This window comes from Leiobunum rupestre, chromosome 11 (genome assembly GCF_980474605.1).
Source record: "Leiobunum rupestre chromosome 11, qqLeiRupe1.1.hap1, whole genome shotgun sequence".
NCBI lineage: Eukaryota > Metazoa > Arthropoda > Arachnida > Opiliones > Sclerosomatidae > Leiobunum > Leiobunum rupestre.
The window spans coordinates 10,210,721-10,264,328 of NC_143394.1; the positions used below are offsets into that span (position 1 = coordinate 10,210,721).

The window sequence follows — 53,608 nt, forward strand, 5'->3', positions numbered from 1 at the left end:
GATCTAAAGTTGGTTTTTGTTCTATTGATATTGGAAATTTGTTTAATGTAATACCATTTGTAATATTAATAATTAAAATAAAAAATTATCTACTGATTGGGATAACACCGGGATAACAATTTTTTGGCGGACGCTTTTGATGGTGAAATATCATTGAGTACCGTGTCGAGTAGTGAATACACAGGGCCAATTCTTTTTATTTTATTTTTTTTTTATTATATTATATTATATTTTATTTTATTTATATTTTAATTTTAATTTAAATATTAAAACGCACGCTTAATTCTTTTACTAACTCGTGACTTAATATAAATGGTTTCCAACAACACCATCAAAATTGGAGGAATCAATTTTGGACCAAGTTTTAAGATTGCTTCACTACGCTCATCTTTGCGTAAACATTCTTTTATCAACTTGGCCCGATTATAAAGCATCGTGAAGGGTTATCAAAAAATGTAATGTTTATTTAGACAATTTTAAAGTATTATATGGCTTTAGATATTTTGGGCTCTAGTTATAAACTCTTGTTCAATTTGTGACAGCGGTGTTCCATAAAGAATGCGTTTAAATTTCCTTTAAAATAAATTGGAAATTTCACATCTATATTTTAACTAAAGTGCAGATTTAATTATTACAAAAAGAGTGCTATCAAATTCTAGTAAAACGTAAATTTAATTTTAATATACTTTCTTCATACATTCAATAGCACATTTGTCTTCCTAAGAAGCTCTGGCATGGTTTAACTCGTCCTGATTTAAACTTAATTGTTTTGCAGTCATCTTGTGTTGCGCAGCTGCAAACGCAATCAGAGAAATTAGCTCTATTAGGTCTCCTTTTAGTCCATTTAAAGCAAAATCCATTTTGTTTCTCCGCACATTTCAAGTCGTTGCAAATTGCTTCGTTGTCCGTACATTCTGAAAATATTCAATTTCTTTTTATTCTTTTTACGCGATTTTTTTATAACTCGCAAGATTCCGAGTAGCGTTTGATTGTTCAAATCCTTCTATCAGGTCATTGATCTCGAGCCCGATCATTCTTCGTTTGCGTCGAAACAGAAGATACTAAACTAGTTCACTCTTAATTGGTCTATTTCCTACTTTTATGTTAAATTGGATGAAATAGGATTTAGAATTTTTTTTTAAATACCATTATGATAACCACAAAATTGGGGTCAACTGTGCTACGGACAAGCTAAGTTCATTGCAAGAATTTCTTTGATCACTTTTCAAACTGCAAAACAATGAAGTGCTTACAATGATACAGAGCCCCTACTTTGCGACTTTTATCGATGGAGTTTTACTGAGAGCGAAAATTGAAAATCGTTGAACTTGTATCCTTTTTTACAAAGCGCTTAAATTGAGGAGCAATGTTTTTTTTTACAAACCTCTAAACCTGGGGGGTGCTGTTTCGTTTTTTACAGAGAGCTAAAATTGAGGAGCGCTGTTTCGAATTTCATACGATCACTAAAAATAAAAGCAAAACGAAGGGTTTATGAATTTCTAATAACTCCCTTTAGAAATTAGTACATTCGTGGAGCCACTTAATGAGCGTAAAATGAGATGAGCACCAATTTCTTTCTTTTTATTTGCAACTACTCAAAAGAGACAAAGGAATGTTCTGATTGTCATTTGCTCCCTTTAAATTGGTCTGTTTCAGCCGATATATTCCATTAATAAAAAATTCCCGAAATTACGAAGTAGCGGTAATTACATAAGATTGTAGCAGATGGCGCCAGCCTAATTCATTTTATCCGTTTTTATTAAAATAAATTTCTGTAAAAATCCAAAAAAAAATCCGTGATCACTCGTTTAATTCCCTTCTTACTGTCTGGCATTTTGAATGCTCCAATTCCAAGGACAGCGCAGAGCGTCAACGCCAAGAAAACAGCCAAAAGTTTCGAGCCCATGATGTCGTACAGTTCACCGGGATTTTACCTTAATAATCAAAAACGTTTAATTAGAAAATATATTAATACAAGAATAAGTCAATTGGTCATTTTACTCTGAAAAGCTAAGCTCTTTGTATTTTAAAGCGGCGTCATTAGATTCAAGTAAATGAAGTTTAAATAAACAATTAAGACTCTTCCTATAATATGTTCAAACCCTCTAACATATTAATTATCTTTAGTTTCTTTAAAACATTTATGAGTACCTGTTTGTTTATAACTTTCAAATCGATTTTTTTAATAAAAAGGTTTTAAGAGCGCTAATATTTTGAATTTCATATTTCTGAACGTGCAAATAAGGTAAAAAGAAAATAATTACCAGTAATTATCATGACTAGACAAATTTGAGGTGTTGGAGTATGATTGTAACTTACGCAACCTCACCCTTACAATTTTACTTTCTTTTTGTACGTCATCTTCATAAATACTTTGGTGAGCTGCCTCAAACTAATGAAGTTTAATTTAATTTAATTGGAGATTTTCTGTCAAGAATGGCAGAGGGCGCCATAAAGATACGGCAGCTACCACTCACGCAGTTATATTTAATACTAGAAAAATGTTTTGCTCGAAATTGGGAAAATTGAAGCTTGAATTTGGTGATTTTAGTGCTTCCAACGGCCATTTTGAAATTTCACCTTAATCATAATCTCAAATAAAACACCGGATGCGGTTAGCTAAACAGCTTTCTAACGAATACGTTTATTATATGTGTATATATATGATCTTGTGAACAGCAAAAAATAAACCATTTATTTTATTGTGTCCCTAAAAATAAATGATAAAATAAATACGAATCAAAAGCTATTGGTTCAAATTTGGCATATTCAAATTGAAATTTGCCGAAATTGAAAATTGGGTGTGTTAGAAATCTAGCAGGAAGCCGATGTTTTCAACTTTTTGAAAATTGGGCAGGCTTAATTGTACGACTTAATAAGCTTAACCACATAATAAATGAAATATTTTGCCATGGGTTAGAAATATTTCGCTTTTTATAATCAATTTCAATTCCATTAAGAGTTAATAATATTGATTAAGTTGAATACGTGACATGTGCAAACTATGAAAAACCGTTATATATCAAATATTTACAAAAGCATAATTTTTATTTAAACATAGTTCAATTAAATATTATTTATCTAAAAAATGTCAAATAATTCCTTTAAACCGGGAACTAGCAAAATTTCTTTGACGTTTGAATTTTGCCAATAATCAATAAAACCACGGCGGTTGAAGGCTTCAGGCAATGGATTGGAAAATATGATATTCTCGAAAGAAACTAAAAATTTATCGTAGCTTCCTTAAAATGTATCAGCTTTTCAGATCTAGCCCCTGGAAGTATCCTGCAACAAGCAGAAAACCTAACACCAGGGAAATGCTAACATTAGGGTTTTATTTGGTGTGAGAGGTAAAAAAGGAATTTGTAAACCAATCGAGGTAAACAGCGTAAAAAAGTAAACTTAAACAGTATTTAAAGTCACTATACTAATTAATAATGAGATCGGATATAGACTTAAATATATTCAGAAAATAATTCTATAATTTGAACACATTATTGCGCCTTTCTTAACTTCACTTATTTGTGCCCTGATTCAACATTTGATAGGCTAAGCAGAGCGCTCTAGAAGTTTGAATCAGCTGATGGTTCACGTGGCATAAAGGGCTTGTCACCACCCTCCTACTCAATTTAATCCAGCCACAGGTAATTGGCTTCACAAGTATTGGTTAAACATGTATATCAAATTATTCTAAAAAGTTAAAAATTCTATTCTTACTCTACATTATTTCCTTAGCAGTCTAAATAAAAATACGTTTCACTGATTTTAAAGAAATTGATTTCACGAGGTCTCAATACTTCGGTCGTTCAAACGCCAAGAGCGTCCTGCCAAACCTTTTTAAAAGCTCCGTTTCTCAGGGTTTGTCTTGGTACTTATGACAATGGGGATTGAAAAGGGAGAAAAAGATGTTCTCAACAACATTCTACATTTGTTAGTGGAGTTCATACAACATTAACTTTAAGCAAATGACTACAAATAATATTGATCTCGATCTCGCTATGTGGTAATCTACTCCGCAAAATTTCAAATAGATCTCCTTAATCAAAGAACAACACTGCGCGTGTAAAAAAAAAGTGTCGCGGAAAAACCAGATAACCTGTTATAGCAACATCAAGTGCAATTCTTTGATTATGAAATATGGTATTGTATTAAATTACTTTAATACTCTTATTTCTTAATTAACATTATTAAAATTTCCCAGGAATTTGAGTATTTGAAAAATAAATCTAAAACGGAACCGTTAAAGGATTGTCTGGTTATCTTATCAAAAACGTTAAATAAAATAATTACGCAAATTCTTACGAGAATGAATTTTCCAAGAAGCAAACTCCGGCAATTTCCAAACAAGTAATGTTCTCTACTATATCCTACGCGCCTTTTTATCGCGAAGCCGCGAATCGCGTAGTTGACATGCAAAGTTTCATTTACCTCGCAGAGATACTTCACGTTCGAGTTAAGTGATCGTTACTGACGTTCACTTTTCGTAGAATGTAATTGAGACTGGGCGTTCACGTCGATGTTCGCGCAAACAGCTTAATTCAGCAAACGCCTGGACTACTCTTACTACGTACGTACCTCTTTCCCTATAACCTGACAAATTTGACAAAGGTGCGGTTCATACAGGCTACCGATGTTATAACTTCCAGGTAACGTATATTTGATAACGATGGCTGACGAGCCTACCTAAATAAATTAACGCCTAGTTAATGACTTAATTATAATTCTGGAAAAAACGATTTATGTAATCTTATTAAAAAACATGCGCTCTCGTAAATCAAAATTCAAAACCTGTCTTACATAAATTAGATATTCGTAGACGCTTTCGAGTAAGAATACTCAGTTTAAAATAACCGAAATTTAGCCACAGATAATCAATCATTGAAATTTTTCTGAAAAATTCCTTGTTATAAAATTAAAAACATAATTCAATATAAAAATATTATTATTTTCGTCGTTTTCCTTTTATAAAAATTTTGGAAATAAAGATTTTTGTAGAAAATACATTAAAAGGCAGGCATACTTTGCAAAAATCTACCCGTAAAAAGACTATTAAGAGGTGAGCGTGAATGAGCAATGACTCTAGAGAACGGAAAAATTGGAAAGATTTAAACTTAAATTTTACTTTTGGATTTGAAGAAGAAATCTAAGGAATGTAATTGAGGGGCGCGATTCACACCCCATGCGAGAACTCCGCCACCGCCAGGTGGGATAATTAGAGGGGTGAAAAAAGGGGTTATCATGGTATAATATTTGTGACGTAGCATAGAAATAGAACTGTTTGGCGCCCTCTTTCCATAGGAAAAATATATTTCCAAAATTACAGTGATACTGTTGATTTCGTTATAATTAACCAAATCTTCGAATAAAATTACGCAAAATTGTTTACGTTATGGATTTCATTACTAAATATCACAATTATTATAAAAACAGTAATATAAAAAAACTTACAAAGGCGGAGCGGCGTACTGTTGAAACACGTAAGATCTTAAGCCTCGCCTTACTTTTATCAACTGTGGTATTGTTTGCTTATATATTGATTTATTTTTTAGGTATTGGTTTTAATAACCAATTTTTAAAAGTAAATTTACAAAAAATACTTGCTAATGGGTCTTTCCACGTGAAATCGTCAAGCGTTGTTGCTCGATAGTGACGGATTTCGGCCAAAATTGTTTCCCTGGTTTATTTACCCTAAATATGAAGCCTCCTGGAGTTTAGCGGGCTAATTTAAAAAATTTGAAAAGTTATGAATTTTTGAAATTTCATGCATTTTGGCTTGAGTTTCGTTACTTAATAAACATTTTTTTCAGTAACATGATTTGTAAAGCTCTTCAAAATATGAAAATTAATACTCTTAGCTAAAACGATCTACAGATTCCGAATTTGGCTCCCAATTTACTCCATGGGCTCTAGTTTTTTATATAAGAGCTGTTTGGGAGGTAGGGTAGCGCACAGCATCGTTTTTACAAAGGGGTCCATCTCAGAATTTAATTAAAATTTAAAATAAGCACCTTCGTGCACATAGAATGGTCACTCTTAAATTTGGTGTTGGCGACCAAATTATTTTTATCAAAACTAATATTATGAAATTGGCCATTTTTCGCGGTTTTTTTTGCAAAGTTTCCTTTACCTCGGAGAGATGCTTCACGTTCGAGTTTAGTGATCTTTACTGACGTTCACTTTACGTAGAATGTAATTGAGACTGGGCGTTCGCGTCACTGTTCGCGCAAACAGCTTAATTCAGGGAAACGTCTGGACTACTTTTACTACAAAAGTACCTCTATTCCCTCTAACCTGACAACCTTGACAAAGGTGTGGTTCATACAGGCTACCGACGTAATAACTTCCAGGTAACATATATTTGATACCGCTGGCTGACGCGCCTACCTAAATAAATTAACGCCTAGTTAATGACTTAATTATAATTCTGGAAAAAATGAATTATGTAATCTTACTAAAAAACATGCGCTGTCGTAAATCAAAATACAAAACCAGTCTTACATAAATTAGATATTCGTAGACGCTTTCGAGTAAGAATACTCAGTTTAAATTCACCGAAATTTAGCAACAGATAATCAATCATTGATATTATTGTTAAAAATTCCTTGTTATAAAATTAAAAATATAATTCAATAATAATAATATTATTATTATTTTCATCGTTTTCCTTTAATAAAAATTTTGGAAATAAAGATTTCTGTAGAAAATACATTAAAAGGCGTACTTACCCTTACAAAGACTTTTAAGAGGTGAGCGCGAATGAGCAATGACTCTAGAGAACGGAAAAATTGAAAAGATTAAACTAAAATGTTACTTTTGGGTTGGGAATTAATAAGAACTATCTTGTTAGCATGGAAGAAGAAAGCTAAAGAATAGAATTGAGGGGCGCGATTCATACCCCATGCGAGAACTCAACCACCCCCCGGTGGGAGAATTAGAGGGGTGAAAAAAGGGGTAATCAAGGTAAGATATTTGTGACGTAGCATAGAAATAAAACTGTTTGGCACCCTCTTTCCATAAGAAAAAATATATTTCCAAAATTACAGTGATACTGCTGATTGCGTTATAATTAACCAAATTTTCGAAAAAATTTACACGAAATTGTTTACGTTATGGATTTCATTTCTAATGATCACAATTATTTTAAAAACAACAATATAAAACAACTACTGTTGAAACTCGTAAGATCTTAAGCCTAGCGTTACTTTTCTTAACTGTGGGATTTTTGCTAATATATAGATTTATTTTTTAGGTATTGATTGAAATAAACAATTTTTAAAAGTAAATTTACAAAAAATCAGTTTTTCTGAAGAAATTGGACTTTTAGATAAGAAAAAATTTATTAAAAATAGACACGAACTCTTACTTAATAAAGAGTTTAAACAAGAAATAAGTAAATCATTTTCACCCATAGCAACGTTTAAGGAACTCGATCAAAATGACCGAAACGTTGTTACAACAGTATTATGTCCGTGCCTCTTTAAAGAAATTCAATCTTACTACTTGGAAGCAGAAACTAAAAACCTATTATAGCTCCACTGAGGATAGAAAAGGCAGTAAATAAGTTGAGCCCAGAAGAGGATCCAAAGAAACGGTTGAAATCCATCCATCAATTAGTAGGTTACGCTTTAAATAATTTATTTGGATTTTACGTGTGCCCAACTTTCTGGGCAAACAGCCTTGTAAATAAAAGCCAATCCAAGAAAGAATTCCACAAATGGACAATGAAATCAGACAGGGGTGGATCCCTTTTCCTGACAAATCAAGCATTTTCCTTTTTTGAGAAAACATGCGATATCATTTGGTCATTTGCAAAACCTGACATCAATAGGCCTTTCAATAAAATAAGCTACGCTTGCTGAACTTGTTTTTATGTAGCTCATTCGTCACGAAATACGTAGAAGTTCAGTTACGTTTATGCTCAAAAACAGGGTACCTCGTCGAATTTACTTTTATGTCCAGGGTTTTTTCTTAGTAAAACGTCATCGATACGTCACCCGTGACGCAGCAGCAACATTGAAACCAGAAGGCCAATGTTACTTTATAGAAAGGCCTATTTTAAAACTAATGAATTAAGGAAATCTTTGATTATCGGGGATCTTAAAACAATATTTCTTTAAATGAAATTTGGGACCAAACTAAAGTGTTTTAACATAATTATTAATTGTCATTTAAAGGGGCTAACCAGGCAGATTAAAAATGATTTCCAAATTGCCAAAAAAGACGCCCTAACATCATCGTGTGTTGCTATGTCTACTCTATTTATTGCTGAAATCCAAATCAAACACTTTTGGAGGTTTTTCAAGGGTTGTGGCACAGGATAGAAATTTTTTATGTAAGAAATTTTGGCGGGAAGTCAGTAAACTGCGCCAAAAATATGTAAAGTCATGGGAGAGAGCGGGAAATGTTCGAAATTTGGTGTTGGACACCTAAAACTAGAGGTAATATTCCCTTTAATCGCAATTTTTACTGTGGAAACTAACAGTTAATTCTTACTTGCCTCATTTGCTTATTTCCATAAAGATAGAAATAAATAGAGCTACTGCTGAGAGTTGGGGATCTCTAGTTATTTAAAGGTGTTTCGTAGTAAAATCGGTATATAGATGATAAACGGTTTTTGTAGCTGACTTATAGAAAACAGGATGAGATGGACACCATGCAGATTGACCATATTGGTAAAATACCCGAAATATTCGATCTTCCTTACAAGATGAGCGCTCCTATGGTCTTGAATTGCAAGTAACAGATGATGATCACACGGAGGTCACTACTTGTCTTCATAATTTTTTGGTCTTGCCCAATAGAGTTTAATATGTAGTTTAAATTTTGTAGTCTGCTATATCTGAATTTATAAAACTGGATTTCATTGAAGATGACTGATGAAGTTTGATCATTAAGCAGCAAGTGCGATTGATAATCAAAGACAATATAGTACTGGTAATAACTGGTTTATTTAAGACAACATATTTAACTAAGAATACAATATGCACACAACATGAATAGCGCGTAGAGTGGCGATTCACTGACATTGTGAGTGAAAGCGAGGTATATATACATTTGAATTAGACAATTTCTTTCGATATGCTAGAAAAGGATTATAAATGGCGGGTGGCGGGAAGTTTGAATTAAACAATTTCTTTCGATATGCTAGAAAAGGATTATATTTGGCGGGTGGCGGGACATTTGAATTAGACAATTTCTTTCGATACGCTAGAATAGGATTATAATCGGAGGGATGTTTCAATTAGATAATTTCTTTCGATATGTTATAATAGGAATTAACTTCGACGTTGTAAATTAATTATATTGGATTATTGGTAAGACATCGAAGGTAGCTTAAACTTTGAAACTTTGCGTCGATGTGAATCTAATATTTCGGCAGGGCCGTCTTGTTATTCTCCAAAGGCGTAGGTATTTTTAAGGAGGCAGCTTTGCTTACCAAATCCAAACACAATACGAGAATGGACAAATAAAACTGATGGTCAACCTCTATCACTGCTGAATGCTTTGATTACATTAAAAAGGAGGTTACCAAATCCGAGCATCCAATATTAAAAAAGGTATCTTTGGATGAAATGTCCATGAAGAAACATTGGCTTGAAGAAATTTCGGTGATGAATCAGTTAGTTGCAACAGATATTTTCCAACTTTAACTTAACATGAGTATGATGACGAACATAGAAAAAAATAATCAAAATTTATGTTAACATACAACTAAGAAAAATAAATAGAGACATCAATAATCAACTAATGATAGAAGCTGTTCAAAAGAAACTTACCAAGATCATCCTATTTCAAGGGCAATAAGAGCAGCTACAATGCCAAATCCTTAGGACAACTTGTCAAAATTTTAATTATTTATTCAATCTAAGAAATATCTCCAGATTTAATAAATATACTGAAAAAGAAACATCATATTTACATAGACTTTATTTTAATTATTCTTGACACGATATCCTCCCGAACAATAATATGGCAACAATTGCTTTGTTTACATCTTTCGGACCCAGCTGATTGCCTTAAATGCATATTGTAGTTTATTTGGCCGCGCATTGATGGCGCCACGTAAGCTTGCACCTATCACGCATCGACCGCGGAGGGGGGGGGGGGGGCGTCACATTTGTTTGGGCACTTCAATGGATTAACGATAATTATTTTTAATAAACTGAGATAGACCAGAAAACCATCATGTATCAAAATAAATAATTTAAAAGGTAATAATAGGGTTTTATTTTGGTTCACGTTGAAGGACGAATTTGAAACTAACAAGAATTAACGCCTTTGGATTTGCTGGCGAACCTTGAAAATAAATTTACTTAAATAAACTAAATGTTACGAATTTTAATTACATTTTCTCAAATTTAATACAATTAACAAGTAAAAATAAAAATAATTTATTAACATTACTTTTATGTACAAGTGCCACCAGTAGCTTAATTAAGTAATTTTATTTACCAAATTGTATTCAAATGTACTCAAATTGGACAAATTTACGAAAATTACATTTAATTACTCAAATAAAATGAAATTTTTCCACTTTTGCTTAAAATTACCCAATTTTACAAGAGTTTAACCAAATTTTCTTGGATGAATAAATAAAACAAACTATTCGAATTTGTAGTTTTTAAAATAAAGAAAATAAAAATAAAAACTTGAAATTTTTGGTCTGTGATTTTTCCATGTTATTTAATTAAACCTTATTTTGGTTGCCTTGCCAAAACGAAAGCCCTTAAAGGTCTACCAAACGGTTCAAACCGCCGAGTTTCGTCAGCATCGGTTTAAATCACCTCGGGTAGCTTCCTTTTTAGAAGTATTCTACGAGTAAAACTATGGAGTAACAGGTACGGAGCCGTATTGTAAAAACATTCCATCCCGTCTTTACGCATAACTTGAAAACCATTAGTTGGTGTAAACTGTAACCTTTTACCGAAGATCATCCGATGCTTAAATTGGGTTTTCTAATGGAACAAAATGAGAATTTTTATTTCTTAATTTAATTTACTGGGGAGCGGTGGCGTTAGAAAAATACCAATCCACTAAATTTCCATCTTTTTCATTTAATATTTTTGTTTGAATTTTTCCTCATTTTTATGTTCGAAACTTTTTTCCCTTTTTACTTAAGCAACGCAGTTTCTCTTTCTCCAGTTTACGGTACGCCATCTTTTTCTAATATAGAAACAAATGGTCAAAAGGTGAAAAATAATCCGCAGCTAAATTTCGCCATCTACATTCCTGAAACCGAATTTTTTCCCGGGAAAATCATAGTTATATTTCAATAATAATTTAAAATCTTAATTCATAATGTTAATTAAATACTAACTTAATTCATAATGTTAATTAAATATAAATTTAACTCACAATGTTAATTAAATATTAATTTAATTTATAATGTTAATTTAAATCTTAATGCTAATAAAATATTAATTTAATTTATAATGTTAATTTAAATCATAATGTTAATTAAATATTAATTTAAATTATAATGTTAATTAAATATTAATTTAAATTATAATGTTAATTAAATATTAATTGAAATCATAGTGTTAATTAAATGTTAATTTAAATCCTAATGAAAATTAAAGAAATAATTTAATTCATAATGTTAGTTAAATGTTTATTTAATTCATAAAATTAATTGAGTACATAATATTAATTTAATTCATTATATTAATTGAGTAAATAATGTTAATTTAATTCATAATATTATTCGAGTACATAATTTTAATTTAATTCATAATATTATTCGAGTACATGATGTTAATTTAATTCATAATATTATTCGAGTACATAATGTTAATTTAATTCATAATATTATTCGAGTACATAATGTTAATTTAATTCATAATATTATTCGAGTACATAATGTTAATTTAATTCATAATATTATTCGAGTACATAATGTTAATTTAATTCATAATATTATTCGAGAACATAATGTTAATTTAATTCATAATATTATTCGAGTACATAATGTTAATTTAATTTATAATATTATTCGAGTACATAATGTTAATTTAATTCATAATATTATTCGAGTACATAATGTTAATTTAATTCATAATATTATTCGAGAACATAATGTTAATTTAATTCATAATATTATTTGATTACATAATGTTAATTTAATTCAGAATATTATTTGATTACGTAATGTGAATTTAATTAATAATATTATTTGATTACATAATGTTAATTTAATTCATAATATTATTTGAGTACATTAATTTAATTAATAATATTATTTGAGTACATTAATTTAATTAATAATATTATTTGAGAACATAATGTTAATTAAATATTATTTGAGTACATTAATTTAATTAATAATATTATTTGAGAACATAATGTTAATTAAATATTATTTGAATACATAATGTTAATTTAATATTATTTGAGTAGATAATGTTAATTTAATATTATTTGAGTACATAATGTTAATTTAATATTATTTGACTACAGAATGTTAATTTAATATTATTTGAGTACATAATAAGAATTTAATTCACAATATTTTTCGAGTTAATTTAATTCATAATAGTATTTGAGGACATAATGTTAATTTAATTCATAATATTATTTGACTACGTAATGTTAATTTAATATTATTTGACTACATAATGTTAATTTAATATTATTTGACTACATAATGTTAATTTAATATTATTTGAGTACATAATGTTAATTTAATTCATAATATTATTTGACTACATAATGTTAATTTAATATTATTTGAGTACATAATGTTAATTTAATTCATAATATTATTTGACTACGTAATGTTAATTTAATATTATTTGAGTACATAATGTTAATTTAATATTATTTGAGTACATAATGTTAATTTAATTCATTATATTATTTGATTACACAATGTTAATTTAATTCATAATATTATTTGATTACATAATGTTAATTTAATTCAGAATATTATTTGATTACGTAATGTGAATTTAATTAATAATATTATTTGATTACATAATGTTAATTTAATTCATAATATTATTTGAGTACATTAATTTAATTAATAATATTATTTGAGTACATTAATTTAATTAATAATATTATTTGAGAACATAATGTTAATTAAATATTATTTGAGTACATTAATTTAATTAATAATATTATTTGAGAACATAATGTTAATTAAATATTATTTGAGTACATAATGTTAATTTAATATTATTTGAGTAGATAATGTTAATTTAATATTATTTGAGTACATAATGTTAATTTAATATTATTTGAGTACATAATAAGAATTTAATTCACAATATTTTTCGAGTTAATTTAATTGATAATAGTATTTGACTACATAATGTTAATTTAATATTATTTGAGTACATAATGTGAATTTAATTCATTATATTATTTGATTACACAATGTTAATTTAATTCAGAATATTATTTGATTACATAATGTTAATTTAATTCAGAATATTATTTGATTACATAATGTGAATTTAATTAATAATATTATTTGATTACATAATGTTAATTTAATGTAATTTAATACAAATATTTATATAATTCTTAATTTCCACGTAATTTAATAATATCATTCTTAATTTTCAGGTAATTTAATAATATAATTTTAAAATTTCATGTAATTTTGTAATACAATTTTTAATTTTCATGTAATTTAATATTAATATAATTCTTAATTTTCATGTAATTTAATATTAATATAATTCTTAATTTTCATGTAATTTAATATTAATATAATTATTAATTTGCATGTAATTTAATATTAATTTAATTCTAAAATTCCGCTTTTAAGTTTATTCTCTAGCCCCACTAGAAAGAATGCTCCATATTTCTAGACCAGACAGCGACAAGTGAAGGGAAAAGCCCTATACATATACTCTCACTAACCCTGGGAGTCAGTTTGTAGACATCCTTTGGCAATCGTGCCAAATAAAATGAAATTTATTATTTGTCACTTAATCGGAGTATATTTCTGGCGCTATCTATGATGCGCTGAACTAAAAATGAGGCGATCGAAGGAAGCTCCTCTCAGATATATAGATAGATCTAAGAGGCTAGAAATTTAATTTCCCGAAACAACTAGATCTTGTAGAGAGCCCCTGAAAACCATATTGGCTTCGAGGAAATTTGTTTCCGCTTTATGAATTATTCGCGTCAGAAACATTTTTAAAGTTTAACTACTCCAGGTCCAAGTAAGCTAGCGACTTTTTTTAGTAACTACTATAACTATAATTAAAATCAAAGGATCTACTTTATTTTTCGTGCTTTGCAAACACATCATTAAAATCTCGAGGTTCTAAATATATGTAAAACACGAAGGAGCAGATATTTTATTACATATAAAAAATAATATTTAATTTTATTAATAATTTTAAAACAATAATTCAGTGAACTCAAAAATTCGAAACCGAAAAATCCAAAAAGTTACTTACTTCAGGGTTGTAGAGAGATGGTTCAATCACTTAGATTTTTTATTTGGTGAAATATGTTTCTGCCACGGATGGCGCTAGGGACGCTAAGTTGCCCCTACAGATATTTTGTGGGATTTACCTCATTACACTGGAGTACCTACGGAAAGGGAACACTCCCAAGTTTTCGTGTCGATCGATCTCGGTTCTTTATGATCTCTATAAATTAGTTAATTGTCGCTTTGTTATAAATTCATTAACAATTTAATTTTTGAAATTGCGAACAATCTAAGCAAACCTAAGCTAATTAAGAGCCAAAAGGCAAAACTACGGTCAGTGTTATTCCTTTATTAATTTTAGAACAAAATTTGTATTTCAGTTCAACTAAATATCTGAGAAACTTAAAATTAATGTTCACTAATTATAAATATTAAAAAATTATTTTCCTTAAAATTGACACGTGTAAAAATGAAACAGAAATTAAAGCGAACCCAGTTAGCTTGTAATATTAAAATTTCCCGCTTTCTCCTATAAATTAGGCTGCACCTCAGAACTTCTATGCATTGAGGGAACGCCCATAAGTATCTGAAGGGGCTACATAGTGTCGGGCGCGCCATCTATTAGCCACTTACTCTTTAGCCAAACTCTCCTATGGTAGAATTGCTAAGTGATCGAACCATCTCTCTACAACCCTGCTTACTTCAACCTTTCTCCCAGTTATTAGTTTTCTTTTGAACTTGGTTTACGTTTTAGTTTTATTTTGCAATTCTAGAAAATTCCATAACAAAGAACACGCGAATAATCTAGCCAATAGGCGCTAGAATAAACAGCTTCTGCCTTTTGCTAAGAAGTTTTAATACACACGGTATGAATAATGGACGTGCAAGTTCATCTTTATATGGTTCTTGCCGCTGTGGCCTAAAGAGAGCTGCCAGAAATAACACTTGTTCTCAAATTGCACAGCGTTCTCCTCTGATGGCCTTGAAACCGAGACCAGCGGTTATTCGACCTGTTTGCAAACTATTTGAAAATACCAAATACTTTTTCCCTATCTTTTCGAATATTCGACTATTTGATCAAGAAAAATGAATATTCGCGAACTTTCGATTTGGTATTCGATCGAATTATTTGGTCAAACCAAATATTTTGCACACCCCTAGTTAAATGTATCCCGTCAATAATGTGAACCAGATCGAGTCATTCCTAAATTCGATGTCCGAGGCGTTCTTATTCACGGCCTCGGTAGTCCAATGGTAGTGGCGTTGGGACGGTAACCCGAAGGTCGAAGGTTCGATTCCTGCCCGAGGTGATGTGATATTTCTCAGTCACTCTGGTATGGATCAATACGTAGAGGTATTTCTTGGTTTAAATCAAACTTCTAATCATACTATTTATTTGCTTCAGCATCAAGTAAACTGACTAGAATATTAGCTGACATTTTTATTTATAATATCCCCCCTTTTTGACCTAGTGAGAATGCTCTCATTCTTCTCAAGAGAACTCGCGAAGAGAGATGACGTCACCTCCTGTGAGTAGGAGCGTCAAAAATTTGAGAAGTGCGAATTCTCACTATCAAGGGAAGAATTCTTAGAATTTTGACGCACTCCAGCTGGACTTATTTCACTCTCAAATTACATCTACGCGCATGAAATAAGTTCGTAAAATAGCCACATTTATTTGGTTAAAACGCTGCGGCGTTGAGTAAGAGTTTTCCGTTATTTCACTACTTCGGAAAAAAATCGGCCTTTGCTATCACTATTATCGTATATAAGCGTAGTTATTCTGGGTGTCCACTTCAAAACGAGCCAGATCTAATAATTGAAATGCTATTCTTCCTAGGAATTAGATATTTTCAGATCGCACAATTTAAACAACGCACTAAGTACATTAGTTTACCGCTAAAATATTTTATTAATCGCGTGACCCACTTGATGTGGAAATTACACGTTTCCCGAAAATAGACAAACGTTAACGTCTAGCTGCTGTTGCAATATCACACTAACGAAAATACTTTATTAATTTATTGTTTTTGGTTAAGCAGAGAAATCGGTATCGGAGCTTCAATAAAATACCCTCTCTCTGAGGAGACCGCTGAATGAAATAAATCCGGTTGGTCGTCTGGCTTGTCAACAAAAACACACACACAAATACAATCCATACTCAAGCCAAATCAAGTCCACTAGGTTTGATCATTCACTTTATACTCGCATTACGTGCTTAAATAAATTAACTTCACTATGTTAACTGAACAAAGAACAACGTGGGAGGGCCTAAAGCCGTCAGAGTGATCTTACCATACGCGATACGGCAGGATAAGCATTCCAAGTAGGTGTATTCATTCCTGTTGTTCTTTATTGCCAGTTTTCAAAATTCAAAATGCGATGGCGAGGGTCTTCGCTAAAATTTTTGTTAAAGGGCCACAGAATAAATTAAAAATTTCATATTTATAAGGATAAAAATGGAATCATTAATACCCTTTGATGATGAGACAAATTTTGTCACCTTTTTAAATATATTTAAATTCCGTCCCTACAGATTAATTGACGAAGGCGGGAATAGTCTATAGAAAGTACAACAAGTTTGCAAGCCAAAATAAACCTCTCCTCGGAAGAATTGTCCCTAGTGGTATTAATTTCTCGAGTCGACCCTTAAAGATATTTCCGCAATTCAGAGTTATTTACTAAAACCGTAATCCCGGTTCAATCCCGCCGGTTATAAAATTTTAATTTTAATTATAATAATTGAGACGAAACAACAGAGTTTAATTTATTCAGAATATTATAAATTAAGTAGTTACAACAGTGAGTTAGACGTACTAAAACAATGCACAATTGAATTTAACCCTTTTTACAGTACAAGTTTATCTGTTAAATATAATACGAAGCAGATTTTAATGAGAGAAATATCTACAGAGGGTATTTGTATTTTTCTCGCTTACGAAATACTTGCGGCATCTTTAACGTTCATTATATTTCAACACTCTCCCTTTATGAAAATATTGTAGAATAGCTATATTCGACATTTGGTATATAGTGGACAACTCGTAGATTTCCTGTTGACGTTGTGACACATACCGCATGAAAAAGACCAATACCGTCCAATTTCCAATATCATATAATGACTCGCACACCCAGGAAATCATGACAGCAGCTGTCGTTTAGTCAAGTGGCTTTCTGTGCTTTGTCAATGGTAAGTTTTTCGCTTCTTGTCAATACATTTTTATTGGTGTGGATATTTGGACATCTACGATTCCTAATGCAGTTATCATTAAATGATATTGGAAATTGGACGGTATTGGTCTTTTTCATGCGGTATGTGTCACAACGTCAACAGGAAATCTACGAGTTGTCCACTATATACCAGATGTCGAATATAGCTATTCTACAATATTTTCATCAAGGGAGAGTGTGTTGAAATATAATGAACGTTAAAGATGCGGCAAGTATTTCGTAAGCGAGAAAAATACAAGGGTAAATTTTACTTTATGGGACGGCTGCAGTAGAACACGCGACTGACGTATTCAGACGCAAAAAGTGTGCAAACCATACTAAGCTTTCAGTGGAAAATAGTTCGACTGTAGTAGAACTCGTGAAGATTAAATCATGTTTCAATTATTTCCTTTGGACTAGACTACAATAAAATGGAATTATTTTCTAATATTGTGGACGTTTTTTGACAAATCATTTTCGAGTTCTTCCAACATACTTTGGGATCTGGGGAAAAAGTGGGGCTTTGGGTGGGGACAATATATGATCGTATAAAATATTCAAATTGAGTTGGCCTCCCAAATAGGAATTTTGTAAAGGAAATTTCCTAGTAGAGAGGCCATTGATGGGGAAAAGGTGAATCAATTAGCCTCCCAAAAAGGAATTTTGTAAAGGAAATTTCCTAGTAGAGAGGCCATTGATAAGGAAAAGGTGAATCAATTGGCCTCCCAAATAGGGATTTTGTAAAGGAAATTTCCTAGTAGAGAGGCCATTGATGGGGAAAAGGTGAATCAATTGGCCTCCCAAATAGGAATTTTGTAAAGGAAATTTCCTAGTAGAAAGGCCATTGATGGGGAAAAGGTGAATCAATTGGCCTCCCAAATAGGGATTTTGTAAAGGAAATTTCCTAGTAGAGAGGCCATTGATGGGGAAAAGGTGAATCAATTGGCCTCCCAAATAGGGATTTTGTAAAGGAAATTTCCTAGTAGAGAGGCCATTGATGGGGAAAAGGTGAATCAATTGGCCTCCCAAATAGGGATTTTGTAAAGGAAATTTCCTAGTAGAGAGGCCATTGATGGGGAAAAGGTGAATCAATTGGCCTCCCAAATAGGGTTTTTGTAAAGGAAATTTCCTAGTAGAGAGGCCATTGATGGGGAAAAGGTGAATCAATTGGCCTCCCAAATAGGGATTTGGTAAATTAAATTTCCTCGTAGAGTGTTAAATCACATCTCATTTCAACATATATAATTTTTGTTATTTTACTAATTCAAATAATTACCCTTTACGCGTTTGTATATTCGAAATTGAGCGCGCGAATTCACATAAAATATGGGACGCGAGCTGCAAGGAAAAAATAACGCGCGCCATGTAAACCGCGAACGATTTTTTTTTTTAAATCAAATAAAGAGTCAGTTGCATTTTTATTGTGAAGGAGAGTAGAATGTTATTTAATTTGGTGCCTGTCTCCGCCCATTGTAACCAACTATTTTCGATCGTTTATTGTAGAAATTAATCGCGGCTACTAATTGTACGAACCCTTCCCGGTTGTTTCACCCCTTTTTTAGATAAATTCAGTTTTATATTTAATTTCGCGTTCTCGCTGTAACATTGTGGTGCCGAAACCCGGGAGAGTTGGTAACGCTTTTTTTTTACTACATTGAACGAGCTCTACGATTTACGAGTAAGAACCCATAAAACTTCACAATGGATGAATTTACTCGCTTAAAGTCTAAGAGAACCGCTACGAAAAAATCCGCTACACGGACGAAGAATAACTTGGAATTGGAGCTGATGAAACCTTCGCCAGACTTCGCCGCCATCGAGGGCTACGTAAAAATCCTTCAAGCCAAGGAAAATCTACTGGTCAGTTTAAACGAATCTATTGAACCCCTTTTCACCACGGAAAAAGAATTAGAGGATGATCAGCAAATCGCTCAAGATTATATCGACGATCTTATTGTCTCTATATTTCGAGGGAAGAAAGCTTTCGAGCTCGCTACGCAAGCCGCATCGCTAGCGGCAAATCTCGCTTCATCCACGGCGATTTCAATGTCACAAGGTTTGGTCGCAAATTCTAGGCCACTTGGGAACTCTTCCACGCTTAACAATTTAAGCCAGCCTGTTCACACACAGACGGGAGTCCCTAACTCGGGACCCATCCCACCATCGCAATCGGTCACCGGCGTAGCACCGAGCGTAAGGTTACCAAAATTGGAAATCCACCGCTTTACCGGAAAAATCAGTGAATGGCAGAATTTTTGGGCACGCTTCGCAACAGCTATTCACGATAATCCTAACCTCAGCAAAACCGATAAGTACAGTTATTTGTTATCATACATAGACGGCGCCGCACTAAAGGCCATAGACGGATTACCGATGTCAGACGCTAATTACGACTCCGCCATCAGTACGCTAACTACAAGATTTGGACGTAAAGAAATCATAATTAGTGAACATATGAACAACCTACTCTGCCTTCCCGCCGTGAGAAAATCAAGCGACGTAGTAGGCCTCAGAAGATTGCACGATTCCTGTATGACGCAACTCAGAAGTTTAGAAGGCTTAAACGTAATTGACCAAAACTATGGAAGTCTCCTTTGTCCAATCATCACGCAACGCCTCCCGGAAGACATCACGCTAGCTTTCAGCCGAGAATATGCCGCGGTACAAGAATTGAAAATTACAGATTTAATGTTTTTTCTTCAAAAAGAAATCGCTAGCCGAGAACGTGCTTCCGTCTTAGGAAGGGCTACGAACTCGGACCGCAGAGACGCCGATCAAGATCGCGGAACATCGGAGAGACAGTCGCAATCGCGGGATTCTCGTCACAATAATCGCGGATCTAAACCGCCTTATGGAGCCGCCGCACTCGCCGTTAATGCCGACGCTAGGTCTTGCCTATATTGCGAGAAGAATGACCACACTACCACGCAGTGCAGACAACTTACGGTAGACGAGAAAAAAGCCCTACTTATTCGAAAAAAACGTTGCTTCATCTGTTTGAGAGATCGCCATCAAGCGCGTGATTGTACTTCAAAATATCGTACCTGTAAAATTTGTAACAACCGACATCACACCAGCATTTGCGATCAACTTGGAAACCGAAACGACAAAGGGGCTGCGGAAAACTCGAACGGAGTCGCTCAAATGGCAGCCGGAGTCCCGAGGAGCCAAACGGAGGCCGTTTACCTCCAGACCGCCTTAGCGGTGGCCCAACGTCCCGTGGGCCGACAAAAAAAAACCAGTCCGGTGTCTCCTCGACAACGGGAGTAACGTGACGTTTATCAAAGAAAAGTTATCACGAGAACTTGGTCTACAAGTGTTATACGAAGAGGTCCTAGAAACCAATAGTTTCGGAAATTCAAAACCGGAACGAATGCTAAGACGAAGGGTTCGCGTCGAACTTAGAAGTCGCCATAAACCCGAAAAGAACGTAGTCAGCGACGCCTACGAAACCCCCGAAATCTGCGGTTCGGTATTCGCTGTACCGGGCGCCGACCTCGCCAAGGAATTCGAGAAACGGAAACTTCCAATGGCCGATTGTCCCGAATTCGAAATCGCAAATCGAGATTCGAGAGCAGTTTACATACTCATCGGCGCCGATTATCTATGGGCCGTTACTTTGAGTGGAAAAACTGAACGCTTCAGTCCGACCCTTACCGCCGTGGAAACAATCTTCGGATGGACACTTCAAGGCCCCGTTACAACGACATCACGTAACGTTGGTACACTCGCCGTCTCACTAATACACACCGGTTCACGCGTTTTTCAAGACGATGAAGACCTCTCAACCCAACTACGCAGCTTCTGGAATTTGGAATCTATCGGAGTGTACGACAATGATCAAGACACCGAATCTGGTAACCGAATTTTAGATAAATTCGCGCAAACAACTGTGTTTGAAGGCGGTCGCTACACCGTCGGTTTACCGTTCAAGACGAGCAATTTTAATTTGGGGGACAACTACGCTGTCGCAGCCAAACGCACATCAAACCTGGTTTTCAAACTTCGCAAAGATCCGGCTATTTTCAACGAATACAATGACATCATCAAAGATCAAGTCACCACGGGCATCGTCGAAAAGTTTGATCCTGCTCGGAAAACTGGAAAAGTACTCTACTATTTACCGCATCGCGCCGTGATACGAGAATCCAGCACGTCTACGCGAACTCGTATCGTTTATGACGCGTCTTCACACGCAACCGGAGTGTCAAGCCTCAACTCCTGCCTGGAAACAGGTCCTAAACTTAACCCCGAACTATTTGATATATTGCTTCGTTTTCGAGAAAGGAAAATCGCTTTCACCGGTGATATTACCAAAGCGTTTTTGCAAATCGGAATCCACGAGGAAGATCGGGACGCTTTGAGATTCCTCTGGTTAGACGTTGATAAGCCCTACGGAAGTCACACACTCCAAACCTACCGGATGACACGTGTTCCATTCGGCGCCACTTCCAGCCCTTTTCTACTGGCCGCTACGATCCGCCTTCATTCCAAGAAGTATGAAGAGGTCAAACCCAGAGTGAGCAAACTGATCAACGACTCGTTTTACGTCGACGATTTAATCTCCGGCGCCGATTCAGACGAAGAAGCACTGGAGATAATCTCCGAAGTGAACGAAATCGTGCGAAACGCAGGCATGACGCTCGCCAAATGGCAAAGTAACTCGCCCCGGCTGAGACACGTATTGGCCACCAAAAATCAAGATGGGAAGCCCACAATTACCCAAACAGACTTCGCCACAACTAAAGTTCTTGGTCTCACATGGGACAGTTCGAGAGACATTCTGACTTTTGAGATCAAGGATTTACTACAATTCGTTCAGAGCCGAGAAAGTACCAAGAGATGGGTCCTAAAATCTGTCGCGAAGATTTTCGACCCCTTGGGATTTCTTTCACCTTTCACCATTCGAGCCAAGCTACTTTTCCAGCGACTTTGGGAAAAAGGCTTACCTTGGGACGAGCCACTTCCAGCGGATTTAGCCGAAATATTCGAATCATGGTGCTGTGAACTACGAGATCTGAGAAAGGTCGTCATTCCTCGGTTTTACTTTCAAGGAACCAACAAACTGGACGAGGAAAGCCTCGAAGTCCACTGCTTTTCAGACGCCAGCCAAAAAGCCTATGCCGCTGTAGCGTATATCCGGTTCCGAAGCAAAGGAGAAAACATTGCAACCAATCTCATTACCTCTAAATCGAGAGTGGCTCCGCTCAAAAAGCTAACTCTACCCAGACTCGAGCTGATGGGAGCGCTCTTAGCTGCCAGACTCGTAAAACACCTGCTGGCGAAACTGGAGCTAAAACCAAAGAAAATTTTCATGTGGAGCGATTCAAATGTTCCTATGTTTTGGAACCACTGCAAAGGTACCGAAAATCCCGCCGATCTTCCGACACGCGGATGCCATGTGTTAAACTTAGCCCAAGACCAATTCTGGTGGCACGGCCCAAGTTGGCTTAAAGAAACCGCTAACCTTAAAGACGCCTCGTCTAGTGAAGAAACCTTCGAAGAGGTGGAAGAGGAGCTACGCAACAGGGTGCTCACGCTAACCATTTCCGCAACGAATGACGAATCGCCGATTAACATTCAACTCCTTAAAAAATCTCTATCGCCATACTGGCTGGATTCGCCGCTACCTACACAACCTTCGCTTTAAAGATCAACGCATTACAGGGGAGCTTTCCGCCGAAGAAATAAGCCTCGCTGAAATCTACTGGGTTCGCACTACCCAAAGAGAACAGTTCCCGCAAGAAATCGAACGCCTCGCCAAAAACTCGAGTATCGACAAGAATTCTAAAATCCTGACTCTTCACCCACACCTCGACTCGGACGGACTTCTGCGCTTAGGAGGACGACTGAGAGGAAGCGGACTCTCACACTCAGAAAAACATCCTTGGATTCTTGCGCCAAATCATCCTTACACCGACCTTCCAGTTCGAAACGCGCACGAGAGGGTAATGCACGCTGGAGTCGTTATTACCACCGTTTCGTTACGCGATAAATTTTGGATCATCAAGTCACGTAATTTCGTAAAATCGGTTTTGAAAGGTTGCAACGTTTGCAAATATTTTCGTGCCAAACCTTCGGACGCGGTGATGGCACCCCTCCCAGAGTTCCGGACAACCCAAACCCCAGTTTTCGAAAGCTGCGGATTGGATTTTGCAGGACCTCTCTACGCGAGAGACGGAAGCAAAAGTTACGTTGCTTTATTCACGTGTGCTGTCACGAGAGCAGTTCATCTTGAGCTGGTCTCAGACCAGTCGACAGACAAATTTCTCCTTGCACTTCGGAGATTTATAAGTCGTCGCGGTATGGTCAAACGCATCTATTCCGACAACGCAAAAACTTTCAAACGCGCCAAAACCGACCTCAGTGAACTTTTGCAAAACGTAGATAGCCCAGAAGTCAGGCGTTATTTTGGAAACCTCCAAATCTCTTGGACTTACATCGCGGATCGCGCCGCCTGGTGGGGTGGCTTTTGGGAGCGACAAGTGGGCTCCGTTAAAAACGCTCTTCGCAAAACAATCGGAACCGCCAAACTCTCTTTCGAAGAAATTTCCACTATACTCGCGGAAGCAGAAGCGGCGATCAACTCGCGTCCAATCACCTTCGTCTCCGAGGATCCCAACGAGCCAGCGCCATTAAATCCAAATCACTTTCTCATCGGGGACCGAACAGCCAGTTTACCGTCCAGAACCTACCCCAAGCTCATAAATCTTCCCGTCAACCAAGTGAAACTCACTCGCCGGTTGAAGTACCGCCAAACCCTCATCGAGAGTTTCTGGAAACGTTGGAGGTCTGAGTATCTCCTACAACTCAGGTCCGCTCACCATCGAACCGCAAACCAATCTACAACCCCTCTTCAAGCCGGAGACGTCGTGCTCATCGGAGAAGAGGAAATGCCACGCCTCAGCTGGAAACTAGGCATCATAGACGAGACTTTTAAAGGTCGCGACGGACATATCAGATCTTGCATGGTGAGATTACCGGACAGAACTAAGCTACGCAGACCGATCCAGCTTCTCTACCATTTAGAACTTTAACATGGACCTTTTTAAAATTATTGAACAAAAAAAATAGTTCAATCGCGGGGAGAATGTTAAATCACATCTCATTTCAACATATATAATTTTTGTTATTTTACTAATTCAAATAATTACCCTTTACGCGTTTGTATATTCGAAATTGAGCGCGCGAATTCACATAAAATATGGGACGCGAGCTGCAAGGAAAAAATAACGCGCGCCATGTAAACCGCGAACGATTTTTTTTTGAAATCAAATAAAGAGTCAGTTGCATTTTTATTGTGAAGGAGAGTAGAATGTTATTTAATTTGGTGCCTGTCTCCGCCCATTGTAACCAACTATTTTCGATCGTTTATTGTAGAAATTAATCGCGGCTACTAATTGTACGAACCCTTCCCGGTTGTTTCACCCCTTTTTTAGATAAATTCAGTTTTATATTTAATTTCGCGTTCTCGCTGTAACATAGAGAGGCCATTGATGGGGAAAAGGTGAATCAATTGGCCTCCCAAATAGGGATTTTGTAAAGGAAATTTCCTAGTAGAGAGGCCATTGATGGGGAAAAGGTGAATCAATTGGCCTCCCAAATAGGAATTTTGTAAAGGAAATTTCCTAGTAGAGAGGCCATTGATGGGAAAATGGTGAATCAATTGGCCTCCCTATTTGGGAGGCACAAGAACGAGCACTTCCAAATCGGGAAATTTAATAAGCTTGCTAGATTAGTCGGTTTAGCCAGCGTAAGAGGAAGTGAGTTCCTTAAACTAAAGAGGCCTTGGTAATATTTAGATAAGTGATCAAGAGACAGATCAAAATTTTTAAAGCTAAAGACAGCGAAATCCATTTTCATGGGATTTGTTGATTTTAAGTAAAATAGGAGAAACTCAAGCTCGATGGTATGGCCCTTGAATTCCAAAGACCTCCTCAGTTTGGTGAAAGCGAATTTATTCCATTGCGTTAGTAGGGTTTGTAATCCGAAACCACCTTCGCAAGTCTTCAGCGTTACAATTTTTGGTCTACACCAATGTTTGTTTTCTCCGTGCCAAACTACTTCAAAGCATTTATTTCTTCGGATATAGCGTTTGGAGTGTTCGTGTGAGGCAACAAGCAGAAATATTTCCTCTGGACTGTATTACAAATTTGCGCTCTTGCTTTATATGATAAACGGGGCGCTACTCGTTTTACGTTTTCCAGTGACGTATAGATGTCGATGGATATCTTTTCAGAGGATTCACTCCATAAATTATTGTCCGTTGAAAACACTAGACCCAGCTCTTTTCCAGATTGAACTTCGCATTGCTTGCCTTACCGTATTTTACACATTCGGATTTTATTATGTTGAAGCCATTTTCGGATGTTACAAAATTGTTTGAATCATCAGCAAACGCCTGGACGGCAAGAGGACGCGACAAAAAGGTAAATTTATCTCGTATATTTCTAAATTTTTTTCTTAGATGACACAGAAAAGGCTCCAAGGATAGGTTAAAAAGGTACGATGAGAGGGGATCACCTTGTCTTATTCCTCTCAATATCTTAAATTTAGCCGTAACAACGTTGTTTAATTTGACTCTCGCTTCGGCTGTTGAATAAGTTTTAATTATGAAATTGGAGATTGTTGGTCCCAAGCCTATGTGGTGGAGAATTTTGAATAAGTACTGGTGATTTACCCTATCGAAAGCTTTAACTTGGTCCAAAGAGACTATAGCCAAAGGAATATTCCTGTTTTCGAAGTATTGAATAATATCTCGAACTATGGTTATATTGGATCTTATAGTCCGCCCAGGAATGCTAGACGTCTGATCTTCATTGATTATCTTGTCTATTATTTTTCGAATTCTATTTCCCAGAACCTTCGCGAAGATCTTATAATCGGCATTCAATAATGAGATGGGACGCTAGTTTTTCAAGAGTTTAGGATCGCCTTGTTTTAAGATTAGGATAACTATAGCCATGGTAAAGGAACTTGGGATTTGGTCTAGTTTCGGGATAGATGAAAACATTTGAAAAATAATTTGACCCATTTCTGCCCAAAAATGATGGTAAAACTCATTTGTGAGCCCGTCTTGTCCCGGTGATTTGCGCTTGGGTAAGTTTTTAACTACTATATCGAACTCATTTTTTCCTAAATCGGCATTGCATTGTTTACTATCTTCATATGATAGTTTTGGTAAGATCTCGTGGTAAATATTTTCTAGATCCACTGGTTCGCGGCAAAATAAATCTTGTTAATAATTTCGTACTTCGTTTACAATCTCTTTATTGCTGGCTGTCTCCGTACCATCTCTTTTTATAAAATTATAAATTTTGTTGATACCTTTAAAACTTTCCTCCAGAACGAGGCGCTCTGATGGGTAATTTTTTGGTAATGTAAAATCTATTTTAGCTCTAGTAATAATTCCTCCCGCTTTTTTATTTTCTAGTTGTTTAATTCTTCTACTAATATCTCTTTTTCATTTTCAGGTAAAGGTGGGTCTACGGATAGTTTCTTCTGTATTTGTAAAATCTCATCAAACATTTTTTTTACCTGCGATAGGTATAATCTTTACATAGGCCTTTGATTAAATATTTGGTCTTTAACCACCAGGGTAGTACATCTTCGGACTTATTAGGAAATGATTTAACTTGGTTCTTCCAAAAATATAAAAAAATATCTTCGAAACTTACCACGTAATAGCCAGTTATTGAAACACCAGGTATCGCTTAGCCTGGTATTCCAATTTTCGGCTTTGATCTGTAGTTTTAAGAAGACAGGTAGGTGGCCTGAGTTAGATCCGCCATACTTGATAAAAATTGCATACTGGAAAACGGGACTCGGATGTATTGCGGCGGTCCATTTTTGGGTTTAAAGTGCAGTTGAAATCTCCGAGTAAAATATTATTCGAAAAGCTGCCGCTCTGAATATCATTATAAATAATTTCGAGAAGATCGATAGCAGATGCATTTACTTGTGGAACAAAGCAATTGTAGATACCAATCTTTATTTTCGTATCCTTAAATGTTAATTCGGTTCTTTGTAGAAAACCCTCTATTAGTGTAGTCACTTTGAATAAAATATCATTTTTTAAATAAAAACTTGTTTTAAAACCGGTGGCGATACCTCCCTGATGGCTAGACCAATGGCTGAAGTGAATAATATATGGATTACACGTGTTTAGGATTATTGGAGTCTTAGCAAGTTTTGTTTCTTGCCAAAAGCAGAAGGTGGCGTTGTTGGTCTTTAATAAATTTCTTTCTTTATTCATTTCAAAAGGAGAATTTAGGCCCCTTGTATTATGGGATACAAGTGTTATAGAGATAATATATAAAAGAAAGCGATGACTACTCATAGTATATTTACTCAGGTTTTCTTAACGTTACTAGTAATTTGTTTAAACGCTTGTGTTCTTTTGCATCGTCTGTATTATCCAAATAAAATTGCCTTGTGAAATCTTTCGGTTTTTTTTATTTTACGTATTTTTTAGATAAGTCGCTTAGTTTAGAAGATTTCGGTTTTTGACTTGAACAAGTTATCTCTTCGCTGGTCTCGCCCTCACTACTACTGTTACATGATTCATCTGTTAGTTTAGAATTTGTTATAATTTTTCGGTTTTTTTTGGAGTTGATGATTCAGGGGACTTGCTCCAATCTGGGCTATTTACTTTTTCATTAATCTGTCTAAATCTATTTAGGCCACTTCCACCTGCCTTGCTTTTATTGTTGGCTGACGCCGTTTTGTTATTTGTGTTGTTTGATTCTAAAGCGGGAAAATTTTCTAGTGAAAGGGCGCGGTTTCAGCATACGGCCGTTTTTATAAAAGAGCTGGTTCGCTGTTGCGGGAATCAATATTTTTTTGTTCAGGATTTAAATTTACATCGTTATTTTCGATGCTGGGTATTTTGTCTACTTCTTCCTCATGTACATCTGAATTGGCTTTTGTTCGTAGCATCGGTCGACGGTATGCCCCCATTTCCCACAATTGTTTGTACCTTTTTCAAGAAAAATTACCACACTGTAGTCATTGTATCGCGTATTAATACTTCTAGGCAAATCAGATTTTGGCAGCATATACACTATACGTTTAAAATTGTATAATATTCTTAAATCGAGATCGTCTTCCGCATTGACATCTATATAAATTACATCAGATGTTATTTTCCCGTATTTCGCTAGCCGTTTTATTAAGAGTTCGTTGGGTATTTCGGGGGGACAATTTGATATTGTAATTGTTTCATAAAAGCGTTTTAATCTCTCGCAGCTTACTAATTCTCCTTCGGGTTCGAACCCATCAGTATATAATTGATCCGCCATATCCGTTGTTGCGACGTATGCACAAATTCTTTGTTTAGGAATTTTTCAGATATAAAAGGTATTTCCCTTAATAATATCTTTTGCATAAATTTTAGCAGCTACCTGGGGGATCGCCTGAAAGACTACGGCGTGTTCCCACGTCACCGCTGGAGGTAGAGGTTTTATCTTCTTATTTTGGTCGGGAGGATCTTTACCAGAATGGGGGATTCCCTATTCGTCATTTTCAGGGGCCGCCATACAACGGCACAACCTTAAGCCTCAGCTAAAATACAAAAAAACACTAGAGAACACGGAGCGAAAAAAGAGGCGTCGTCACCCGGTGAGTGCCAGCGCCATTTTATTTTATTTTTTATTTTATTTTATTTTATTTTTTATTTTATTTTATTTTATTTTATTTTATTTTATTTTATTTTATTTTATTTTATTTTATTTTATTTTATTTTATTTTATTTTATTTTATTTTATTTTATTTTATTTTATTTTATTTTATTTTATTTTATTTTATTTTATTTTATTTTATTTTATTTTATTTTATTTTATTTTATTTTATTTTATTTTATTTTATTTTATTTTATTTTATTTTATTTTATTTTATTTTATTTTATTTTATTTTATTTTATTTTATTTTATTTTATTTTATTTTATTTTATTTTTTTTTATTTTTTTTTATTTTATTTTATTTTATTTTATTTTATTTTATTTTATTTTATTTTTTTTTATTTTATTTTATTTTATTATATTATATTTTATTATATTATATTTTATTATATATTATTATCAAGAATGTATTTATTTATACTAAGGGAGAATGAATATGTCGAGACTATCGACGGACACGTTAAGGCCCTAACCCCGTCACGCTAAGGGGGGGAGGCGATAAATTAATGTTCACGCTATGCAGAACGTGCGCCCTCTATAATCTAGCCGATTGCTGTCATACCGAGGTGGAACGTGCGATTACAGACACGTATACCACCCCTGAGTTTTATTTATCCCTTCAATATAATTATAAAGTTTTACAAATTAACGAATTACAGCATTATCGCGAAACTTTCGACTCTGAATGCCCCCTTTTTGACGATTACGTCAGAGATTTTTATAAAATGAAAACCCAATACGCTGGTTTTCCTAGAAACGTTGACTCCTTAGAAGAAAAACAAAAATATTTAAACGGCTTTTGGGAACAGGACGGGATAAAAATAGGCCTAGAAGAGGTTAGCTCTAACCCCGCTCTCAAAGCGCTTGGCAAGCTTTCCCTTAACCAGCTTTGAGGACGCCACCCAATTCAATAACGTCAAAATAATAGTTCTTTTATAAATTCCTACGCCGACTTGGTTAAAATTTTAACTGATTAAACGAAAGAGCTGACCGATTTAAAACTCCTAGAAAATGGAATGGCTCTCGTGACGACCAAAGATCACGAAGACCACGTCCCGGCTTATCGTAAAGGTTCCCCAACTGTGGGCATTTCCGTCGCCTCGTATGGGCGTATTAAATTATATAATCTTATGGCTAAAATAGGGCCTAATTTGGCCTACGGCGATACGGACAGTTGTATTCTGATACACGATAAGAAATTAGATTTAACTTTATCAAGCAGCTTGGGCGGACTTACGGATGAATATCCTAATGACCCCATTAAAGCTTTTACCACGTTAGCCCCCAAGGGCTACTCTATCTTGTTCGAATCGAGCAAAATTTTAACCAAGATAAAAGGCGTCACTCTTACTAAAAAAATCAGACCATCTTAAACTTTGACACGATAAAGCAGTTGGCGCTCGAGAACCGCGAATTAAAATACCGAGTCGAGATTCCCTTTAACGTGAAAAGGCAAAAAACCGGGCACTTGTATCTCAGACAAGCCGAAAAAGTCGTGGGATTTACGTCGACTAAACGTATATTTTTCAAAGACGGTACTTCTATTCCCTACGGATATGCATGTCCCTCACACGCCTAAAATTTCAAACCCCCTGTACCTTTCTTTTGGCTGGCCCCAGTAAGTCGGGAAAAAGTCACTGGACATTTAATCTCCTGAAAAATAAAAAATTAATGTTCGACAATCTACCCCAAAAAATTTTATATTGCTACAATCTTTGGAACGATCAATTTGACGAATTAAAAACCCTCGTCCCCGAAATTAAATTCCATAAAGGGCTCTTTAGCGAAAAACCCGAAGATTTGTTTGACAAAAGACAAAACAACCTCTTGGTGCTAGACGACCTTTCGAGCGAATGCTTAGACAACGCACTGGTATCCGAACTGTTTCGCGTGTGTTCGCATCATCTGAATCTGAGTATTGTATTCTTATGCCAGAACGTCTTTGGTCAGGGCAGATTTTCGCGCGACATTTCGCTTAACGCCTAATTTATAGTCCTGTTCCGGAGCCCCCGTGATCCATCACAAATAAAACATTTAAGTTGACAGATTTTTCCGCATAACCCTAATTTTCTGAGCAATGTTTATAATTACGTAAAGTCGGATAAGCCCTATTCTAACGTGGTTGTTGACCTACAGCAAAAAACTCCCGAATTTCTAAAAGTTAGAATGCAATGCCTAATTGAGGAAGGACCGATGCTAGTATTTACCGCAAATTAATTTTTTTATGTGTTATGTATTTATCATTACTAGCTATTCTATATTTTTTGGTAGAGGAAAATGTACATTATTGTAATAATCAGAATATATAACAAAGTGTTTATTCGAATTTTACGTCATTCTGAAAAATGCCTTTGCCTAGGTCAATTATAGAAAGCCGCCCGTATCTCACCCTATTGAAAAAAGCTTCCCCAAATCAAAGAAGATTTTTACTAAAGAACGCCACGCGAAATCAGGTCGGCTCGATCGCGAATATTTGCCATAATTTTTGTCGCGGAGTTTTACCCGTTGGCAATTGCAACGATATAAAAAATCTATTAGAAAACTAGGTCAAAGAGATCTCAGTGATAATTATCGGCGAAGAATTCTAGTCTCGCAAACGGGCGGTTTTTGGGGGGCGATTCTCGATTCGCTCATCCCGCCAATCTTGGGCCGTATAATTAATCCGGCACGATGAAGAAATTTGTCTTGTTACCCGCTGATAACTATTTATCCGATACCGAAAAATTGCTAAATTTAATACAAGAACACATGAATAGTATTCTTAACAAATCCGTTCGAGACGGTAGTGAAGAAGAAAAACTACGAGAATATCTGGCAATGTTGGCGCGGTACCTCAGAATTAAAGACTACGACGGCGCTCCAGCCGTTTAAATAAAACCGCCCCATTTGCCTCATTCTTCGAGTACGTTAGCGGCGATACAGTTGCCACACGGTGCGATCTACCAGCCTCCCGCTGTACCTAACGTTTCATTCGGTAACCCGCCGCTCGTGTTTTTTGCCTCCCCAAACGCCAAATCAGTTCCATCAACTGTTCGCCGCGCCGCCCGTACAACAGGTGCAAAGAGCCGTCAACGTACAGCAACCTCTCCGCCAACTGGAAATGTCTGTTAACAGGCCCCTCCCAGAATCACCGATAAATCCTGGAATTTCTACAACACGGCAGAGTGTCTCAGGCATTTCGCGGTTGGACGAAAGTAAATCGCCCGATTACGCCCATAAAACTTTAATTGCAGCCCCACCGCATCTCGTGACGTCACGAAATATTCCATTCAAGCCTGACTTTGCGAGTACTCCAGACTACCAAAATGTGTAATGGAAGAACGGCGCTAGCAACGTTTTTACTTCACCCGTTCGAGCTGAGATACGTAAATCTCGAAGCGAAACGAGTCTCGACGAATATAGCACGCCAACTTTCAAAGACAGCAGCTACAAGCCCTCGGAATCAAGCCTTCTTAATACGACCGAACCTGTTTCCTTGCCTTTCGTAGGACCGCTCTTGACAAGAAAAGAATTGCCAACCCGCCAAGGTCGCAAAGAAAGACGCCGGGCGTATTCTAAAGATCGTGAAATTAATGACTGGGAAATTAATGAATGGGAAAATTAATGTTTTTGTAAAAGAATGTTTATTAAACACTATTGATTACAAAATCTGTTTTCGTGATCAAAAAATTTATACACAATGCCAATAGCGAAATTACTTCGTTCATATATATATTTCATTATTATACATTTTTAAAATTTTCTTATAGCTTAACCCCGCAGACCTACTTAACAGAAACGAAGCGACGTGCAAACCGCAAGTTTCTTGGTTCATATCTTGAATTATATTTTTATTATAAAACTATTTCTGAGCTAAATGATCCAATGAAAAACCGTAGACATCAAAATGTTGACCGAAAGAACAAAAAAATTTCCCGTGCGTTGCCCTTTCTTATGTTTAGCACTGACGAAGATTCCTATCCAGTGGCTTCCCGGCATGGATGAGTCTTGTACATTGGCCACCAAACACAAGGGCTTTTTTTCGGACAATCTCGAGGTAAAGTATCTTTGGAAAATGTGCCCAGAAAAAAAGGTTTGGTTCTCGGGTCGCATTTTAAAAAGGCGTCCAATTGAAAAGTATTCATGGCAAAACCCTTTGAATTTCTTCGGGGTAAATTGACTCCAATATTTTCTCGTTATTCTTGTCCTTGATATGGTAGAGCGGACGGGGTTTATTTATCACCTTCGATATAGTAAAAACCTCTTTGCCCCAATATCCTCTAAATCCCTTACGAAATACTTTGCTGGTTTTTGACAGGCGCACGTGATCACCAATCTTGAATTTCAGTTCCTCTCTTTCCACTTTCTTTCCAAATAGCTTTTGCCAAACAAGATTCTCATTGGCTAAGGTTACTTCGCTAGGTCTAAACCCCGTCGTGCGATGAACTCTGTCGTTATAGGACTTCACAATTTTTGGTAGTTCATTTATAAATATTTTCCTTTACTTTTGGTAAGAAATCTGTAAATTTTATTTTTAAGCGTCCTATTCACACTCTCGCATACGCTGCTTTTTTATCGCCGTAACAAACGAAATGCTTAATCCCCTGGTTCTTGAAATAGCGTTGCACGGTACGATTTAAAATTCAGAGCCTTGGTCAGTGTTAATTTTCAAATGCTTACGTTGTTTGTGGATTTTTTTGAAAGCCTCTAAGATATCGCTCGCTCTCTTGGTTTTCACGGGAATAGCGAATAAATATCGGGACAGATTATCGATATTAGTAAGAATATAATTAAATTTATTAATATTTTTTAATTCGTTTAACTCGATTTAATCAGCCTGATGTTCTTCGTTCAAGCTCGTGACATAAGTCCTATTTCTAGGAAAATTAAATTTTCTATCTTTGTGCAACGTATAGGCGTCTTGGGTGAGCGCCCAATCTTTAATTTTGTTCTTGGAAATAGAGGGTAATTGTTCGGATAAACGTTTTAGTCCTCTTAGACTTCCGGGATTTTCTGGGTCAAAATAAATAGATTCTATATCCATGTCTTAACCGTTCAAAGTGTGCTACATTATTAAATGAAAGACCAGCAAAGTTTAAATTTTTATACATTTTAATGGAAAGTTTTAATACATCAACTCTGATAAAATTTCAGATTAATTTTGCATGATATTATGATATAAAGTTTCGGCAAAATTGCACTACAGCGGCCTCATGTAATTTCGTGTTTTTTTTGGGTGGAGAATGTAGCACTTGTAGCGTAGATTACGAAACTAATTTTTTTGGGGCCGCAAATGATAATTAAATTAATTAACTTAATGTTAAAAATGTACTAATTTTAGGGAATAACCGTGTTTTTGTATTTTTGGGTGGCGGAGAATGTAGCACTTGACGCGTAGATTACGAAACTATTTTTTTGGGCCGCAAATGATAATTAAATTAATTAACTTAATGTTAAAAATGTACTAATTGTAGGAAATTACCGTGTTTTGTATTTTTGGGTGGCGGAGAATGTAGCACTTGACGCGTAGATTACGAAACTTTTGTTTTTGGGCCGCAAATGATAATTAAATTAATTTCTTAATGTTAAAAAGTTAGTAGAGTCGAAACCTAAAAAAACAGTAACAAGTCGTGGTGTAGGCGACAACCCGACGAAGATAATTACTTTCCAAAACACGTAAAAGACGTTACTAAACTCCCCGTATTGGCGCCTGACGCACTTTGAGATTCCCCGTATTGGCGCCTGACGGCGCCGCGCACTCACTTCGCTCAAGCGCTGGGGGCGCGCAGTGCCTCCCCAACCCCATACTAAAAAAAGCGATGGGCCATCTATAACGCGACCTAGAGGACAGTACCAAGCCTTACGCATCAAGTATATACTTTTAATCTCAACCAGAAACAAAGTAGCCCAAAAATAGAAAACACCGAGAAAATAAACAAAAACTGTAAAAGATTAGATAAAGTACGGGAATATCACTTTGTGGCCCAAAAATACAAAACACCGAGAAAATGAACAAAAACTGTAACTGATTTTATACAAAAAGGGAATATCACGTGGAATTCATTAGGACACCGAAACTGTGGTGCCGGCGAACACACGACGGAAATAAGTACAACAAAACACGTGCAAATGCCCAAAAATTAGAAATTAAAAAAATTAAATTAAACAATTAAATACTCTTTGCTGCCAAAATAAAAAATACCCTCGGCATCTACGTGACAAGGTCTATCAGGCGTAACCAAAATTAATATAAAATTCAATGAAAATGGGAAATTTTTAAAATTAAAAAAATTAAGTTAAACAATTAAATAATCATTTGCGGCCAAAATAAAAAATACCCTCGGCATCTACGTGACAAGGTCTATCAGGCGCAACCAAAATTAATAAAAAATTCAATGAAAATGGGAAATTTTTAAAATTAAAAAAATTAAGTTCAACAATTAAATAATCATTTGCGGCCAAAATAAAAAATACCCTCGGCATCTACGTGACAAGGTCTATCAGGCGCAACCAAAATTAATATAAAATTCAATGAAAATGGGAAATTTTTAAAATTAAAAACAATTAAGTTAAACAATTAAATAATCATTTGCGGCCAAAATAAAAATTACCCTCGACATCTACGTGACAAGGTCTATCAGGCGCAACCAAAATTAATATAAAATTCAATGAAAATGATAAATTTTTTAAATTAAAAAAATTAAGTTAAACAATTAAATAATCATTTGCGGCCAAAATAAAAATACCCTCGACATCTACGTGACAAGGTCTATCAGGCGCAAGCAAAATTAATATCAAATTTGATGAGGCCGCTGTACTACACTTCACCCAAATTTTCTACCCCCAGTTTATAGTCAGGAAAGTTCGCGTAAAACGCCTTAATCACTTTGTCATAGTTCATGAGGGGTATCGCCATCTTGACATTTTTTCGAGTATTTCGCAGAAATGTGACGCGATCGCTTTACAGCTAATGTGATGGGCCAATTGATTATGGCAGGGCAGGTTTGGGCATGCCTAGGTTAACGTAAATAATACACTTTTTAATTCGTCTAAAATAGACATTTTCATTCCTTCAAAAGCGTCTTTTCGGTCAGTTATTTCTTTATCGAGACTCGTACGGATAATCTTCAAACGATCCCAGGCTTCTTTATCCAGGGCAACCCCGTTGGCGGAGGAATACACAACGTCGTAATTTGAATTAGACCCGCGAATATAGCCGCGAATATCAATAATTCTTCCACGCTGACAGAAGAACCCTTCCAACTTGACATTATCCGACAACCAGCTATGAAAACGTATATTTCCTATAGTGTTATTGAAAAATCTTTCAATTTCTTGTTCATAGTTCCAGAGATTCTTCCACACTTTTACGCTAAAATTGACATATTTTCCATGTCCTTGACGGTTAATTAAAATTTCAGGCTCCGCGAGATTCGCCGATAAAAAAATGTCGAGTTGGTTGGAGAGAAAATGGGGGCGTGTCATTCTCAAACAAAAGCTCACGTCGAACTAATCGAATAGAAAACAGGGTGGCCCATTTTATTCGATACTATAAATCACCTTTCTGTCCCGGGTAATTAAAATTTCGTTATCAAATTCAAAGTACATTATACACACGACCTTAGTCGGTAGGGGGTCTTTCAATTGAACATCTAAACGTTGAGACCCCTGTCAAGGAATACTCGTATGATCAGCCGAGGCGTTCTGGTCCGCCGTCATATCGAAAGTGAAGACCCTGTACCCCGCCTTAAAATTCGCAAAATTTAGATAATTACCCCTATCTTCGGAAGCTATGCCCATTGACTCGAATAAAGCCTGATAAGGTAAACAGTAATTTGAATTTGCGAAATCCATTTGAAAGCCGTCAGGAGGGTATCTATCCGGTCCCACTGACAAAGATAAGTCGGTTCAAATTGCAAGCTATATTTGGTCAATGACCCGTTGAAAGCTTCTTCTTTGACAAAAACTACAACGGCCCTTTTTGGTATTCTTCCGAGTATTACGTTATCGCGATTTATGTTTTTCAGACCCTGAGCGATAGAAAAACTTTTCATAATCGTTTGCGTAATGGGATAAATCGCTGGTATTCCGCTTTCTAACATCCTAGCGTGGGCTAAACTTATCTGCGGAGCCACCTTGACTTTAGTAACGTATAAATACGCCTGTTCTAATATAAGCTTATAATCTTTTCCCTGCTCTAAAGCTATTATACAATTTAAACGAGGGCTTCTTACTAAGCCGAATCTTACGGGTAGTTGATTGGTCAAACGCTATATGTTCGCTAAGTTTAGGGGCCTGATTAAGGTTGCTGATAGGGCGGTAGGTGGTAGGATCGGATCGAGAACCCTTCTTGTGAATGACAGTTACGTTCGCCTATTTCCAAGAAGGGGGAAGCGCGCAGCGGGAAAAAGAGCGAGAAAAAAATAGGTATAGGGGGGAAGTTAAACACTAGATAGGGATTTAAGCAAAAATGGGTGAATCCCATCGGGCCCAGGGGATTTGGAAGTTTTAAGTTTACCCAAAAAGAAGACAATATCGGCGGGCTCACACGTGAAATTCCTAAGAGTTTCCATGGGGCTTACAGAACCATTGGGGATAGACACCGCGAGAGAAGGATTCAAAACTAAGGAAGAAGCATTAGACCGGACAGTGGAAGCAAAAAATCATTGAGGACCGAAGCCGCCTCGGATAACGAAGCAGTTACAGAACCATCAGGTTTTTTCAACTCACGAGGAGTGTACCCGAGGTGTAAATCACAAATTTTGATGAAACTCGGGGGGTATGTAGACCTTGGTGTTACATGAATTTTCACCAAAGGAAAAGTTACGCTCGGCTTCCGTTTTGCTATGGCAACCGAAAATGTTTTTGACAAATTAAAATGAAAAAATCTACATTGAAAAAAGCATGGGATTTTCTCGGTTTCACAGGGGGGTACCCTGTGAAAATTTTTGAAAACCAAAAAATTAAATAAAAATTTAAATTCCACTAAAATGCTAAATTTTAACCATTTTGGGTGAAATTCATCAAGTAGCCCCCCTGTGAACCCGAGAAAATCCCAGGCTTTTTTAAATGTAGATTTTTTCATTTTAAGTTGTCAAAAACATTTTCGGTTGCCATAGCAAAACGGAAGCCTAGCGTAATTTTCCCTTGAGGAAAATTCATGTAACCCTAAGGTCTACATACCCCCCAAGTTTCATCAAAATCGGTGATTTACACCTCGGGTACACTCCTCGTCAGTGATTGGGATCCTAGAAGTATGAAATTGGTTCACGTGAGTCCAGAAAAACTTGGGTTTCTCGCGTATTAGAGATGTTAAGCTAGACTCATATTTACGACGTAAATTACGAACGTGGGAGGTGTAAGCATTTCTAGCTGCACGATACTGATTGTGAAGAGAATCCAAAACACACGACGGGGCTAAACGTTTTTTAGCTTTAACGAACCGATCCCAGGCAACATTCTTAAATTATCTGCCACGAAGCGTACGTTGGTTCGGTTAGGGCTTAGAGGGAGGTTTACGTAACGGAACAAAACGGTCAACATCAAGATTTATGACACTAAGAAAAGCAGACCAGGAATCGGATAAGTCATCAGAGCCCAAAACAAGTGACCAATCGACGGAACCAAGGAAGGCGGAAAAAGACGCGTAGTCTCCTTTAAAAAAATTTGGCCGGGAACAAAAACACAATTAGACCCACACAATTGAACTTGAAAATTAACAACGCCATGGTCACTTTTGTCGAGGGCTGCAGATAACCTAACCACAGGGTCAAAGGCTAGGGACAGATCGGAGGTTAAAACTTAATCTAGAATATTGTCCTTACGGTAAGGACTGCCGTATCTTGTAGGGGAATTAACAATTTGAGTTATCACACAATCAAGAAATGTTTTTGTAAACCGACAGGCTTTCGGGGTAGATATTTCAGACGGCCACGATATACAAGGGTAATTAAAATCACCAACTAGTAATAAAGAAAGTTTATGACGGACGCAATAGCCATTAATGGTTGAAATAAAAGTGCATAAAAGTTCATGGTTATTATATTTAGGGTTATTAGACCGATATAAAACACCAATAATAGTAACTGTGGTACGAGGGCAATTGCGAGTTAGAGAAACAATTAAAATATCAAGGCCCTGTTCACTAGGGGTAAAGTGGTCTAGATTAATGTCCGAAAAAGATAAGATACTCGCGGTGAAAGAGTTCTCGACATAAACAGCAACACCACCATACGCGCTAGAACAGCGATCTTGACGGAAGATATTGTAACCGGAGATATTGTGTTCAGAGTCCAATTGTTCCGGCGTCCAGTGTGTTTCGGTTACCGTGGCGAAGGCCACCTTGTGAACTTGGAGAATGTGCGTGAGCTCTATGTGTTTGTATACAGAGGTTAACCCTTGATCATTTGTAACTAGAGCCGACGATGACGTAATAGAGGGGCCACTCGAGGATGTCCGAGAAATTGCTGGTGAACGTGGTAGAAGAGACTCTAAGCACCGGACATAAAGAGAGGTTTCAGGTCGAAACGGAGCGGCGAGCGCGTCTAGACGAGAAACGTTGGTTAGGAGTCGCGAGGTAGAGTTTGATTGATCGGGAAAGAAAATCAGAGCACTGTGGTTTAAAGTAGAGTAGGCGGAAGGTGAAAAAGTGATGGGCGATTGCGTGATTGGCGAATGCGTGACGGGTGAATGCGTTATTGGCGTATGGATGACGGACGAATGCGTGATGGGCCAATTACAGACAGGTTGAGAAGGTTGAGAACGGCGAAGTACCGCTACACGTTTTTTGGGCTGGTAGGTGCGGTTTTTCTAGATAGCGACGAAGAACGTTTCTGCGAAAGTTCACTTCGAGATAAAACTGTGCCATCACGTATAACTAAATTAGTTTCTCCTTCTGCCAAACGTCGACGAAGTTCCTCGACCGCTTTGAGGTGCTTGGATTGTTGGAGTTTCGTGCGGTCAATTGAGCATGAGAGTGGCAACTTTGGATCAGTCGCGCGAAGAGACCTCATTCCCGAAAGGAACTTGTGCTTGAGAGTGAGAGAGGGGAAAACCAACTTGACGAGACGCGGAGCAGAACGTTGTAAGTTTCCCAAACGTTCAACAAAAACGGTAGAAAGTTCGGAGCGTAAAAATCCAATATCCGATAGAAGGCCACGAACGTTAGAAACATCGTTGTTCGGCGAGAACTCCGGAAGGTTGCGTAGTATGGTGTTAAATTGGCGACGCTGAACTTCCTCCCTTTCCTTAAGCGACTCTTCTATGCGAGCATCCAAAACCGTGGGGTCCAGGGAGGGAGCCGAATAAGTCTGCTCAAGTCTGCGTAGACTCGAAGTTAGTGAAGCGACAGATTCGTCCGTACTTTTTATATCAGATTGAATTACTGAACAATGCGAATGAATTGACGAAAATTCAGTTTGCAGATCGAGTTTCAAAACTTGAAGATTGTTTTGGATGTCCAGAATATCCTGGCCTTGGGTAGCGACATCAGTATATAGCATATCAATCATGTCCTGGTGGTCCGAAAGTCTCACATGGTCTTCACCACTTCGAGAAATCAACGAATCGACCTTCCCTTCACGTATAGATAGGCGAGCCTCCATAAGTTCACAACGGGCAGTATGAGGGCAGATAACGTTAACCCGGTCAGTAGAACTAGGAGGCACCAAAGAAATATCATCAGACACGTTCAGCGCGTCCCCAGAGGATGGCACAAGGGTACAGCTGTCGCCACTCGCCGATAAATTGATCAGATTGGAATTTGAAACCTCCAGAAGTCCAGAAGAGGCACCAGTAGGCGGCCTTAATTCATGACTTTCATCGGCCGATGCGGGAAGGTTCGGTTGTGAGTTCTTTATTCTACCTCGACGAAGAATGGAGCTTGAAGAAGATTCCAGAGCGGCTTTCCGCGAACGAAGGTTCGGTAAACTTCTGGATTTTGGCTTATTTATTTCAATTACTTATTTAGTTTCTTTTGTGTTTAAAACATTTAAACTAAAAAAGTTAATAAAAATACTTGGTACGTCTTAAATCAGTTAATTAACATTTATTTTGGAGTTTTATTGGTTTATTTACCTCGGGTAAAAGGTAATTTGACTTAAAAAACCTTGGCGGGAATTTTTCTAATTGGAACCATTCTCCTATTCCTAATGCTTCTCGAGATAAATTTTGAATGACCTTGAAGTAATGTTTCAAGGTCATCATAAGTTACCTTTTCAATATTAATATAATTCTTAATTTTCCTGTAATTTAATATTAACTAAATACCTAATTTTCATGTTATTTAATATTAATATAATTCTTAATTTTCATGTAATTTAATATTAATATAATTCTTAATTTTCATGTAATTTAATATTAATATAATTCTTAATTTTCATGAAATTTAATATTAATATAATTCTTAATTTTCATGTAATTTAATTTTAATATAATTCTTAATTTGCATGTAATTTATTTATCAAATGGTCCTATCTCCACCTCCGACTTCGGTCAGGTTTGGGCTGGATTCTGAGCTTCGGCTCAGGCTAACTGAGAGGGTCCGTGCAAACTGGCTGCCTCGGCGGATTGGGTAGCCTGCTGTGGGGCGGCGGGCCTCCGTATGAGGGCGCGGTGGTCCTGTTTCCCGGCCTTTTGGGCTCACACCGCTATCTCCGGGGACAGCTGTGCCGGGTTACTTGGTCAGCTGTGTGCCCGTCGTTCCCCTTTAGGAGCTCTCTCCAAAGGGTTTGACTCCTTGCCTACGTAGGTAGGGTGTCGGCTGGAGTTGCTATAGCATCCACTCTTAATCCCATTGCTGTGGGCGAAGTGGGGATTGGTCCACCCATTGCTGCACCTTCTGCTGGGTTGAGTGGCTTGCGTCGAAGGTGCGACCATCAGTAGTAGGGTACTGCTACTGGCGAATGTCCTTTACAAAGTTATAACGTTAGGTACTAAGCGAGGTACTATAATTTATTCTACATCATTTTAAATATTTATAAATTATATTAATCTTATATTTAATTAAATATTTATAAATTATATTAATCTTATATTTAACTAGATATTTATAAATTATATTAATCTTATATTTAACTAGATATTTATAAATTATATTAATCTTATATTTAACTAGATATTTATGAATTATATTAATATTATATTTAATTAAATATTTTAGTGTTTTAAAGTAAAATTTGATCGTGGTCAGGAATTGAACTCGGGTCGCATCGTTACAATGCAGATAGTTCACCGCCGAGCCATTGACTTCCTTTGGGAAAATAAAAAAGTAAAGGAACCATTATAGTAAGGCGGGTTTTTTTACTAAACGGATGAATACAATATCTATATATATTGTTTGTTGAAATTTGTTTTTTAATTTTTGTGAACTTATTAAAGTCTAAATATTATACGTATGAAAATTTAAAGGTCAAATCTTGTTTTAGCGCAGTCAGCAGATAAGATAAAGGGTATAATCCGTTAGGTTTTTTGTAATTGATTTCGTTTTTTTCAGTCTTTTTTATCTAGTGTATTTAAACTCGGTCGTCATTACTTCGTAATTTATTTTAAACGTTTTCTCGACTGATTAAGATGTTTAATGTAATTCATCAATTTGGTTCGTTTGTGTTTATTTCTAAACGGCCCTAACTATTCCGTCTACGGTCATTTATTGATATATCAGCTGTCGTTTAGTCAAGTGGCTTTCTGTGCTTTGTGAATGGTAAGTTTTTCGCTTCTTGTTCATTCATTTTTACCTCTCCGAGGGGACAAAGTCCCCTAGGAGGGGTTATACAACGACCGTGTCTGTCTGTGGGTGGGTCTGTGGGTGGGTCTGTGTGTGGGTCTGTGGGTCAGGACTGCGAACGCGTTCGCATTTTCGGTGCAAAGTGTAATCACTGCGTACGCAGTTTCTCGAAGGGTTGGCAAAACCACCGTGTGACGGTGAGCGTTAACGGAAGCATTTGCGGTTTGGTTTGGATGGTGTTTTTTCGCTCACCGTCGTGACGGTTTGGTGTTTTACGTTTTTGTAATGTTTATGCGTAGGTTGTGAGTGTTGAATTTGTTGTGTTTGTGTTCTGATGGTTGTGCATGTTGAGTCTGTTGTGTTTATATGGGCGTTTTCTCTCCAACTTCTTCTTAATGACTTTGGGACGGACCGAGTGCTGAGTGTAATGCTACCTCTCAACGTCCAATGGCAGGGTTTCCACCAGTTGTACACGGTATTCGTCTTAGTATCAATTTGCGATCGCATCGGGCGGGATTTGAACCCGAGACCTCCTGATTGACAGGCGGACGTTCTACCACAGAACCACCGACACTTGTTACGCCTTATTGAAAATTAGACCTTCAGCTTTATCGGAAGCGTATTTAATAGAGTACGAAATTTTGGTTTAATTGAAATAGAATCGAAATTGAAATTATTGCATCGAAGAAATTCTAATTTAGCGTTTCTCTATTGATTAAAAACAAATGCGCCACCCAGGTTTCGAACCCAGACCATTCGGCTTGGCAGTCGAGCGCTCTACCACAGAACGACCGATAGCTGCTTAGATTCACTGAAATTAAGACAGGCATCGTAAGCATAATAGGTAATAAAGTCTTTTTTTATTAATGAATTTATGAAGGCCTAATCTGGTATTTTTTAAAGGTTAAATCTTGTTTTAGCGCAGTCAGCCGAGATTAGAGGGTTAAAGGGTAGACCCTGTGGGTGGTCCACTTTCTTAACGACCTATATATAGTTCTGTTAATTCAAAGGAGATAATTTAACGTTAATTGCTTTAAAAGCTGGCGGTTAGTCAAGTGGCTCTCTGTGCTTTGTTGATGGTAAGGTTTTTGCTTCTTGTAAATACATTTGGTGTGGATATTTGGATATCTACGATTTCTAACGCAGTCAATGATTTCTTGGGTGTGCGAGTCATTATATGATATTGGAAATTGGACGGCATTGGTCTTTTTCATGTGGTATGCGTCACAACGTCAACAGGAAGTGAACGAGTCGTCCACTACCAGATATCTACGGTATCTTCATCAAGGGCGAGTGTTGAAATAAAATGAGCGTTAAAGATGCGGCAAGTATTTCGTAAGCGAGTAATTCCAAAAAGCCTCTGTAGATATTTCATTAAAATTTGCTTCGTATTATATTTAACTGATAAACTTGTTCTGTAAAAGGGTTTAATTCAATTGTGCATTGTTATAGTACGTCTAACTTACTGTTGTAACTACTTAACTTATGATATTCTGAATAAATTAAAATTGGTCGTTTCGTCTCAATTATTTTAATTATAATTAAAATTTTATACCGGGCGGGATAGAAATGGGTTAATATTTTTAACAAATAACTCTAAATTGCGGAGATATATCTTTAAGGGTTATCTCGAGAAATTAATACCACTAGGGACAATTCTTCCGAGGAGAGGTATATTTTGGCTTGCCAACTTGTTTATTGGTGTGGATATTTATATTAATATAATTCTTAATTTTCAAGTAATTAAATATTAATATAATTCTTAATTTTCATGTAATTTATTATTTATATAATTCTTAATTTTCATGTATTTTAATATTAATATAATTCTTAATTTTTATGTAATTTAATATTTATTTAATTTTAAAATAACGCTTTTAATTTTTCCCCAGCCCCACTAGAAAGAGGGCTCCATATTCCTAGAACAGATAGCGGCGAAGAGAACGGAAAAGCCCTATACATATCCTCTCACTAACCCTGGGAGTCAGTTTGTAGACATCCTTTGGCATTCGTGTCAAATAAAACGAAATTTATGAAATTTGTCACTTAATCGGAGTATAATTCTGGCGCTATCTATGATGCGCGGATCTAAAAATGAGGTGTTCGGAGGAAGCTCCTCTCTGATATATAGATAGATCTAAGAGAATGGAAATTTAATTTCCCGAAACACCCAGATCTTGTAGAGAGCCACTGAAACCATATAGGCTTCGAGGAAATTTGTTTCCGCTTTATGAATTATTCTCGTCAGTAATGAGAAAGTTTTTTCTTTGCTAATATTTCGAATGAAATTGGATTATAATGAATACGCCGTACTTCCAAATCTAACTGCCAGGAATCCATACCTCTACTTGGAATGCTTATCGCGGCAGCATTGCGTCTCGATGTGGCTGGCGGTTATTTTTTGATGTGACAATGTTAACTTAACAAACAACTACGTGAGAGGGGAGCGCGCACAGAGGGGACTTTTTATCTCGTAGGCGGGGCCAAAGCCGTCAGAGTTATCTTACCGTACGCGATACGGCAAGATAAGCATTCCGAGTATAGTTATGGATTCCTGCAACTGCCAAAAGAAACTCATTCGTGAATTAACTTTTCGAAAATGTTTTAATAAAAACATCTGGCAGTCTGAGTGACTGAGAATGCTATTATTTCGGTAATCATCTTTTACGAATACTGTCAATGGTTCAAATGTTTTAAAATACTGCTTTCGTGCAGAGTTAATATACAGAGTGTCTTCATTTGTTCGGCCAAGGCATTTTTCTCAAAAACTATATCATCTAGAAATGTGAAATTTTCGGTATGTATTATCTCTGTGGAGATCGTTCTTATTTGGGATTTTCAGAAAAATCGTTAAATATTTCACGGTTTTAGAATTTGTAGTTTTTGAACACTAGGTGGTAGACGAAAAACGTCAATGAGTAAGTTGTAGAGCATACTCGAAAACCTATAATGGAGTTAAAATGGTCAAAATCGTATATTTTATCACTGAAATAATAGGTCATGAAAAATAACAAGTTGGTACTACCCAAATGTTTTTACGCCTCATGTTATTGTAATGATTGTCTGTAAAAAATGAACATGTTTTGAGCCAAATCATTGTTTAACTTTTACAAATTAAGTGTTAGAACAAGTGCAAAAATTATAATAAGGAATTACAGAAAGTTTGTTACATTAAGACCTATTATACAATGGGTTGGTTTTTCTCTATAAAATAGTTTCTTGCACGTATATTTTACATTTCGTGAGCGTTCTAAAAATTTTAAATTTTGTATTTTTAATTTCTCGTTTTGTTGCTTTGATAATTGAAAAAGTGTTGGGTCTAAAGTTGGTTTTTTGTTCTATTGTTATTGGAGATTTGTTTAATGCAATAACATTTGTAATATTGAAAATTAAAATAAAAAATAAGCTACTGGTTGGGATAGCACCGGGATAACAATTTTTGGAGGACGCTTTTGATGGTGAAATATCATTGAGTACCGTGTCGAGTACTTAATACAACCCAGGGCAAATTATTATTATTATTATTATTATTATTATTATTATTATTATTATTATTATTATTATTATTATTATTATTATTTTACTTTTTTTTTTAATTTTAATTTTTATTATATTTTCTTTCTATTTTAATTTTAATTTTATTATATTTTATTTCTATTTTAATTTTAATAAAATTTTTAAAACGCACGCTTAATTCTTTTACCAACTCGAGACTTAATATAAATGTTTTCAGACGTCTTTATTGATACAACACCATAAAAATTGGTAGAATAAATTCTGGACAAAATTTTCAGATTGCTACACAACCCTCATCTTTGCGTAAACATTCTTGTATCAACTTTGCCCGATTATAAAGCATCGTGAAGGGTTATCAAAAAATGTAATGTTTATTTAGACAATTTTTATGTATTATATGGCTTAAGATATTTCTGGCTCTAGTTATAAACTGTTGTTGAATTTGCATTGAGCTTATATTTCCTTTAAAATAAATTGGAAATTTCACATATATATTTTAAATTAAGTGCAGATTTAATGATTACAAAAAGAAAGCTATCACATTCTATTATAACGTAACTTTAATTATAATATACTTTCTTCATACATTCAAACGCAGAATTTTTTTCCATTGAAGCTAATGCATTTACTAGCTCGTCCTTTTTTATTTTTAAATGTTTTGCAGTCATCGTTTGTTGTGCAGCTGCAAACGCAAGCAGATTCATTAAATACCCCAACATAAACTTTAAAGCAAAATCCATTTTGTTTCCTCGCACATTTCAAGTCGTTGCAAATTGTTTCTTTGCCCCTACATTCTGAAAATATTCAATTTCTTTTTATTCTTTTTACGCGATTTTTTATAATTCGCGAGATTCCGGGTAGCATTTGATTGCTCAAATCCTTCTCTCACGTCATTGATCTCGAGCCCGATCACTCTTGGTTTGCGGTCGAAACGGACGATACTAAACGTTTGTACTTGATCACTCTTAATTGGTCTATTTCATACTTTTATGTTAAATTGGATTAAATAGGATTTTGAAAAATAATGTTTCTTTAAAATACCCTTATGATAACCAAAAAATTGTTGTGAACTGTGCTACGGACAAGCTAAGTTCATTGTTAAGCTTGTTTTCCACTAGCGCGTCATAATGTTATTTTCTTTACGCGCGTAAAAATGTTTGAACGTTTCAAAGCTGAGAAATGCGTCGTTGCGCGCGCCAGTGGAAAACAAGCATAAGAATTAATTTGATCGCTTTTCAAACTGCAATAAAATGAAGAGCTTACGATGATACGGAGCCCCTAATTTGCGACTTTTATCGATGGAGTTTTACTGATAGCGAAAATTGAAGAGAGTTGTATCCTTTTTTACAAAGCGCTTCAATTTAGGAGCAAGGTTTTTATACAAACCTCTAAGACTGAGGGGTGCTGTTTGGTTTTTTATAGTAAAAGCAAAACGAAGGGTATATGAATTTCTAATACCTCCCTTTAGAAATAAGTACATTCATGGAGCCACTTAATGAGCGTAAAATGAGATGAGCACCGATTTCTTTCTTTTTATTTGCAACTACTCAAAAGAGACAAAGGAATGTTCTCATTGACATTTGCTCCCTTTAAATTGGTATGTTTCAACCGATTTATTCCATTAATAAAAAAATCCCGAAATTACGAAATAGCGGTAATTACATAAGATTGTAGCAGATGGCGCCAGCCTAAAATTCTGTAAAAATCCAAAAAATCGACAAATTTCCGTAAACACTAGTTTAATTCCCTTCTTACCTGCTCGCATTTCGACTGCTCCAATTCCAAGGACAGCGCAGAGCGTCAACGCCAAGAAAACAGCCAATAGTTTCGAGCTCATTATGTCGTACAGTTCATCGGAATGTAACCTTAATAATCAAAAACGTTTTATTAGAAAATATATAAATACAAGAATTTCTTCAAGTTGTCATTTTACTCTGAAATGCTGAGCTCTTTGTATTTTGAAGCGGCGTCATTAGATTAAAGTAAATAAAATTAAAAAAAAAACAATTAAGAACCTTCTTATAATATGTTCAAACACTCTTACATGTTAATTATCTTTAGTTTCCTTAAAACATTTACGAGCCCCTGTTTGTTTATTACTTCATTTATGAGCAGCCATTTTTATTACTTTCAAATTGATTTTTTTAATGAAAGGGTTTTAAGAGCGCTAATATTTTGAATTTCATACTTCTGAACGTACAAATAATGTATAAAGAAAATAAGTAGCCAGTAATTATTATGACTCGACAAATTTGAGGTGTTGGAGTATGATTGTAACTTACGCAACCTCACCCTTACAATTTTAATTAATTTTTGTAAGTCAGCTTCATAAATACTTTGGTGAGCTGCCTCAAACTAGTTTAATTTAATTTAATTGGAGATTTTCGGTCAAGAATGGCAGATGGCGCCATAAAGATACGGCAGCTACCACTCACGCAGTTACATTTAATACTTATAAAACGTTTTCCTCGAAATTGGGAAAATTGAAGCTTGAATTTGGTGATTTTAGTGCTTCCAACGGCCATTTGGAAATTTCACCTTAATCATAATTTCAAATAAAACACCGGATGCGGTTAGCTGAACAGCTTTATAACGAATACGTTTTATATATGTGTATATATAAAATCTTGTGAAGGTCAAATATAAACCCCTCACGTCCTTGGTCACGTTGTGTCCTTACAAATAAATGAGAAAATTAATACGAATCAAAAGCTATTGGTTCAAATTCGGCTTAATTATTCCACTTAATTAGCTTAACCACGTAATGAATTAAATATTTTGCCATGTCTTAGGAATATTTCACTTTTTATAATCAATTTCAAATCCATTAAGAGTTAATAATATTGTTTAAGTTAAATACGTGACAGGTGCAAACTAAGAAATACCTTAATATATCAAAAATTCCTAGCAAAAGCATTATTTTTACTAAAACATAGTTCAATAAAATATTATTTTTCTAAAATATGTCATATAATTCCTTTAAACCGGGAACTATCAAAATTTCTTCGACTTTTGAATTTTGCCAATAATCAATACAACAACGGCAGTTGAAGGCTTCAGGCAATGGATTGGAAAAGAGGATATTTTCGAAAGAATCAAACAAATTATCGTAGCTTCCTTAAAATTGATCAGTTTTTTAGATCGGACAAGTTGCGTTCTCGTACTGTTTTGTATGAAAATGATTATTTACCGACTCTTGTAGCACGTGTTGCAAATTTAAAAGAAGGATCTATAATTCTATATACTGATTGTAGTTCCTTATTCCATTCTTCAAATTTGCTTAGGGTTTAGCTTTTTTATCCCTTTTTATAATGAACTAATCTAGTAATCGCTAATTTTATCATCCTTTGATTAGAGTCCATAGGTGCCTAATTTTAACGTTACACTTCGTAAATAAAAACAAGCTTCACTGATTTTAAAGAAAATAATTTCACGACGTCTAAATACTCCTGTCGTTCAAACGCCAAGAGCGTCCTGCCTAACATCTCTAAAAGCTCAGTTTCTCGGGGTGGTCTTGGTTCGTATGACAATGGGGATTGAAAAGGGAGAAAAAAGATGTGATCAACAACATTGCACTTTTGTTAGTGGAGTTCATACAACATTAACTTTAAGCAAATGACCACAAATAATATTGATCTCGATCTTGCTTTGTTTTAATCCATTCCGTAAATTGTATAAAATTTCAAATAGATCTCCTTAATCAATGAACACCACTGCGCGTCTAAAAAAAGTGTCGCGGAAAAATCAGATAACCTGTTATGGTAACATCAAGTGCAATTCTTTGATTATGAAATATGGTATTGTATTAAATTACTTAAATACTGTTATTTATTTGTAAAATAAATCTAAAACGGAACCCTTAAAGGATTGTTTGGTTATCTTACCAAAAACGTTAAATAAAATAATTAGGCAAATTCTTACGAGAACGAAAATTGAAGGAAGCAAACTCCGGCAATTTCCAAACAAGTATTGTTCTCTTCCGTGTTCTACGTGCCTTTTTATGGCAAAGCCGTGAATCGTGTAATCGACATGCAAAGTTTCATTTACCTTGGAGAGATGCTTCACGTTCGAGTTTAGTGATCTTTACTGTCGTTGACTTTACGTAGAATGAAATTGAGACTGGGAGTTCACGTCACTGTTCGCGCAAACAGCTTAATTCGGGGAAACGCCTGGACTACTCTTACTACGAAAGTACCTCTTTCCCCTACAACCTGACAATCTTGACAAAGATGCGGTTTATACAGGCTACAGGCGCAATTACTTCTAAGTAACGAATACTTGATACCGATGGCTTACGCGCCTACAAATTAAAATTTACGCCAAAGTTATGACTTTAATACAATTTAAAAATGCGTTGTCATAAATTAAAATTCAAAACCTGTTGTTCATGAATTATATATTCGTAGACGCTTTCGTGTTGAAACTCTTAGTTCAAAAGTTCCGAAAATTAGCAGCAGATACTCAATAATAGAAATTATTGGGTAAAATTCCTTGTAATTAAAATAAAAATATTAAAGACAGTATTGTTATTTGAATTTTCATCGTATTCTTTTAAATTTGTTTTTGAAATAAATATTTCTGTATAAAACAAATTGAAAGGTGTCCGTGTACTAAATTAAACAATGATCAAAAATTAATTTGTATAAACAATGATTTAATTCAACACTTACTATAAATAAAAGTAAAATATTAACTATAACCATTATATTTCCTATTATCCCAACGTTAAGTTATTTATTGATAATATCTCTCGACAATGGCCAAATAAATCCCGACATCCTAAGTAAGGACTGTTAGCTCTGCCATAACCGTTATTTTTTTCGACTATTTCCTGGTTTCAAAGCGTCCAATTTTTGCCATCACCCCGCTACAGAGATATTTTGAAGTGACGTTGTTCAGTGTCATACTTAAGGTTATTATGTTTCTTATGATACAACGGTAATTTACATATCCCATTTAATTAAATTTGGCTAAGATAACATAGAGTTCAAAGAAAAACTTTAAAAATTGCGATAAACAACTTTCCAATTAAAAGCAGAATCGTGTTAAAATATATTTCCGGCCGTTAGAATTTAAATTTGAAAACCGTTTGGTAACCACAAAGCGTTTTTGTTATTTAAACACGGCAACCTTGAAACTGTGTAAATTTCAGAAATCCTGACTCTTAGCGGCGCTGATCGGGGGGGGGGCAGTTATTTATTTACTTCCGATGAGTGTACCCGAGGTGTTAATCACCGATTTTGTGATGAAACTCGGGGAGTATGTAAACCTTGGGGTAACATGAGTTTAATTTATTCAGAACAATATAAATTAAGTAGTTACAACAGTGAGTTAGACGTACTAAAACATTGAACAATTGAATTTATCCCTATTTACAGAACAAGTTTATCAGTTAAATATAATACGAAGCAGAATTTAATGAAAGAAATATCTACAGAGGGTATTTGTATTTTTCTCGCTTACGAAATACTTGCCGCATCTTTAACGTTCATTATATTTAACACTCTCCCTTGATGAAAATATTGTAGAATAGCTATATTCGACATCTGGTATATAGTGGACAACTCGTAGATTTCCTATTGACGTTGTGACACATACCGCATGAAAAAGACCAATACCGTCCAATTTCCAATATCATATAATGACTCGAACACCCAGGAAATCATGACAGCAGCTGTCGTTTAGTCAAGTGGCTTTCTGTGCTTTGTGATGGGGAAAAGGTGAATCAATTGGCCTCCTAAAGAGGGATTTTGTAAAGGAAATTTCCTAGTAGAGAGGCCATTGATGGGGAAAAGGTGAATCAATTGGCCTCCCAAATAGGGATTTTGTAAAGGAAATTTCCTAGTAGAGAGGCCATTGATGGGGAAAAGGTGAATCAATTGGCCTCCCAAATAGGGATTTTGTAAAGGAAATTTCCTAGTAGAGAGGCCATTGATGTGGAAATGGTGATTCAATTGGCCTCCCAATTTAAGAAGACAGGTCTGAGTTAGATCCGCCATACTTGATAAAAATTCTTTTCACTAAAGGAATGAGAGATGTTCTAAAAACGTCTTTTAAATTATATGAATATACCAATTCTTTCAATTTTTTGCATACTGGAAAACGGGACTCGGATGTATTGCGGCGGTCCATTTTTTAGTTTAAAGTGCAGTTGAAATCTCCGAGTAATATATTATTCAAAAAGCTGCAGCTCTGAATATCATTATAAATCATTTCGAGAAGGTCGAATGCAGACGCATTTACTTGTGGAACATAGCAGTTGTAGATACCAATCCTTAGTTTGGTATCCTTAAATGTGAATTCGGTTCTTTGTAGAAAACTCTCTATTAGTGTAGTAACTTTGAATAAAATGTCATTTTTTAAATAAAAACTTGTTTTAAAACCGGTGGCGATACCTCCCTGATGGCTAGACAAATGGCTGAAGTGAATAATATATGAATTATGCGTGTTTAGGATTATTGGAGTCTTAGCAAGTTTTGTTTCTTGCCAAAAGCAGAAGATGGCGTTGTGGGTCTTTAATAAGTTTATTTCTTTATTCATTTCAAAAGGAGAATTTAGGCCACTTGTATTATGGGATACAAGTGTTAAAGACATAATATATAAAAGAAAGAGATGACTACTCATAGTATATTTACTCAGGTTTTCTTAACGTTACTAGTAATTTGTTTTAACGCTTGTGTTCTTTTGCATCGTCTGTATTATCCAAATAACTTGTAATTTAAAACATAAACCTTGGAGGTCAGTGGTAAAAAATTGCCTTGTGAAATCTTTCGGTTTTTTTATTTTACGTATTTTTTTGGAGATTTGTTGAAATCTCTCCTCGCTTAGTTTAGAAGATATCGGTTTTTGACTTGAACAAGTTATCTCTTCGCCGGTCTCGCCCTCACTACTACTGTTACATGATTCAGCTGTTAGTTTAGAATTTGCGCTAATTTTTCGGGGTTTTTTTGGAGTTGATGATTCAGGGGACTTGCTTCAATCTGGACTATTTACTTTTGCATTAATCTGTCTAAATCTATTTAGGCCACTTCCACCTGCCTTGCTTTTATTGTTCGCTGACGCCGTTTTCTTATTTGTGTTGTTTGATTCTAAAGCGGGAAAATTTTCTAGTGA

General features: G+C 35.5%; 1 protein-coding gene and 2 long non-coding RNA genes across 5 annotated transcripts; 1 reads left to right on the plus strand and 2 right to left on the minus strand.

Annotated features, from left to right (window-relative positions):
• Positions 1-600: 600 nt before the first annotated feature.
• Positions 601-50,535, minus strand: LOC149921294 (uncharacterized). Of its 3 annotated transcripts, none has more exons than XR_016477453.1 (3): positions 50,417-50,535; positions 1,825-1,934; positions 601-914 (listed from the first exon to the last, which is right to left on the minus strand). It is a non-coding gene; the product is annotated as an uncharacterized LOC149921294 (long non-coding RNA). The 3 variants fall into 3 exon arrangements; XR_016477454.1 differs by lacking the exon at positions 50,417-50,535 and adding an exon at positions 4,303-4,354; XR_016477455.1 differs by lacking the exon at positions 50,417-50,535 and adding an exon at positions 2,002-2,017.
• Positions 20,973-24,636, plus strand: LOC149921295 (uncharacterized). The gene is made up of 2 exons (XM_090162151.1): positions 20,973-22,959; positions 23,267-24,636. The coding sequence occupies exons 1-2, from the start codon at positions 20,973-20,975 to the stop codon at positions 24,634-24,636; spliced, it is 3,357 nt and encodes a 1,118-aa protein (XP_090018277.1).
• On the minus strand, positions 47,054-48,441 carry LOC149921296 (uncharacterized). Its single transcript, XR_016477460.1, has 3 exons — positions 48,429-48,441; positions 48,251-48,360; positions 47,054-47,289 (listed from the first exon to the last, which is right to left on the minus strand). It is a non-coding gene; the product is annotated as an uncharacterized LOC149921296 (long non-coding RNA).
• Positions 50,536-53,608: the final 3,073 nt, after the last annotated feature.

What these genes read in the sequence shown, in the direction of transcription:
- LOC149921295 (XM_090162151.1), top strand. Translation starts at nt 20,973, where the DNA reads ATGCTAAGACGAAGGGTTCGCGTCGAACTTAGAAGTCGCCATAAACCC. An exon ending in GTTTTGGAACCACTGCAAAG is followed by an intron (nt 22,960 to 23,266) that starts GTACCGAAAATC and finishes AACGCATTACAG; the next exon opens with GGGAGCTTTCCGCCGAAGAA.